This window comes from Gossypium hirsutum, chromosome D08, assembly GCF_007990345.1.
Source record: "Gossypium hirsutum isolate 1008001.06 chromosome D08, Gossypium_hirsutum_v2.1, whole genome shotgun sequence".
Lineage (NCBI taxonomy): Eukaryota > Viridiplantae > Streptophyta > Magnoliopsida > Malvales > Malvaceae > Gossypium > Gossypium hirsutum.
In genome coordinates this window covers 64993174-65047507 of record NC_053444.1, presented here as the reverse complement: position 1 = coordinate 65047507, position 54334 = coordinate 64993174, and the positions used below count along the sequence as shown (strand labels likewise).

The window sequence follows — 54334 nt, the reverse complement described above, 5'->3', positions numbered from 1 at the left end:
ATTAGAATATATGTTTCAGCATAAGATTTTCTATAGGATTGCTTATCTAGTCTCCCATCCCTTTGAGTTGGTATATCACAACGCTGATCCCCGTATACTCTCAGTACTTAATGTTCGTTCAATGGCTGCACGAATGCCATAATAATGCTTCATATCTGCCTAGTTATTTGTACAATCGAAGTCCAACTTGCTAGCAACAGGATAATGATTCCACTTGGGGATACAAACTGCCCAATCATTACCCGTAGATTTGAAGCTCCATCAAATTTAACTTCATACGTGATCCATTGAGGATTTTCTTCAGTATTCGCCACATGCATCAAGTCCTGTTTGGAAATCGAAATTCAAAGATTCATAGTCCTCCAAGGCTCTACTAGCTAGGAATCGGCTATTGCACTTCCCTTTATGGCCTTCTGACTGACATATACTATATCAAATTCTGAGACGATTGTCACATAAATCTTTAAAGGATTAACTTTGAAATCAGCCAAGTCGTGTGATACAACATATACTCCTCAGTCGTCGGGTTGCCCAGATTAGAGCACAAACAACTTCTCAATTGATGAGTACCTATTTCGCAATCGGTAAATTTCTTACTGAGATAGTATATTGCCCTTTCTTTCTTTCCCGTCTCATCATGTTGGCCCAATACACATCCCATGGAATTCTCTAACACTGTTAGATACAATATCAATGGCCTATTGGACTTGGAGTGATAAGACTGGAGTATTAGCCAAGTACTGCTTTTCTTATCGAAGCCCTCTGACACTCTTCATCCCATTCACCCGGATTATGTTTCTTAAGAGCCGGAATACTGGATACATTTCTCTGTCAGTTGTGAGATGAACCGAGCAATGTAATTCAGCCTCCCTAGGAAGCCTCGAACCTCCTTCTGAGTGCGCGGGGGAGGTAATCTCGTATTGCCTTTACTTTGTCTAGGTCAACCTCGATCCCTTTTTGCTAACTATGAAGCTAATAACTTCCCTGATCTGGCTCCAAACGTGCATTTGGCCGGGTTAAGCTTGAGCTGAAATTTCTTTAATCTCAAAAATAACCTTTTCAAGACCTGAACATGCTCTTCTTCCGTTCTAGACTTCGCGATCATATCGTCAACATAGACTTCGATCTCCTTGTGCATCATGTCGTGAAACAAAGTCACCATAGCTCTTTGATATGTTGCTCCCGCATTCTTCAATCCGAAGGGCATTACCTTGTAACAGAATGTTCCCCATAAGGTAATGAATGTGGTTTTCCTCATGTCCCCAGGATGCATCTTTATTTGATTGTATCCAGAGAAACCATCCATGAAAGAAAACAATGAATAGCCCGCCGTGTTATCTACCAAAGTATCAATGTGAGGCAGTGGAAAGTTGTCCTTTGGACTAGCCTTGTTCAAATCCCTATAATCCACACACATTCGTACCTTTCCATCTTTTTTGGGAACAGGGACGATGTTGGCTACCCAATCCGAATACTTGACTTCTTGTAAGAATCCAGCGTCGAATTGTCTTTTGACTTCTTTTCTTATTTTCAACACAATGTCAGGTCTCATTCTCCTGAGCTTCTGTTGAACGGGTTTACAATCCTCCTTTATGGGCAGACGATGCACCACAATGTTAGTACTTAGCCCAGGCATATCTTGGTACGACCACGCGAAAACATCTTTGAACTCTCGGAGCAAATTAATGAGGTCTTGCCTTGTCTTTGCGGTGATTTCAGTTCCAATTTTCACCTCCTTTCCATCCTCTAGGCTCACTATTTCTAATGATTCCTATGAGGTAGGATATGCTTATCCTCTTGTTCCACCATTCTTAACAAGTCTGGAGATGCATCATAATCTTCGTCATTTTCAAAGTCGTGGGATCCCTCTAAACACACTTCTTGCTCAAAATAGGCTCCGCGTTTGAGGCAGCGTCACTCATGTCATTGATATCTGAAGACCTATGAGGGCATATCAAAGAATATACCAAGAATATATAAATTTATGAATATGTTTGTGCAAAAGAATTACAAATGAAAGAATTATTTGTAAGACAATCAATCAAATGGAAAATATAAAAGGAAAAAAAAGTGACTGATCGAGATGAACGTAGACACGTATTTCATTAAAATAATGATACTTAGGCCCAATGCCTATTTCACAAAAGATTTCATATCGTTTCTAGGCCAACAAACAACAGGAATGTTTTGAGCATTACTCTGAATAAGCCCTAAAGACTACAGGGATTTCTTCAGCAGTCCAATTGTTTAGCTCGCTTCCAGGCTCATAAGGGCAGATCTCCAACAAGGCCCTCCTTTCCGTTGCTTCTATGGCGTTGGTATAAACATTTTCCAACATTCTTCCCATGCCGCTACCGGACACTCCACATTCAGAATGAATAAATCCTCCCGACACAAAAGATGCAGATATGTGGGGAAAGGTTAAAGGCTCACACTTAGCTTTATGTCCATTCAAACGCGCCCTTCTTTTCTCTTGTCTCTTCTCTACTTCTTTCTTTTTCTGCTTCATGTCTGGCTTGTACCCTAAACCAAATCTATCAAACTTTTCCTTCGGCATTGGTGCCTCAATCCTCCCCTGAAGATATTTTCCCAATCCTTTCCCGGGTAAGGCTCCTCTTCCTACCATCAATCGCAATCCCATCTCAGTGGTCCTGGATATTTTCGGTACTGAAATTCTATTTCCCTCCGCAATAAACATCGTGTTCACAAATTCTAACGACCGAAAAGAACATTCTAGTGCCTCATCGTTGATGTCCACATAAGGTGGATCGCTAGTCATCATTGCGATAATATCCTCCTCTGCATCTATCGTTACCAACCGATCCTCCGATACCAACTTCACCTTCTGATGTAATGATGAAGGTACTGCCCCTGCTGAGTGTATCCACGATCTCCCCAATAGACAGTTGTAGGAAGGTTTAATATCCATTACCAAGAAATCCACCTCATAAGCGACTGGGCTAATCCTTAATGGTACCTCAATTCTCCCTATAACCTCCTTTTTTGTTCCATCAAATGCCCTTACTATGCTCTGGCATGCTCTCATGTGCGAACTGTCTATTGGTAATCGACTAAGAGTGGACAAAGGCAATACATTTAGTGCAGATCCATTATCAACCAAGGCCCCGGGAGTGTGTACCCTTTGCATCGGACAGTAACATGCAGGGCTTTAGTAGAACCTCTTCCTCCGGATGGTATTTCATCATCATTGAAGAAGATAAAATTGTCAGCACCAATATTGTTGATCAACCGATCCAGCTTGTTTACCGAAATATCGTCAGCCACATATGTTTCGTTTAGCACCTTTAAAAGTGCATTCCGATGTACTTCTGAGTTTAGGAGTAAAGCTAATACAGAAATGCGGGCTGGCTGTTTGTGCAGTTGCTCTACAACACTGTATTCACTGTGTTTCAAAAACTTCAAAAACTCCTTTGCCTCCTCTTCTTTTATTGGTTCATTTACCAATGGCTCAACTTCTACTGCTTTCCCTTTCCTCTGTTCTTTCTTCCAATTCTCTTCCCTGGACGACTCTGCTTGAGCGTCATGTCTTTTTCCATTGCGCGTGTAAGAACCTATTTCCTGGTTTCTTTCTGCTTCTTTTCCCAAAATGGTCACATTACACCCGTAATTCCACGGCACCATTTTGTTATCCCTATAAAAGAAATTTGATGGTTTCTGGATTACAATTTTTGATGTTACCTGAGCCCTAACCTCATTACCCTTAGGGCGTGAGATAATGACCACGGGATGATTTATTTTTGGAGCCTTTGTTCCCAACTCTGTCGCGCATATGCTCCTCATGTCTTTCGCATCTTCATAAAACCTCATCTCCTTGTTATCCATCATGCTTTGAACCAAAGCCTTGAATCCTTCACATTCTTGGATTTCATGCCCTGTTTTATGGTGAAATTCACAATAATTTCCCATCTCATGCCCTTCCTCAGAATCTGAAATAACCAACCCTCTTTTCGCCATTTCTTTCCAGACCCGTTTCAATGGAGTTTTTACTTCAGCAATGTCAGTCTTGACTTCTTCTCCGTACCTTCGCTAACCATATTCACCCCTTATCTGCGTGATTAGGTAACGGATTCTTTGCGTTAGGTGAGTCGTCAAGTTTGACAACACCTAAATTGATAAGTCCTTCTACTACCTTCTTGAAGGCAGTACAATTTTCTATCGAGTTCCTAGAAATTCCCGCATGATAATCACATTGCGCGTTCATATCATACCATTTTGGATACGGGGGTTGTAGAGGACTCAAGTAACGAGGAGCAACAACATGTGCATCGAATAAAGTCTGATACAACTCCTTGTATGACATCGGGATTGGCGTGAATTGGGGCTTTTCAGTAATTTGCCTAGCTCCCGACTCTTGTCTTGATGATCCCTGTTGATTAGCAACCACTTTCTTTGGTTGATTCACGGTAATTAACCTACCATAAGCATTCACATTATTCACTTCATTTTCTCTTTTCCTCGGGGGTGCCCTCCTATTATTTTCTCCTCCATCTATTTTTCCACTTTTAATGGCATGCTCAATCATTTCACCATTCATGATTATATCCGAGAAGTTTTTTTGAAGCGCTTCCCAACATGTGAGTGATGAACGGGGCTTTCAAAGTATTAATAAAAAGCGTCGTCATCTCTTTTTCCAAAAGTGGTGGTTGCACCTGAACCGCCACCTCTCGCCACCTCTGCGCATATTGTCTGAAGCTTTCGTTTGATTTCTTCTCTAAATTTTGCAGAGTTATCCTGTCAGGCATCATTTCTGAGACATGATTGTATTGTCTCAGGAAAGCCTGTGCTAAATCCCTCTAAGTAGCAATTTTAGCTCGGCTCAGCTGATTGTACCACTTTGACGCCGCTCCCGTAAGACTTTCCTGAAAGCAGTGTATTAATAATTGATCATTATTAATATGCCCCGTCATTCTTCTACAAAACATAGTAATATGGGATCCTGGGCAACTAGTCTCGTTGTATTTCTCGAATTCCGGCATCTTAAATTTGTAAGGGAGCACCAAGTCCGGAACCAAGCTCAGATCCTTTGCATCTATTCCATAGCTTTCGATGCTTTCTATTGCCCTAAACTTTTCTTCTATCCATTTCCATTTCTCCTCAAATTGTTTTGGAAATTCCTCCTTCGCCTTGTCCTTTTCAACCATCTCATCAAGATCTGGGACAGCAATATTATTCGGGCTATCACCGGGATTAAAGCCCGCTCCGGGTTGAAAATTCCTTGGGATTGAAGCATCGCCTTGGAACTGCTGGGGCCTAACCGACACAGAGGGTCTCCGCGGATACAGCTCAGTCTTTACTTGCGCATGCGGAGGCGTGAAACCTGGAGGATAAAGTGGTTCACCATTGTTTTCTTCTTCACTAACAATCACAGGACCTTTACCCTTATCTACTCCCTTCAATAATTGCGTCATCTTAGCCACCAGATCATTTTGGGACTCCTCCATCTTTTGCACCATGTCACGCTGAATCTTTTCCATTTGCTCTTTCATTTGCGCCTGCAACTGGTCTTGCATTTCTTTTTGAAGTCGCTCTAGCTTCTCCAACCTTTGGTCCATAATTTTTGCCTTAGCTCGGGTGCCGTAACTTTGTTGGTTTTCCAGGTTAACTGAAATGATTTTATTCGATTAGGTTTTTTTTTAAATGGTCATTAATGCATATGATGTGATGCAATGCATGAAAAGAATGCAAAGAAAAAGAGGCACTGATTCTAATTCAACTTCATTAGAAAATTTACTAGATAAAGAGTTTCTTTACATAAAATAGACTACATATATGGCTTTGCCCTTACACTCAAAGCCTTAACCTTTCTAAGAAGCCAAGCTAATTCTCGGCCCCTGTCCGACTCTAACTCATATTTCAAACTTAATAGATCAGCCTGAACCGCCAGGGTTTGCAGATGATCAGCTACTTCGCGCACTTGAGCCACCGCCTCTCCCATAATATAATCTCTTTCTCTAATCTGCTCTTGAGACCGACGGAATTGTCTTTGCCACTGCTCATTATTTTCTTCCAGAAGCTCTATCCGGATTTTACTATTTTGCAATGCATTCTCTAGCCCTCCTATTTGTCCTTTTAATTCTTCAATTTTGTCTAAGCTCGCCCTTAATTCAACCGTAGCATTATGATTATAGTACTGGTGAAGCGATCTTTCTAGTTCAGTTATCCGGAACTTCAACTCCGTCTTCTCGTCTTGGCAAACTAGTAGACTCTTTCCCAAGGTGACTTCTCGAGTCCGAGTATCCTGAAATTTCTTTTCCCATTGATTAGCTTTCGTCTTTTCCTCCTGAATTTCTTGTCGCCATTGTTCTGGCGTTTTACCCAAGCCAGCAGCTCTTACCGACCTACGCAACTTCTTGTAATCTGTCTTCAGGCTGTCCAAATCTTCTTCTGCTTTGTTCTTTCCTTTTCTCAATTTATCGGCCTCTAATCTTTGAATGTCCACATCCAGTCCTAACTGCATTTTTTCTTCCTCTAGTTGTTCTATCTTCTTCCCCAATTCTAAACTCCTTTTTTCAAATTCTTGTTTGATGATTTCTATCTCAGAAGGCAAAACTTGTAAGTGTTTCTCTAAAGATCGAGCAGTTTTTGCATTTGACGCCGGGATGTTGTCGTTGATCCTTTGATCACGCCACTGACTATACTCGGGGGTAATTGTCGGACCCACGGCTAAGATCTTCATTCGACGAGTCTGGTTCCAGGCACTAGATATTTCTCGAACCTTCTTCTTGTAATTGTCCTCCCTATAGGAAAAATCACAATAGGCCAACCCCTGCGTTGCTGGTATGAATTGTCGTGATCTATACTGTCTTGATACGAGTAGAGGAGCATATCCGATAGCTCCCCATATCCCGAGCAGTGGAACCCAGTCAAAATCTCCACATCGGTACAATATCTCATCAGGAATTAACCAAGGAGCCCTCCATTCGATATCTTCATCCTGGAGATTCTGGAGTATCTCTATCCATTTTTCTTCTGAAATATCATCCCGTCTTAGCGTGGCCACCAATTCTCCTAGAGGGGAGTAGCTATCAGAGAATACCCGATAAGAGACCTTTTCGACTTTCCAGAAGTGGCTATGGAACCATGCCAATAAGAGCTGCGTGCATCCAATAAACCTTCCCTCCCCTGCTTTTCGACACGCATTCAAGGATCTAAAAGTTTCAGCGAGTATTGCCGGAACCGGTGTAACCCCTTTACTAAGCCGATCAAACAAATCAGACACAGCCTCGTCTATGTGTCCTAAAGCTTTGGGGAAAACCACTAGTCCATAGATACCTAAAGCGAAGACATCGACCCTTTTCTTTAAGTCAGGATGTACAAGCACCAAATCTCGCAAACTTTTCCAAGGAACACATTTACTGTCGCCCTTCTGTTGGATCCGGGCAGCGACCCACTGCTCGCTCATCCCAGTGATGTTCATTAATTTCTTTAACAACGGAGGGACACAAGCAGCTCTGGAATAAGCCTTGTCGACTTGAATCTTTGGGCACCGAAGCAAGGTCGTATACTCCTCCACAGTAGGCGTCAAATCTACTTTCCCAAAAGTGAAACAACTGTAGGCAGGATTCCAAAACTGAGCAAGGGCTCGGAATAAATACTTGTCCACTTTGACACTAAGTAGATAAGGTAGGTCACCGTAGTTACAATAGAACAGCTGCTTGGCCTCGACATCCCATTGATCCCAGACTTCTTTCATTTCTCGAAGGTCATTCTGGATTACACTGATACGGGTAAAATCCCACAATTCTGACACGTACCATTCGGTAAGACTATCGCCTTTCTCTCGTTGTGTCGTTTCAGCCCATATTCGCACAGCCACATTATCCTCTACTTTATCAAAAAACCCCTTTTCCATGATAAGCTTTCTACCCAGAAACTGAACGTAAATCGACACCTCTTTTAGAATGAAGATGCCATGCAATCACAAACAAAGTAAATTAGCATTAAACACAGAATAAGATTTAAAATAAGCGACAATCATTCATTTAGGTAAGCACTAAAATTTGGAGTAGCTCTACCTAGGTCAGTTCCTATGGCTCATTACATGTGATTTGGTTCTAAAGTAGGGTACCTGAACCAGCAGATTCCTCGATCCTCACCCATTATAGGCTCATACGGACCGAGTTCGATTCAGGGGGATACATTTCCCTATGGCCATGCGGAGATGAAAATCTCACGAAGACATAGGTACGGATATATCCCGAAAGCGATTCACTATCCCATGCGGAGGTGAAAACCTCACGAAGGCGTAGCTTCTCAGTCCCACTTAAAAAGGGTATGACCAGCGGTCATGCAATGCAATGTGCAGAGGTATAAAATAAAATACAGAACACGATAAAAAAAATATAACTCAAAACAAAAGAGATGCAATGAGAGGATCGTAAATTTAAATCGAATTTTCCACTTTCAATAGAAAGACAAGAAATAATCAACACGTGGCTTGACTCTCTTATTGTCCCCAGTGGAGTCGCCAAGCTGTTGACACCATTTTTTAGGATGAAAAATGGGGTTGACTTGGGTTTTGAAAAAAAGAAACGGGAGTCGCCACCAATCCTCTTTTTTTTATGAGGTGCGATTGGATCACCTCGAAGAGGGGTTGTTTTTAATAAACGGTTTGATTTTATTAAAACAACAAGTTTGGTCCACGAAATTCAGAAAAACGGGGTCGGGAGTCGGTTACGCACGAGGAAGGATTAGCACCCTCGATACGCCCAAAATTGGTACCTAGTTGATTACTTAATGTCTTAATGTCAAAAATTGAGAACCTTGAAGAATTTTAAAAATACGACCCTTGTATTAAAATGTTGAAAATTTTCAGGAAAAAGGGGGATATTTCACGTTATTCGAGAAAGAGAATCATATCCAGTAAGTTAGGACACAATGTCTCAAATTCTCGATACGCGGATGAAAAATGCTTATTTAAAAGATATTTTATTATCTTGGTTTTAGAAATAAATCAGGCCCAGTAAGTTAGGGCACGATCTTTTCTTAATTCCCGAGATCGTTTAAAAACTTGAGTTTGAAAAGATTCGTGTATTTAGATTTATTATGAAAATCGAAACCCAGTAAGTTAGAGTACGATCCTTTCGAATCTAAACACGAAATATTTTTAAAACAAATTTTGTTATATCGAGTAAAATAAAACACGAAAATCGTAGTAAAAAATGTGAAAGCAAATTACATTGTTGTTATACGTGGTAAAATCATAATACACATAAAAATAAAAAATAATACGAGCAATAGCAACAATATAAAATAAATAGAAGTCATACCTACAATCATATAAAATAACAATATATATAAACAAATAAATTAAAACATTCATAATGACGAAAATGAAATAAATAAGTAACAAATACAATTAAATATAAAAAGATATATATAGACATAAACTAAAATATGTATATATATAAATTAACAAAATGTATAAAGTATGTTTTAATATATAAAAGAAACGATAAATGTGTATATATAAAAATATGTACATATATATGGGTGTATAAAACTATGGAATATGAAAATAATAAAATACATATAAAAGTAAGTACATATATATGTTGAAAAATAAAAGAAAGTATGTATGTACAAATTAAAGTTTAAAAATAATGAAAATATACGTATGTATACGAATAAATACGTTAATTTTGATACATGTTAAAAAAATATATTGAAAATGTATATATATATTTATGTAAATTAAGATATACAAAAATATGTATGTACGTGCATATAAAAATATATATACTTATAAAATAAAAGGATATGTATGTATATAAATTAATAGTAATATGTGTGTATATACGGATTTATAAAAAAAGTATATTTTAAACTATAAAGATTATATATAAATATGTATATATTTAGGAAAATGAAAATATATATATATAGATATATAGATATGTACATAAGTTGTAAAATATATAAACTATATAAGTATATATGTTATAAAAACAATGTATGTATATCACAAAAATATATGCATGTATATGTATATATGTGCCGAAAATTTAAATAAAATAAATATAAACAAATAGGTAATAATAATAATAATAATAATAATAGGACTAAATCAAAACGGAAACGAAATCTCAGGGCTGAAATCAAAAATGAAATAGAGTAAAGGATTAAAATGTAAGGCGCGCGAAAAGGGAAGGACTGAAAAGGGAAATATTCCCTAGTCCTAGAGTGCAACGTTTCAGCGCAAAGGACCATACATGGTCAAAGGACCTGATTGAAACAGAAACAAAACTCGCGACCCAAATAAAAAAAATAAAAGGTTTGATTGCATTTCAACGCAAGATGGAGGGACTAAATGCATAAATTACCCATTAAGGACAAGCATGTGCAAGATTCCCCACTAATGCGCCGTTCATGATTGAAAAAAAAGACAAAAAAATGTTTTATATTTTTATTCTTTCACTTTTTGAATTTGCTAGAGGAAAAAGGCTCTGCCTTCTTTCAAACCACCATTTTTTTTAAACACCCAACACTTGGGTTTCTTAACACCTTGAGTGCCACCACGCCACCAAGACCGACGGCCGACGATGGAAGAAAAACCCCGGCGGCACGGTCACGGCCAACTCCGGTGAGTTTCTCCTCTCCTTATTTCTTTTGTTTTTATTTTCGTAAGTAGAAAGAAATAAAAAGAAATCAAACTAGATGTAAAAATACACAAAAATAAAGAAACGAAAATTACTTCTCCGATTCAAAGTTTATGTTTTTATTGTTCTTGTGTCCGTAAAAAGAGAGGAAGAGCCCCCTTTGCCGGCCATCGACCACCGCACCGGTCGCCGGACGCCGGCGACGACGCCGCCGTTCGCGGTGGCCGGAAAACCAAAAAAAGCTCCCTTTTTCTCCTTTTTGCGAATAGGGTCCAGATCTGGGGTTAGAAAAGCCGAAATCCCGGCGAAAAGGGCCAAAATCGAAAGAGACCTTTCGGTTCTTCCTCTTTCCACCGCCGCCGGAAACAGGTAAACTCCTTTTTACTTTTATTTTTTTTATCTTAGATATATGTGTGTTGATTGAATGATAATAAAAAAGAGAAAGAAATACTATAGAAAAACCGAAATAGAACGAAAATAAAGAAAACGAAAAAAAACAAGGTGAATCACCTTCTAAAGCCCCCTTTTTTATTTCTTTCAATTTTTTCAAAAGCCGAATCTTCTCTTTTTTTGTTACAAAAGTCCCCCCCCTCCTTTTTTTTGTTTCTCTTTTTTTTTCCCCCTCCCTGGTCTGATTTTGCTTGTGGCTTTTATAGCCAAAAATACAATATTCTGTTAATGTTTATTGCTCCATTTTTTGTCCTTTTCCTTTGCTTGTTTGCAGGTGCGGCAAAAGGCATGGTGGTGGCAGACAGCATGGGAGAGTGGGAGTGGTGCTGGTGGCAGACAACATGGGAGAATGGGAAGAGGCAAGTGGGAGTCTAGGGTTTTGGGATTGGGCTTGGATGTTGGGCTAGGTTGATTTTAGGTTTTGGGTTTTATTATTTGGGTTATTTTGTTGGTATGGGCCCGGGCAAAAATGGACTTTTACAGAGTTAATTATACATCAATTGAGAGCCCACAAATTCAGTGCTGCTCTTTCACCTTACGAAAATATTAAAAGCAATGAACCTTTATGGATATCATATCTCCATCTTTCCAAATATCTTTTTTTCTTTCTTTCTCTTTTCATATATAGCAATGGGTTTGTTGGAAAATAATGATTTGCCACAGTAAATGTTGTTCCTAAAGGGGGGGAGAATGGGAAGTTTGGGCAGCTTAATATGGAATGTTAGAGATTGACCCGATTAAGCAAGGAACAAGTAAAAATAGCAGAAGAAATTGAACACACAAATTTAACGTGAAAAAACTCCTCCAAAGAGGATAAAAAACCACGGGCAATGATGATTTTACTAAAATGGCAAAAAGAAACGAAGAGTACAAAAAAAAGATGAAGATAAAAACTAAACCCTGAAAATTCGAAAACAAAGAACCCTCAAAACGTAAACACAAAATTCTCTAAATGTGTTATGAGTTCTAATATCTAATGGGTGTGTTTTCTAAGGTTGTAAAGAGCCTATTTATAGGCTAAATTCAGTGTTTGATTGAAACAAATAAACAGAGTTTAACTAGAAAATTATTTCTCAAATTTGATTGAAATAGGAGTCATACTTAACATGGAATTCTTCATGTGCGAGAGTTTTTGGGATTTCATGTTTAAAATTGTTTCCAAGCTTAGCTTGGATGATTTTCAATATCAACTTTTTTTGTATTTTTTAAACCAATGGGATGGACCAAAGTGGCAAACAAATTATATGTAAGAAGAATTATAATTAAGTTTATTTGATGTGAAATATTAACCATTGGTTAAAGTAATATAATTGATCCAAGTAATGTACTAAATGCATTTTTAAAGTATTACATTAATGGTTTTAGTAAACATTTTCAAAAACTATTTCAAGCAATTCAACGAAAACTATATTAATATTTATTTACTTGATGGGTTGAGATGATTTATCTGCTCATTCCATTTTTTATTAGAATGAGAACGAATTTTTTATTTGGATTGTGTGAAAGGTTTCGGCCTCATGAACAATTATTGTTTTCGACTTTCAAAGTAGTAGCATGTTTGACAAAACAATAGTTGGAACTCAGCTAAGACTCTTCAATTTTTTAAATGGTCATATTGAGAAGTTTAAAGTGAAGAAAATGCTTATCCTTACACTTATCTCTTGAGAGAATTTTGGAGTTGTTGGAACATTGATGTATGAAGGTTGTTATGTGATAAATACTCAGGATAATTAATAAGGTAATTTCATCTTTTAAATTGGAGTTTAAAGCTTATCAAAATTTTGTTGGATGAACTCTTGTATCAACCTATAAATAGGATGCTTGTGGTGTCACTTAAAATTCAATTTTTAGAGTGTCTTTGTCGATAGCTCTGTTGTGCTGTGGTGGTTATTTTATGACGCTTTTTCAGGTATTATTGTATTGCGGGGTATTTGGGCGAGTGACTTGTAACAATTGGGGTCGGTATTGAGGTTGTAATTACTTCTTTATGTAATAATAGATTTGGCTTAAGTCGATAGGTGCATGATCCGGTTGATTCTTGAATAAAATCTATTTCAACTCAAGATTACTTAAAAAACTCCACGATAAAACATATATCTCCTCGAGATGTGAAAAGTCGAAGATGAAATAATGAAGCTTGGGGATGGATAATTTTTTAAGAGTTTTTAGTTGATCTCTAAACCCTATACATTGAGTGCTTTATTCTATGAAAATTTATAGAGAATTGAGAGAGTAATTTCATGTTTATTGAAAGTAAATATGTTGAGTATGTTTTATTCATCTTGTTTGAAAATAGTTCAGACTAAGCTATTAGTGAGGGATTCGTTAATAAGATTTAATAGGAGAAATTGTTTTGCTTAACAAGCTTTAATACGGTAGATTAGACTTGAATCAAAAACCTTTTATTCTCTTTTGAGAATTTATCCTAACAAATGGGGGAAATCATTGTGGGCTAAAAGCTTGATCAAAATCTTTCTATTGCCCGCAATTATTACCTATATATACCCTACTCATTTTCACTATTATGAATTGCTAATCTAATCAAATTCTTCCCAGGGCTCCTTAGGGGTATGTCTCCAATGCTGTTTTCTATGTCATATGTAATCATTAATCTCTATCTCTTTTCAACGTGGTCTCAAAGTTTCTTGTAATCTTTTGGGGAAAGGATGATTGCAAACTTATCATGTCAAAGCCATTATTGCAAACTCTCAAATTTTAATCATATCCAAGATTGAAAATTTTAATCACATTTGACATGTTCATATGTCAAATTATGGGTTCCAAGATAAGTTTTCATGAACTTCAACGGTACAAAATAAACCCTAATAAGTTCAAAAAAAGAGTGAATGACATGCAAATCACACAAATTTTCATTGGTGCATGTTTATATTTATTTTTAAAAATCAACTTTTAATAAAGTGATACCATATGGTGCATCAAGGAATAAAGACAATGGGAAACCATCATCTTGAGCTTGTGGTCTTGAAGCATGCGACGTTGTGCTTTAGCAACCCTTAGATTAATATATTAATATTATGGACTATATGATAGTACTCTATAACCCTCCAAATAATGACAGTATCACCTAACAGAACTTCAAAAAGATTCTTTAAACTACCATTCTTTGCATTCGTATTTGCATTTCTGATAGCATGCAAAAGTTTTCTTCTTCTTTTTTATCGAAAATTGCATGCAAAAGTTTTTTTTTTTTTTTGCATTGTATACATTTTTTTCAAAGTGATAAGTCATCAGTCGGTCCACTCTCCCTGTGTGCCTATGGGAACAAAAATAAATGAAGGTTTAAACAAACAAACAAACAAAAAAGTTTGCCCATGATTATCGTTTACAACTCCCTCTTTAAGTTGGAATATGACAAATAAAGAAAATTTAGATTGCCATTTTTATGGATAATTAGTATAGTTTATTCACATTTTTGGGTTGGTAAAATTTTGGAAATTGAAATATACTCTTAAGAAAGATTTTTAAAACAGGATTGTTGGTCAAATTGGTTAGGTTATTGGTTAGTATGATTCGATTGAATAAATCATTAAAAGGAAAAAAAGAAAGAAAGAAATTAGTTTAATCGGATTTTTAACTTATTCAATCGGTTCGGACTCGTTTGCATATCAACTAGTTTGATGCCTCTCTTTCCGAACCGATACCCTAACCAGTTCAAATAATATTGACTCTAAGTCTTTACCGTACTTTATCAATTTAGAATTTAGTCATCCTACTTTTATTTTCAAGAATTTAATCCCTATACTTTTTGCATGTATAGATCTACTTTCAAATTATATATAATCATGTAATATTTTAATTAAAAATTTTTTTTATATCTGGCTCAATAGATATTTGATGAAAGAAGCATAAAATTACCCAAACGGAATAAATAAGAAATTTTAAATTTTAATGGTAAAGCACATTGCACTTTCAATAGGAGAACGTAAATTCGAACTTTGGAGAGAATATTATTGGGAGGAACAGCCACGAATTATGATCATGAATTGTAAAATAGAAATGTACCATATATATATATGTAAGAGACATAGTTGGAAGCTTAAATTTGGAGAAACAAGGGGCGCAGCCCCGGAAACCAGGGCAGTCTGGAAGGCAAATTTAGCCTTTGGTTTATAGGGTTTATCTTAGGGAAAAAGGAAATACGCCTTTGTTGTGAAGGCGATGGACGTTGACATGCATTGGGACGGTAGTGTGGTAAAGAAGGGGCCTCCAAACGAAACAACAAAGCATACGTAATTCTGTCTATTATTGTATCAATTTGTGGGAGGAATTGTGGTGAATATTTCTATTTGGGCTATAGTTATACCCCCCCATTAACTGGACAAATTTGGCTAGTTTTAATCGTCTTGATTTGTGTGATAATAATGGCAGCTTTGAAATCTTTAATAAAATTCCAAAACAACAAAGGGCTAGAGAGAGAAACCTAGCGAGATAACCTTTTTCTTTTGGGGTAAGATGGACCTGAAATCAAGTTGATATTGAAAAAGGGATAGGTACATGTTAAAAGTCTTTTTTTTTATGTAAATAACACGCAAAAGGTTATATATATTTAGAATTAATTTAGATTTATTTTTACCTTAATGATATCATTTTTAATGTTCGAATTCTTCTATTAATTATGTATTTCCCATATCATAATGATTACTTAATTTTTTTCTCGTGGGTGTTCAATAAAATTATTTATGGAATACGATGACAAATATTTAATTTTTTGTTTGTGGTGTCATATTTAAATGGGGGTAAACTACCAAAAGAGTCACTTTTGTTTGGCTCAGGTTACATTTTAGTCACTTATGTTTGAAATGTTACGTTTTAGTCACTTATGTTATCACGTTGTAACATTTTAGTCACTGAGCCGTTAGTTTCTGTTAACGGTGTAACAGTAAACTGATGTGGCACGTTAAATCATCATGTCAAACAAAAATTCTAGGTTAATTTATACAATCGGTCCCCATATTTTTTCGTTTGGAGCAATTTAATTTTTCTCTTTTATGTTTTTTTAACTTTCTTTCTTTTCCATTCTCTTATGCTTCTCCCTTTGTTTTTCTCCCTTCTCCATTTCTTTCAACGTAGTTTTTCTATGTTTTATTTTTTTGAACAATTTAATTTTTTTCGAGTGAGGCGAGCTTGTGGACTAGTTACAAATGGAAAGCATAGAAAAACTATGTTAAAAGAAATGAAGAAGGGAGGAAAATAGAGGGAGAAGCATAAGAGAATGGAAAAAAAAAGTTAGAAGAACATAAAAGAAATTTTTTAAATTGTTGAAAATGAAAAAATATAGGGACCAATTGTAGAATTTAACCTAAAATTTTCTTTTGAAATGATGATTTAACGTGCCACATCAACTTACCGTTACACCGTTGTCGACAATTAACGACTCAGTGACTAAAATGTTACAACACGATAACGTAAGTGACTAAAACGTAACATTTCAAACATAAGTGACTAAAATGTAACCTAAGGCAAACAAAAATGACTATTTTAATAGTTTACCCTTTAAATGGGATTTTATCAAATTTATTTTAGGTTGGATGTTGCTAATGATCTCTCTATCCCATTTTCGAAGTCTTTTCATATGGTTGATTCCTTCTCTTTGTTTACATGTGATGATGGCTTATAAAATGTCGTTTTCTCATGTTAAATTTGAGTTTCCTACCGTCTTAAATTAAGGCCCTTTCGAGTCAATAAATGAACGACAACAAATTACTGTGATAAGAACCGAAATACCAAATTCTCTCCCAATTTATTTTAGTTAACCATTCTTTTTCTTTTTTGATAAATTACAAGAAAAATATAAAATCTTAAAGCAGCATGACTAACACGATTTAAACTCAGATCATACTTAAGACAGTAAATACCTTAACCATAGACCCAAAATAATAATGAGAAAACCCAATACAAAACCCAAATCTATATGATTAGAACCCAAGGCCCAACCTGCTTAGGGACTATTCCTTTCTGGTTCTCACTCCTCAACTATTTGTCTACACCCTCCATTCTAACTGGTTTTTTGGTAAAGTACACCCTCCCTAAACTTTGTTTAAATTTTTATTTTTCTCACTCAACTCTTAAAAGTTATATAATGGTTATTAACCTCATCAAATTATTACATTTTTATCACTTAGCTGTTAACTTTCGTTAAAATAATAATAACGTTGCACCTTAATTCAAAAGATTAATAGTAGATTTGGTCCTTGAGCTATACCTATTTTTTTTAAAAAAAATTTTCTTAACAAAATTTGTAAAAAAAATAATAAAAAAGTTAGACTAATTTTTTAAAAAAATTTATAAAAATAATTAAAAATTGTACTTTTTAAAAATATATTAAAAATATTTAAATATGTATAAATCTAAAAAAAATTAAACTAAAGTTTCTGGCAGTATTAAATTTCATTTGTTTTCCACCATTGATGAACACCTTCAATCATATCAAAAAATTTATGTTGTTTTACCAAGAAATTGCTTTGCAAATTTTATTATTATTATTTTTCTCAAAACCCTATCAAAATACATTTGGGTGCAAGATTTGGATTCTACTATTAGACCCATTGTTGCTACTTGAGTTTTCAAGGAACGAAATACAGGCTTGCAACACTATTTTTGTAACACCCCTAACCCGTATCTGTCTCCAAAATAGGGTTATGGAATATTACTAGAATAAACAAATTAAATATAGACATTTCATATTATTATTTAACATTTATGTCGGATATTATTTGTAAAGTCCCTTATGAAAGCCCTCGAGGCTCAATTTTCACTTTAGAATTGAATCGGGGCTAAATCGGAAACTCAAAGAATTTTTTGTGAAATTTCAAAATTTTCCAAGGTGCAAGGGACACACGCCCGTGTGGTCAGGCCAGTGGCTCACACGGCCAAGTGACACACCCGTGTCTTAGGCCATGTGGTATTTGAAGTAGAGCACACGGTCGTGTCCCCAGCCCGTGTAACTCGCTGACTTGCAATACATTTAAGTGCAGGGGTCACACGGCCAAGTCACGCGCCCGTGTGCCAGGTCGTGTGATCAATTCTAAGCATCTGTTTTAAATTTTTAAGATGCAGGGAACACACGGCCAGAACACACGCCCATGTGCTAGGTCGTGTGTCACACACGGCTGAGACACACTCCCGTGTCTCTGCCCGTGTGGACAAAATAAGGTCATTTCCAAGCCTTATTCTTCACCCAGTTTCACCTTCCACCTATATAGACATTTAAACACATTCAAGAGCCAATTCAAGACATTTAGACCTAGCCAAATTTACATCTTATGCATAACATATTAATACCTATAATCAAATGTCCAACTTACCAAGATAGCCTAATACTTATAAACATGTTTTACCAAATACACTATCATAAACTAATATCCAATATACTTATATGATTTTCCTCATTCACCCCTTTAAACATACTCATCAATCATATTAAGACTATTTTACATATCAAAACATATCATTTAATAGTCATTCCAATGGCTAATTTCAACCAACATTAAATTGCCATAAATGGTAACATTTAACCTATACATGCCATTATTACCAAAATTAGTTTACTATTTATATATACCGAAAAGTCTGGGGGATAATGTGATGTAGCTTCGACCAGCTTCTAACCTTTACAAGCCTCCGAGTACTATAAAACAGAGGAAATAAGACAGAGTAAGCACTTAATGCTTAGTAAGCTTGTATAATGGGAAATTAACTTACCATTCATTTACTTATATAATAAACATGCATAATTCATCCAAAGTAATTTGACAATTAGCCTAACACATATAGCCTCAACAACAATGTTAGTCATGTACTTCATGTGAATAACAAGAACAAGGATAAGCTCATCAAGTATCGAGTTTCCAAGTATTTCATGCATATACAAATAATAGTTTCATTTTGATTTCACATGTTCTCACATCAGAATTTCACCCGTTGAATTATTTGAAATCTCGATGGATACTTGGGTAGTACACCTGAACTGTACAATACTATAAATCCGTCAATTCATATCCAGGAGTGCTTTTATGAGCACTTAAACAGAAAGCTCTCTCTCAAGCACTATAACGGGAAGCTCATTGAGCCTTGTAACGGGAAAATTATCCAAGCAATATAACGAGAAGCTCACAAAGAGCATATAACGAGTAGCTCTAAAGAGTAATTAATAGGTAGCTCCGAAGAGCAATTAACGGGTAACACCGGATAACCATGTAACGGGAAGTTTAAACGAGCACTAACAGGAAGCTCACAAAGATCCTTTAATCAGGAAGCTCACAAAGAACCATATAACGAGACACTTATAAGAGCTGCGGTGTGCCCACAACACATGTAGGGTCACAACCGATTGGAATGCTCTAAAAAGCATTTAACGGGAAGCTCGCAAGAACACTATAACGAGAAGCTTGAGAGGGCTTGTAACGAAATGCTCTTTCGAGCTACGGTACGTCCGCATCATATGCAGGAACACTACCATTTCGAGAAATAGAACCCTGTATCCATCGAATCTCATTATTTAAACGAGACATATTTATTTATCAGGGATTTTCAATTATGAGATCAATTACATACACATATATGACATTTACACAAATTACATATTCAACACTCAATATAAGCATATAAATATACACAATTAAGTTACACGAACTTACCTCGACAATTGTTCGTGACGTGTAAACTACTAATCCGATACTTTTTCTTTTCCACGATCTAACTCTGTTTTTGATCTATCCGGATTTATATGAGTAAATTTAACATCAATTTAATAAAATTTACATTTAATTTAATCCAAGTCACATCTTAGGCAAAATTACTATTTTGCCCCTATACTTTTAATTAATAACGATTTCATCCTTAGGCTCGGAAAATGAAATTCATGCAATTTAAATACTTATCCCAAGCCTAGATATTTTCATATATATCAATAGCAGCCCATGAATTCCATGAAATTTTAGAATTTTCTATGAATTCAACAACTTTTCAATTTAATCCCTAAATCATGATTTCATCTAAAATCCTTTAATAAAATACCTTTAAATGTCCATCAACATCTCAATTTCATCATCTAATAACTAAAATCATATAAAATTATGAATGGTATCTTCCAAAAATTTCAATAAAATCAAAAAATAATGAAATGGTTAGTTGGACCTAATTGTAAAAGTCCCAAAACATAAAAAATTAAAGGAAAGAGCAAGAATTAAACTTGAAAGAGTAAGAATTAAACTTATATGAAGCAAATATTGAAAAAATAGCTTAAACCCTCTTCAATGGCTGGTTTAGAACTGAAAAATGATGATGAAAATGTCTAGAATTTCAATTTCCCTTTTATTTCACTTAAATTTGGCAAAATTTACAATTTTGCCTTTATTTCACATCAATTCCTTGATTTTTCTATGCTTATGCCGCCTCAGCTATCCCATGTAGATTCAATTGTCATTTTAGTCCTCCTTTATTTACTATTTAGGCTATTTAATCACTATTTTTTTAATTAGCAAAATTTGTACATTTTTTAATTTAGTCCTTTTTAATTAATTAACTACCAAAACATTCAAATTTTCTAACGAAGCTTTAATACTACCTTAACGATGCTAAGTAAATATTTATAAAAATATTTATGGCTCGGTTTATAGGACCGAGATCTCAATACCTCTTTTCTAAATCACTTAACCTAATAAAACCTTATAATACACAAATTACTAATTCAAAAATCTTTTAAAAACCACATTTGACTCGTAAATATTAAATAATAAAAATTTACGAACTTATTTTTCAGATTTGGTGGTCTCGAACCACTGTTTTCGACATCACTGAAAATCAGGCTGTTACAGTTTTCATTCTTGAGAAACATAAAAACTTCTACTACCAATGACTTATTCGTAGGATTTTTCTTATAATTATGAAAAAGAAAAGAAAAAAATTAAGAATGAAGAGGGAAAGAGAGAAGAACAAAATGTTCTATTATATTGTCTACTTCTTTGGTAATTAGTTTCAATTTTTTTTTAAATTGAGTTTTTTCTTTCAATTATAATACAAAGTACATTGCTTTTCTAAACTATCTTTTTCTTTTTTTCTTTTTTCTTTTTTCTTTTTTTTTCTTTTTGCAACTTGAGTTACTAGATTGATTGAGTTTTTGAGTGCCTTTTGGCTTTGAAATTTTTAGATTTTTTAAATTGATAATACAAATTACTATTTTTCTCCAAACCCGTCATTTCTTCTCTCTAATTTCAAGTTAAGATTTTACTTTCAATTATAAATAAAAATATATATTATTTTTAATGATCTTGGAAAAGTGAAGTTGACATTAACTTGCATGAAAAAAGAGGGGAAAATGCAAAGAAAGATGAAAATAAAGAGAGCGTAAAATAACAAAGCAAATGAAAAAAATGAGTAGGATCAAAATGAATGAATATTTAATGTTCTTTTCTTTTGTGAAAGTTCAAAGGCTATGAATTTTCATAAGATTAGATGTGGAAAAATTAACTGCACATTTTTTTTTCCTTATTGCAATTGATTTATTTATTTATTTTTAAGACTTGTTTAATTTTTTTTACAACTATTGTTAAGAAATTTTTAAAAATATCAAAATGATTTTTAACTATATCTCAAAGAACGAATTAGCTAATAACCCTTTGAATTAAGGTGCAATGTTACTTTTTTTATGGAAGTTAACAGTCGAGTGATAAAAATGTAACAATTTGATAACGTTAGTGATTATTATGTAACTTTTGAAAGTTGATTGATTGAAATGTAATTTTAAATAAAGTTTAGGAACAATTGGTATAGTTTAACTTTTTTAATTAAGGGGCAGGAAAGGAATTACCCAAGTTGATATCACAGTTTAATCAAATATCAACTTAATTGAGTCCCCCTCCCCCCCAAAAAAAAAGAAAAATTCCAGTTTTAACCTTTTGAATTTTATAAAAATTTTAAAATAGTATATGATCAAATTGCATTTTGATCCCTCTAAAATGATAAACTTTAGATTTAATCTTTTAAAAAATAATAAAAATATAAATTATTAAAATGATAAAATTATATTTTAGCCCACATAAAATATACAACTAAAATCCTCCCAAAAGAATTTCTAACTTCACCTCTGCTTAGAAATCATCTTTTTAAATGGTAATAAATATGAATATAATGGTGTTTTTAACTTTTACCTAAAGAATAAATTAAATTTTTTATGCAATTCCTAAAACTACCTATAACACATCCCAGCCTCTAAATATGAGGATAAACATGTTTTATTACATTTAAACCCACATCCTATTGTACCGGCAGTAATATTGATGTCAACCGAATTAAGACTCAGTTGAAAAATAAATTGAATTTTAAATTGCTTTTATTTTAATATAGGCATATATGTGGGAAAATTTATGGTAAACTACAATATTAGTAACTCAACTATTAACATGTTTCTATTTTGGTCGTTGAACTATAAACATTTTCAATTGAATCTTTTTTGGTCATTATCCATTGAAAATGATGATATGACTTCTTTTAATTGATATAATAACACATTTAATCCTCAATATTTACATGTTCTACTCATTTACTCTGATTCTAAATAATTTAATAAATTTAACCTTCTATACTACTAAATTCTATCAAATTAGTTTTTAAACCCATCTTTTCCATAAATCAGAAGTGCAATTTCTTGGTAAATTCTAGAGTCTAATAGACCTTGCTGCCTAGAAAAATTGAGAGCATTACAAGTCAAAATGAAAATAAAGTAACAAAAGTCAACTACAAATCAAAATGATCAAAAAAAAGATATTAACTCTAAATTCTAAAATTTAAAAAAGTAAATAAAATGTTGTCTTGTAGGTAATCAGCCGTACAATTTGGTATATGTCATTCATATGAAGTTCAAAGATGTCTTTGGTTTTCACAGTCAAAAGATAGAGCTGGGCGACTTGGTCAAATTATATAAATCTTTAATATTTTTTATTTTTATTTTTCCTTTTCAAAATAATTTTATGATCCAAATTGAACTATATTATTAGTCAATAAATTAAATTCTACTAATTTATCATAACTTTGAAAGCTGATCAAAGTATTCTCCTATCTTTATTTATTTATTTATCATAACTTTGATTTGATTTGCCAAACAGAATGTCAAAAAAAGAATGCTTCAGCTTTAATTCATCACCTTCCACATACTTGTCTTTTTTTTCCTGCTGGAATCTGATTCTTCTTCTTTTTTCTATTTTATATTTTTAAACCTATAAATTATAATCCTCTTCATTTTTTTTTGAATTCTTATAATATCTATTTTTTTTACATAATCATAACTCATTCTCAACTCATAAATAAGAGGATCATATGTTTCAACGCACCTGAACTCACCTCCTCTTATATTGACAATAATACCCATATTAATCGATTTAAAACTCAATCGACGATCCTCGATAAAAGTAAATTAAATATTATAATAACACAAGTGGTGTGTTTTGAGAGGAAAGATAGTTTTCAAGATTCAAATATAAGGAAAGAAATTGAAGATCCATTGGCTGCTCAAAGCAAAGCTAAGTCAAGCTGTGGATAAAAAGAAAACAAACCTTTTCCTTTAATAAATCAATAAGAAATTCATCTTTTATTTTAAACAAGCTTTCAATATTGCTTGCTTCAAATATGATATTTATAGTAAATTACCGATTGAATTTTAATTCGGTTGGCATCGATATTGTTGTCAGTGTAAGAGAACATGAGTTCGACTGTGTTGAAGCGCATTATCCTCAAATTTAAAGGTTGAAGAGAGACCACGGATAATTTTAGACATTGTATAAAAAACAAATATGATAAGAACCTATAATAAAATTAATGTTCAAAAAAATTTATAATAAGTTAATTTACGTTAGTATACCATTAAATTAATTTTTATTTTATCTTTAGTATTATTAAATGACATAATGTCACAAATTAATTTAACACCAATTTAAAAATTAATTTTAAAATATATTTTTACACTAAAAATTTTGTAAATATTTTTTATATAAAATATTTTTTAAAAAATTATAAAATTAAAAAAAAAACGCTTGTTAAATTTATTGAAAATCAAAATACTGGAATGATCTTAAGTAAAGAATTTCTCTTTTTTAATATTCAAATCTCATCTAATACCACTAAAAAAATTATTGAATTAACAAAAGAACTCGAATCTTCCAGAAGATCACATTTCTGCTCTAACGTAGCTACTCATATCATGCCACCTCATCTAAGTAAAATCAATCGTAGCCGTTGGATTGAAAAGTATTAAAAGCTAAATTTTGACTTTATCTAATGTGTACTCTATTATTGAGAGAGGTTACTATGAAGAAAACCAACTATTGCTTTCCAGTTTCCACCACTAATTTAAAAGTTGGTTCAACAGTTTTATGAAAAAATTGACTCTTCCTAGTTTTTTTACATTAGGACCCTGATGAATTAAATATTTTCTAACTTTTTAATTATTAAAAGGGTAAGTTATACATATAGTCACTTAATTATTAAAATTTTTCATTTTAGGTACTCAAAATAAAAATTTTACAATTTAAACACCCACGTTATATAGTTCGGTCCTTTTGGTAGCTTCAATTAAAATCACAAATGGAAAACTGACATGAACAGTTAAAAAATCGGTATAATAACAAATTTAGCTCTTAATTTTTACATATCATATCAATTTAATCATTATTTTAAAAAATTAACCTTCAAATTTTACAAATAATCTCAATTTGATCCTAATTTTAAATTTTACAGGACAAACCTCATGTCTTCAATTGGCCATGATCTTGAACTTCTCTTTTCACATCTATTTCAATTTTCTTCTTCAATGCCTTGTAAGAGATATTAGGATTAATTATGTGTTTCTTTGAACCCTTTTTTAGAATTAGAATCAAAATGGGATTACTTGTAGATTTTGAGGGTTAATTTTTTAAAATTATGACTAAATTGATATAATATGTAAAAATTAAGGGCTAAATTTGTTATTATACCGATTTTTTAACTACCACTACAGCTTGCTGTTTGTGATTTTAGCAGGGTGACCAAAATGATCGAACTATATAATGTGGGTGCTTAAATTACAACCTTTTTTATTTTAGGTGCCTAAAATGAATTTTTTTTATAATTAAATTACTATTTGTATAATTTACTCTTATTAAAATTTAATTTTGGTTAATTTATACATAATGGTTTAATCAGTTTGGTATTGCTTGATTTGCCTAAATCTGTAATGGACAATTAATTTTTAACTTTTCTTTAAACAAAAAAAAAATCATTATCCATAAATATAAAATGTACTAATATCAACTACCCAAAAAGCTTTGAATACTTTAATTAATGTGAAAACAGAACTTTGGTTAGCTAGGAATTAATTAAAGCATGTTACTAACATACAAAATCAAAATCAAGTGGTCCACATATGTCATATATTTAATTAAAATCATTAATGATTGTGATTATATATTAAAAAATTTAAATTCGTTAAATTTTCGCTGATTTCAAATATATGATTGCACAATATAATAAATCATTTGAGAAGTGCCCACAAATACCTTTCATTCATTATTGATTGGCTAATCACTAGAGGATTAGTAACTCACAAGATTTTTCCAATTAATCTCCTCTTTTTCCTGAAAAGATCTTGATAGACCGACCTTAAACTAGCTAATCGCTTCTTTTGAAAAGGTCTCGTCCATCCTTTTCTCAAGACACTCGTCATTCTATTGAGAATGTGATGGTTAGATCACCAAACCCTACTCGAACCTAACAATTTTACAATACAACTCAAATGAATGATATAATAAATCCCATTATAGGCATCCTCCTTAAGCATTCCGCAATGACAACATCATCTCCAAGCACGAAACATCTATTATATACCTTTCGACTCAATCATCAAACATTCACAACCTCCTTATTATCCTTAGCCTTGAGCCTCCTTACTTACATTACTCCTCCACCATCACATCCTCCTTTTCCCTAATTTATTTTATATTTGACAAAATTAAACCTTGCCAGACACGCAATTAATTTAACTTGGTTCAATATCTATTGAATGGATTAAGTTCCTATGGAATAATTAATGCAGTTGTCAGATCTTACGTCACCGATTATACAAAAAAAGTCTCCTCTTTGTTTGGAAACTTCTTTTATTTTTATTTTCAAAAAACAAAATTTTTTCATGAAAATCGAATTTCAACAAAATAATTAAAAATCAAAGTAAGTTGAAAATTACTTATTTAAAAATATAGACTTTTTTTATTTAATTTTATCGATTTATGCATTTTGAAGAGAGAGAAAAACGCATTTTACAAGACTCGTTTTTCACTAAAAATAAATAATTTAACTCTTTTGGTCAGATAGTTAAGTTAATGCTTTTAACCTTTACGTGACATTTGTATTTCTTATTTCATGTTATTTTAAGTTTTTTTAATTAATATTTTCAACGCACTAGCTCTTTTAGTTAAATGATTAGATAATTGTGATTTTATCTTTGAGTCTTAAGTTCAGTTCCTCTTATAAGTATTTTAATATGTATTTTTTTATTTCATGTTGCTTCAAGCTTTTTTTAAATTTTATTTTTAATCAATGTTTATAATTAATAAATATATTATTTTTAAGTTTTTTTTATTTTTGACTAATATTTTTAATTAATAACTCTTTTGTTTATAAAATCAAATAATTATTGTAAATATCATTATTTTTAGTAAATATACTTTTTATATGTATAATATTTATTTTTCAATCCATATCACGAGTGTAGTAAATTGACATATTATATATTTGTGTATGTGTATTTGAAATATTTTACATATTTAAAATAATTATTTGATTTCATAATAATAGAAATCACTATACACCAATAATATAGGTAGAGAAAATAAATATTTGACATATAAATATTATTTATAAAGAAAAATATATCTAAAGAATTAGTTGATATTTTTAAAAAATAATTACATATTTATTATTTTATTTTATAAATAAAAAAATTATTAATTAAAAATAAAAAACTTGAAATTTAAAAAATGACATCACGATTATCTAGTCATCTAACCAAAAAATTTAATATGAAAAAATAATTAAAAATAAAAAATTTTAAACAACATGAAATAAAAAATAAAAAATATTAGTTTTTATTGAAAACGTATTTTATAAGACATATTTTCAAACGTGGTTGAAAGCATACCCTATAAGACTTTTTTTTTTCTCTTCAAAAATAGCAATAGATTAATAAATTAAAAAAGAAAGTCTATTTTTTCAGAAAAGAAAAACCCAATAAATATTAGAACCTTCCTTTCGGACAAAAATGACTTAAACCCAAATCCCATGTGGCTCACCTTGTCCGAATTTCAAAGCAAAAAAAGCTTCAAGTCCAACTATTGACCCACGCGCCCCCACTTTCCATCTACCTTTCCTTTATCGCCTCTCATTTAAAACCCATCGATCTCTTTTTTCTTCTCACTCTTCTCACCATGTTCTCCACCGCCAAACATGGAATCGTTTTCGTTCTTTTCCTCCTCCTTTTTCTCTCTCCGCCTCCCTCCACCGCTCAACCTACCGACCCGAACAACGACCGTTACCCTTACGCCCGTTTCACCCCTTCCATGGCCATCATCGTGGTTGTCTTGATTTCCGCTTTGTTCTTTATGGGTTTTTTCTCTATTTATCTTCGGAACTGCTCCGAAGCCAACGCCAACGGAAGCGTCGTCCGCCCTTTCAATGGCGAAACTGGGCGTTCTCGCCGTGGGATGCGTGGGCTTGAGCCTTCTGTGATCGAGACTTTCCCCACCATGGTTTACTCCGAAGTGAAAGTTCATAAGATCGGGAAAGGAGCTTTGGAGTGCGCAGTTTGCTTGAACGAGTTCGAAGATGAGGAAACGCTGCGTTTAATCCCCAAATGCGACCACGTTTTCCACCCTGATTGTATCGACGCTTGGTTGGCTTCTCATACTACCTGCCCCGTTTGTAGAGCTAATCTCGCTCCTCAACCCGGTGACCCTATGAGCCAACCCGCCGAGTTGGATAACACCACCACCGAGTTGGACCTCGAGGCTCAGAACCACGACGATGACTCAGAACTGGAAGAAGAAAGGAGGATAAATCCTAATAATATTAACTCCGATGCGGAGGCTCAAGTTGCACCGGAAGTTGAAGTAATTGACTTGAACCGAACTTTAAATAGGAACCGGACACGCGGATCAATATCGAGCCGAACACGTAAGTTCTTTTTCCTGCGATCTCACACAACCGGACACTCTTTGGTCCAACCAGGTGAAAACACAGACCGGTTCACTTTGCGATTACCGGTTGATGTTCGAAAACAGTTAATAAACCGAAAGTTAAATCGAGCAACGAGCTTGGTGTTGCCTAGGGAAAGAGGCTCACGGCGAGGATACCGAACCGGAGAAGACGGTGGTGGAAGTAGTAGAGGAAAGCTTTTTCGATCACTTGACAAATCTGATGGCGGAGTCAAGTCGGACCGGTGGGTGTTTAGTATGACTCCACCGTTTTTTAGTAGAGTATCTTCCACGAAGTCACCAAAGGTAACAGCTAATAATGGCGAAGATACCTCAAGTTCGCCGGTTGAACCAGCGGGTGACTCAAGCCGTCCTCCGGTTTAATTTTGTTTTCAACAATCTTCATTAAATGCTATAATTAATTTTTCTACTTAAAAGCCACGGCATTTGTGTAGATATGAACCCTATCAATGCAATGCTTATTTAATCATTTTTTATTTTTATTTTGGTATATTCAATTTAATCTGGTTTTCACTATAAATATTTGTAAGATCACAATCTTCCCAAATTTTTATTTTTTATTATTTAAAATTTCTTCATTCTAGTAACTAAATTTTGGATCATTTTGGGTTTTAGTCCCTCTATTCTGATTTTATTTGTGATTAATAATAAATTGAAAAGAAAAGAGAATATATGTTGCTACTGGTTTTTTGTTGAATTTCTAGTTATTTCTACAATAGGAGTGTTGTTGAGAGAGATATGGGTGTGGTTGCTTTCATGTTTGAAAAAAAGGAAATATATTTTCTCACCTTATTGCCAATAACCTTAAGCTTACAAGTGTGTACGGAATCTATCCCAAATTTCCATCTCATTGTGTTGCTTGGGAGCAAAGGTTTTGATTCCCAAATTTAATCCATTCATCTAAATCCATCCAACCAATTTGTTCATGATGCTTGTGCAATGGAGATTTCACCTTCAGTTATTCCTTCCATTTCATTACTCCACTAAGGTGCTATCCTTTTCTTACAACAATTTTTGCAATTGGGAAAATTGGCATTCCATGGTTAATGAATTATTTAATTTTTTTATTTAAATAATTGGACTGCTAAAATCGATGTTATATAATTTTCTCTATTCACTAATTGAATGAAACAACTTTGGATGTTACGAATCAAACAATTTTTTTCTTTAATCTCAAACACTAATCGTCAGATAGACTTGGATCTAGGCCATGTTCTTTTACTCGTCGATAGTTACTGATCTACCATATTAATTATCGAATCGACACTTAGAGCTTACTGATAGAACTTTAACAAAAAAAACAAAATTCTTTTATTAGTACATTCAATTGAATGGATTGTAGTTTAAGACACGTTTCGAATTTTAAATAAAAAAAAAAGAAGGGTTAGACGAAGAATAAGATAGTAAGAAAGAAAGTGATGATGCCAAGTTAAATTTGCCTCTGAAATAATCATTCATATATTTAAATTGAATTTGAAATAATGTAATAGAATCGTACTTTTAAATTTATTACACCAATAATAATGAAAAAAATTCGTCTTCGTTCGATTAAAGTTTAGCATCGTTATTAAAAGCTGAAGATAAAAAAAAATTATAATTAATTTTAATTACATTTAAATAAATTGTTAAGCATTTATTAAAAATTCTATTCAATTTTTTTTTATTTTGATGTCATATGTTGGAGGTTTATAATATAATTTTTTTTTTTTTTGCCGAAAGGTAGAGTTACAGCCTTAGTGGGATGTCACAACATTACAATCAGCTTGCAGCAAAACAGTTGCAGAAAATGGAGGTTCTGTAAACACCCTTCTATCCCCTCGGATCATCCGCCCTAATCGTGCCATATCATCAGCTACTTAATTTCTTGATCGCAACATATGGCCAACCCGTATCTCCCATTGACGATTGAGTAACAAGCGCAACCTGAATGCAGCTCACCCCACTATCACGCAACAGCTCCACTGCCTGTAGCGAGTCCATTTCTAGCTGAATCGGTGGGCACCTTTTTTCCCAAACTACCATTAAACCTTCAAATGCCCCCCATAGTTCAGCCACCAAAGCCCGGCAGATTCCAACATCCTTGGTATAGCCCCACAGCTAAACAGCCATGGTGATCACGAGTAAGTCCAGACATTGTATCCAACCGAAGCATCCAAGAACTTGCTTTGTTGTATGAAGAATATTCTATTGCCTAAAATTAGGTATTGGTTTTTCTAGTAAAGAACTTGCATTGGTTTTTGACGTTAAGAAAACTATTGGATTCGTAACAGTAGTTATTTTTAGAAAGAGGTTAGAGCAAGAAAATGGCGAAAAATATATATTGGAAATTTTTGTATGAATTAAGTAGCGTATTGAATCGAGGCAACCGCCGCGGTCATACTTTTCATCTCACCATGTCGTCTGGCGGCAAAAATGGAATCGTTTCCTTTCTTTTTTTCCTGCTTCTCTTCTCTCCGCCGCCCTCCGCTGCTCAACTCACTGACTCGAACATAGGGCATGAGTCTTATCCCCGTTTTACCCCTACCATGGCTATGATCATCGCCGGTTTGGTTGTTGCTTTGTTTTTTATGGGTTTTTTCTCGATTTATTTACGGAACTGCTCTAGATCTGGCGGGAATGGAAGCAGCGTCCGCCCTGTCAACGTCGGAGCCTGGCGTGGCCGTCGTGATGAGATGCGTGGGCTTGAAGCATCTGTGATCGAGACTTTCCCCACCATGGTTTACTCCGAAGTGAAAGTTCATAAGATCGGGAAAGGAGCTTTGGAGTGCGCGGTTTGTTTGAACGAGTTTGAAGATGACGAAACGCTGCGTTTAATCCCCAAATGCAACCACGTTTTCCACGCTGAATGTATCGATCCTTGGTTGGCTTCTCATGTTACATGCCCCGTTTGTAGAGCTAATCTCGCTACTCAACCTGGTGACCCTGTGAGCCAACCCACTGAGTTAGATAATACGGTCATCGAGTTAGACCTCGAGGCTCAAAATAACGACAATGATTTGGAAATAAGAGAAGAAAGGAGGGAGAATCAAAATATCGATACCATTAATTTTGATGTGGAGGCTCAAGTCTCTTTAGAGGTTGAAATAATTAACGTGAACCAAATTTTAAATATGAATTACACACGTAAACCCTTTTTTCTACGATCGCACTCGACTGGACACTCTTTAGTCCAACCAAGTGAAAACACAGATCGATTCACTTTGCAATTACCGATTGATGTTCGAAAACAATTATTAAATCGAAAATTAAATCGGGCAACAAGTTTAGTGTTGCCTAAAGAAAGAAGTTCACTAACCAGAGAAAACGATGATGGAAGTAGTAGATGAAAGCTTTTCAGACCGCTTAGCAAGTTAGACCATAGATCCAAGTTAGACGAATAGGTGTTTTTATGACACCACCGTTTTTTTTAGTAGGGACTCTTCCATGAATCCACTAAATTGGCGCCAACAAGTGACGAAGGGACTTGAAGTTTGCCAATTAAACCCGTGGGTGACTCGAGCCGTCTTCCGATCTAAAATTTTTGTTATTATTACTTTCAATTAGTTGATTAAGAGCATTGTTAGTTTTTCTAGTTAAAAGGGCACAACATTTGTGTAGATAGATACCAACATTATCAATGCATCTTTTTTATTTGAGCAAATTCTTTTGTTTTTTATTTTTGCTTTTTATTTGAATTTAATTTTATTGAAAACCAGAAACTTACCATATTGTGAATAAACATACATTTATGGAATTTATTTAATGGATTTATGCGATAATTCTTAAAAGATATTATATTTAAAGTTTAATCCCAATTTTTTTAAAAAAAATTAACTTTAATAGTTATAAGATTTACGAAATCTAATCTTAATTTTTTCCCTTATAACCATTAGAACAAAAAAAATATTTTCGATATTTAATCCTAATTTTTTCTTTAAAAAATATTTTTAATGGGTTGATATTGTTATTTTTTAATAAAATTTTATAAAATTCTTTATAATTTTTTTAAAAAAATTAAATTTTTATAAGGGCTTAATTGATTTTTTTTTAAATTGTTACGAAGGCTTTTTTGGCCCTTTAGCCTTATTAATTTAAAAAAAGTTATAATTTACTTCCAATAAAAGAGTATGGGTAAAATTGAATAAAGGTGTAAAAGTTAAGGAATAAAGTTAATATTATATTTTATATATATAACACTAAAACAAATATTTAATGGTGCAATTTTTTTGGAAGGATTGTTTTGCTCACTCATCTAATCTATCAAGAATAATTTACCCAATTTTTCAATAAATAATCTAAAATGCAATACAATATATAGTACAAAAAATTGTGATACTTTTACCATGCTTGTTTCTATTTTTCCCATTTTGGGTTCCTATGGCCTGCATTCCACCTTCATTTATTCCTTCCATTTCATTACACAACACCTCTTTTTGCTATGGTTAAAATATCATAAATCTTTATGTTTTTTCGTAAATTTAAAATTTTATTCTTATATTTTTTTTAGGAATTTAGTCTTTATTTTTAAAATTTTAAAATTTAAGTCTAACCGTGAACACAATTTAAATTATTTTGTTAAATTTAAATTTATTTCGTCAACTTTTTAATTACATTGTTACCAAGTTTTTTTTTAATTTCAAAATATCACATAAATAAAATTAACAAAAAATTTAACAATATTAACAATTAGATCTAAATTTTAAAATATAAAAAAATAAAATAATTTAACTCCTCAAAATAAAAGTGTAAAAACTAAATTCTGGATTTGTAAATAATCATTTACTAACCCTTTCACCAGAAATTTTTGGCAAAGATTGTATTCTTTTAATTTGATAATTATCAAACAGTAATTTGGGCAAAGATTATTTATAATTTTCTATTCTCAAATTACAATCTCTTTGTAAAACTAATTTTGGAGGATTTTAAAAGATTGATATTTCCCATCATTGTAGATTTGGATTCATGTAAGTGATTGATATGTGGCTATCAATATGTTTCATAAAATTTGTGGATAGATCCAATTATGAAAGAAGATTTGACATATAAGATTTTAGGCATTAATTGACAAAGGATTATATATATATTTCGCTTTTGGTGGTTTATAAATTTGTAGAAAAAATCTAGGTGTTAATTTTCCCAAGTGAAGACCTGTAAAAGTCAAATCAAGATATTTAAATTGCATTAAAAAAACAGTAACTCCCCATCAAATGCTATGTAATTTACATAATAATATATAATATAACTAATTTTGTTTTCATTGGTGTTGGCTTCAATCAAGATACTGCTGCTTTTCAGCTCAACCTAAAAGCTCACATTCATATGGCTATGACATCAAACCCTGAAAACCATGTGACCCTAGATAGCTATTTTGCATTGCCTGTTTTGCTGACTAAGTCCTTACCAATAAAAACAATAATTGCAAGCTCAACCTACAGCTGTTTTTAAGATCCATTATCACATCAAACAAGCCCTGCAAATCATGTGACCTTCGCTATACTTACTGACACACCAAGTATACAGTAAAACTCTGAAAACTGAATATATATATATCTGTCTGTATTGGACACATGCATATATCCGACATACATCTGAGTTTAGATACATAACTAGTTATCATCTGTGCGGTATATGTCATCTTGAAGCTGCATTAAATGGTCTGAAAGGGGAAATGCATGTAATGGAAATATAATGATGCCTATGGAAACAGAGAAGGCCAGAAGATTTCCATTTTCAATGGTTAATATAACATTACATGTTTTTAGAATACCTGCAACATGGGTGAAATTTTGTGACAATATATGATGCCTATGCAAACTCACTAGGCAACATTCTATAAGGGAAGAAATATTGAAACATAAATCTTTAGTTGGGGTCATTGATGCAAGAAGCTTTCCCTAGGACTGCTCAGTTTTTTTTATATTATATTCAAGCTCATGACTCTTCTGGAAAACCAAGAAACCTATTTATCAGTTTGGCCACTGGTGTGGCATCTCCCGGAGTGTACGGAACAAGAGAATTCAAATCCATACTGGCTATGGTTTGGTGGAGTGTCAGAGGACGAGAACAATATAAATGTTTTCTCTCTGCCAGTTCTTCTGCTAACTCACTCTGATGATTATCCATCAAATCTTCATTGACAACAACAATTAGAGGTTTGCCAAGCTGCAAGGTCTCAAATATGCTCCCAGAACCTAAAGAATAGTTGGAAGTAGTTCCTTAAAAGTTTTTCCAATAATTTACTGATATAAACAAGACTACAGCAGAAATACTCAGTGACAACCACAAAATAGCAAAGCTCAGAATAACGAAACAAATCAATTAGCTTATGAATGACTTCAAAAGGTTGTGCCATGTCAAAATCATTTCACAGATTTAACAGACTTACTTGAATTCCTAGTAAATACATCCACCACTTAAATTAGCCATAAACAATGAATAGGGATGCCATAACATGGTCATGTGATCATGGGATTACACCAAAATCCTCTGCTATTCTTTTTGCTGAATGAAGAAACAAAATAGTTCTATAGACTAGAAAACATTCAATAAGCATGTCCAATAGAAAGGAAAATAAGAATGACATTCAATTTTTTTCCAAGGTAGATAAAAATAGCGTTTAAAGGAATATAGAAAGAGAGAGTTACCCGCATGACTGATCACAAGCGATGCAGATCTCAGATGGTCCGCAATGCTCAATGAAAATGTGAAGTAGTCTACAGCCAAAGATCCATCATCACCAGTAGACTACATTAAAAAATAAACCTTAGGAAAATCACAAGAATAAGAACAAAAGGAAGAAGAGGACACAATCTTCATTTCAAAAGAAGTGGCAAAACTCCATCTTCATCATTAAATTTTTTAACCATATTTTCATGTTATGGCAAGACAATAACCAAAGTGTGAATTACTTAATATAGAATCCTGTTGGAAGATTCTGATACTTCCAATATTTCTTGCTTTTCTTTAAACTCATACCCATAAATCAACATCACAAATTTGATAAAAGCATTTACAATAATGTTTCTTTTTCTCCCATTAAAATTTATTGATCACTTGTTCTCTACGTTATACAAGTTAAAATGAAGAGCCGTTCACCAGTCGCTCAAAGTTCCGACATACCTTTGCAGGAAGATATGACCCTCGACCCATTTGAATGAGAAGATCAGTATACCCTCTTCTATATAACTCATCCTTAACTTCCTGACAATCCGCCACTTTAACAAGTGCATCAAAACATGTTGTTCCCACTGTAACGAAAACCACTCTCTTTACCTTCACCCCATCCCGAGCCTCTCCCATCTAGAATCACCTACAGTTTACACAACATATTCATTTTTTATTTATTACTTAGCCAAAAGCAATAGAATTTGTTAGATATCTCAAATGGGCAGAGTACAAGTTCTATGAAAGCAGAGAACAACAATAAAATAACACTCCTAGACTAGACTAGGAAACAGGAATCTCAAACCTTAAACAACTCTTAAAGGTAGCAAAGGCACCCCAAAGCCAGAAATAAAAGCAGAAACAACCAAAGACAATCTCAACGAAGGTTAACAAAAAGAGGGAACCAAAAAAATGATACCACTAGACCAAACTGCACTCTAAACGCTATTCTTCTATAAGTTTGTCTGCTGATATATAACACAAAGTAACATTTTACCTGGCTTGATTATCTAAATCAGTTTTTGTTTAAAAAAATCAAAGAGACATCAGTTTTTGCCAAAGGTGTCTCATATTCTAGTAAGTTGTCCTTGTAAATAAAACATTGGCTAGGCACCTGAGCCTAGATGAGCACCAACAAATCTGTAAGAAATGGTTTTGGTTCTTTTAGGTGATCCTTCTTTCCTATCAATTTTAATTTTGCTTTGCCTATAACTAAAACCTTTAACAAGTGTTAGCTCCTAACTTAAAACTTAATGGTGGGTATACAATTAACATACCAGAACTGGGGTTCATCTTAATTCAAGAGAGAAATATGGCCTGAATCAAGAGTGAATCTTTGTGTAGAAACATGTCGTGTAATGGATAAACTGAAATGCTTAATCTAAGACATATTGATCATATATTTTATGATTATATCTGATTTGGAAAGTAATTTTCATGCATGCCAGGTTGACAAGAATACTAAAAGTTAAAGGAATGCTTTGGAGTTATTCTAATTAATCACAATGGCATGCAGGCATAAGCATAAAATGATAGCAATCAACCACAACTGGTTTAGCCCCAAAGTATAAACCCAGAGCCTGATTCTAACAGTATAGGACACTATATAACACCCAAACACCGGTGCTGCTTATGAAAAACTCAAACCTGAAATGTCCCCTGTTCTCAAATCTTTAAATAATTAACCCAGATGACAAACAACCAAATTCAGGCTAAAAACTGAACTTGAATAAAAAAAGATTCTTCTAAACCAAATATTTACCCGCTATGCATAAATCTCTAGTTACCCACATTATAAAAAGGGCAATTAAATCCAGTTTTTCATCAGATCATTTTTTGTTTAATATTGTTCAACTCGATATTGTGTCTTTTCTGTGTGTGCTTTTCACATCAGAATCTGAACCAAAAAAAAAAAGTTTTAAAGATCATCAAGGCTTGGTGACAGATCTCTACTTTTATTAACATTAGAATGGAAAAGTGCAGATCCTATTTTTACATATGTGAATGGAATTAGGTTTTAAATTATGACCTTTGCATTTGCAAATAAACATAGTTTCTGGACAAGCACTAATAGAAATTAGAGCTTTGCAACAGTTGAGGATATTTTTATTCAAGAACTTCAGAGAATTAGGTACACAACTTGTTTTACTGAATGATTTATTATTTCAACCAACCAAAAGTGTTGGCATCAACAAAGAAGAGTATCCCATTTACAAGCAAGGATAGGTTTGTTAAGACTTAAAAAGAATTGAAGAAACCAATACTGGTTTAGTTCATGGAACAATTTTCAACATGATGAACTTAATCAAAATACCATTAACAGGAGAGAAAGAATAAAATTACTAAAGAAAAACTTACCTCAAATCTCAAAATGTTTAGCTAACAATGGCTTCAAATGAAAACGATGCCCCTTCAGGTATTGGCAAAGCGGCAGTAGGGAGGATCCGGCAAACATACAGAGGGTTCTAGGTTTTTTTTAGGTTAGAATTAGAAGTATAGAACACAGACACTCATGGTTTGGGAATTTTTGGTCAAAGGTCAATTCTGACTTATCTTATTTTTCTTTTTTTTAAAACAGCACCTTTATTTTAACGAATTATTCAAGGGTAAACTATAGAAATAGTCATTTATGTAAGGTTTAAATTACGTTTTAATCACCGAACTTTAATTTGTTACAAAATGGTCACTAATATTATCAATTTGTAACAGTTTGGTCGCTGGACTGTTAACTAGCACATTAAATCATCATTTTAGACAATAAAATTTAGGTCAAATTGCACATCTAGTCCCTATAGTTTTTCTTTCTGAGCAATTTAATTTTTTTCTTTTATTTTCTTTTAACTTCCATTTCTCTTGTCCTTTTATTTTCTTTTATTTTGAAAAGTACAGGGACTAGAATTAATCAAATAAAAGTACAGGGGCTAAATCCACAACTTCCATAAAGTACAGGGACTAATAGCAGAATTTAACCTTCCCCAAAGTAGATGACATATTTGTTGATTAGTTAACCTAATATATTGGAATTAAATTATAATATAAAACATGCGAAAAATGTTAATTGTTGACTTTTAAGCTTCACATCCATGGTCGAGTAATTCAAAGCCTGAATCTTTGAATCAGAAGTTTTTTTCAATTCACTTTATTGTGATATTTCAAAAGTGCTATTCAACAAATATAATAATCATGAAACATAGCTGTGTGTATTGCCTAAATTTGCGTAAATAAATTCCAGAGGAAAAAGAGTGGGGGCTATTGCCTATTTCTGGACATTTTCTTAGCTGTGTATATCAACTGGGCTCAACGTGGAAACTATATTTGTTTTGGATGATCGACATAGCTATATATATTTATATTTAATTTAAACTTTATATGTTTTCTAATTTATTAAAATTCACACACGTTTAATTTGTACCTTTTCATATGGCTATGCATGAATGATCAGCATGTTTAGCTTCTTTGCTTATATGCCTAGTATGTATATATATATTCCAGTTGGGGATTAGCATATAGATTCAATGCATTATAAAATTAAAAATAAAGCAAATGATGCTTCTTAAAGATAATTATCCTTTATATTTAAGGTTTAGGGAACAATGTTTTTTAAGCATTGTTTCAAAAGATGTCTTAATCTTAATTTTATTTTATTTTATTTTTTTTGCCATAAAAAGTTTAAGGGAAAGAAAGCTTAACAGTTCCAAGGTTAGGACATATCATTTGATAGAGAACTAAAAGTGGTATTTACATATTACTTCCCAAATATCAATACTAATACTTGCCGAAATGCTAAAGAATACTCAACTAAACCATATTCAGATTTTAATATTATACTGCAAATATGCCAACAGTTTTGTTTTGATAGCAAAAAGGAAGTGTAATAATATACAACAAAAGACAAGAAGCATGACGAGGAACGATCTTTTCTTTGACTCAGCTATTTATCAAACATCCTCATGATTTATGATATTTTTATTTTTATTTTTTTATTAATACTTTTAAGATAATGCCAATATAGATTGCATCCATAGCCAAAGAACAAAGTCCACAAAAAAGAAAAAGTATATGAAGAGAGGAAAGGCGGTATAGATCGTACTTACTTACACCAAATGACTGAACTTCTACTTGAACTAACTTCTAATATAGTATTGTTACACATTCCCTAAGTATGTAATACACGATCCACTTATATACTGTGTTCCTTTAGTAATGAGCATCTAACATAGATTTGTGTTTTAAGCTTAAGACCTCGAAACTGAAAGTTTCAAGTTCAAACCACTTTCTTATTGGATGCAAAAACATATCATGTATCTGACATACAGCTGAAATAGAGGTCCAACCTTAATGCCATGAACTAAATATAAACCAAACAAGAACAACTGCCATTATAGCTATTTCCTAAGAAAGTTTCAAACAGGTAATTAAGCACATTGATGAACTACATTGGCTGGTCTAATTAAATCCTCCTAAAGATTGAGTTCCCCCATCATCAAAACTGAAAAAGCAATGGAGAAGCAGTTCCAAAAAACCATAAGGTCATGGCCATAAAATCAAAGCAACCAAAAGTTAGTATTTTTGAATTTAATTAATTACCTCTTCAACCCATATAACATCAATTCAAATATAAAGTCGTCTTCTCTGCAGTTCTTTTTTCTGAGTAGAGCAATTATCAAAAAAAAATAGAAGATACCTGGAATTGGATGAGATTGACCGGCGGCACAGCGGGAAGGCGACGACTGAAGGCTGGAGCGGAGAATACGACGGCAGTGGTGAACGCCGGCGACAGAGGAAACAGCAGCTTGACCGGAATGACGAAAGTGTCTTGATGGAGGAACGAGCGGGACGACGCAACGTTGATGGGCGCCGGTGACAGAAGAAGCGGAAGACAAAGCGGCCGCCGGAGTGGAGATGGTTGTCGACGGGCAGCGGCGCTGGACAGGTGGAGGTGGTGAGCGACACTTAGGGATTTTTTGTTTTTAGGGAATTTAGTTTAACTAATTTAAACTTATATGAGTAAAATTAAAAAAAAAAAAAGAAAATGTTAGCAAATTTATTTTAAATTAGCGGCGTTTCTAATAAACACGGTGGAAGGTTTACATATTATCCCATTTATTAGAGTTTGGGTTGATTTGTTAAAATATTTATTTTATTATTAATTTATATATATTATAATTAAATTTTAATTTAAAATATTTTTTATTATTTAAATTAAATTTGGTACAAATCCGACTACCAGATCCTTGAACAGATTTAACAAAAATGCAACGAGATGTAACATTTCAATAGAATAATTTTTTTTGTCAAACAAAATATTAATATTTCAGTTAATAAACGCCACCAAATCTATTTGGAAAAATAAAGTATCTTTTAAAAATATTATTTATTTATATTAGTGGCATTTTAACCGAAATGCCACCGCATGTTATTTTTAACGACGACATTTGTAGGCCTAAAAGCTGCTAATTGTATTGTATATGTAAATACTTATTTTAATATTTTTTTTTCTATTTTTTCACATGAATGTGACGACGTTTATCACTTAAGCACCATGACTATTAGATATATTTCGCGGCATTTTTACGGGTGTTTAAACTTTAACAAAACTGAGTTAATCGGCCGAACCGATTTAATTCGGTTAATCGGTCAGTTAATCGATCCAGTTTAATCTGAGGTCAGTTAAAGGTTTTTTAAAATTTCGGTTAACAATTAATTCGGTTTGAAATCGGATAATTAATCGAATTAACCGAACTTAATAAATAATATTATATATTATATGTATTAAGCTATTACTAATTCGGTTAATTAGGTCAAATCAACATTGTTGGTTTATTTATTTATTAATATGTTTTATACTTTTTTAACAAAAAAAAACATATAAATTTCAGTTAACTAACCGAATTAACCAAAATATTTCGGTTCGATTAATTTTTTTTTTTAAAATTCGGTTCGGTTAACGGTTAAAGGATTAAAAAGTTCAGTTTGGTTAACCGTTTGATCATCCCTAGCCACTATAGATATGGTGCCAAACCTATTTCATGGAATTATGGTTTCTTGCTTTAATCAATTAGTTTTCCCTGACGTGTGTTTCTATAATTGTCACGAACATATTTAATTTAGCTGTGTTTTTAAACACTTTGAAAGTCATTAATGTTGTGGCGGTTTGGTATTAAACACCACAAAATGTTTAGGGTGGGTTTAAGTGGGCAGTGCGTTTATCTGCGGCCAATGTAAACACAACGATGTGGTGAAATTAGATACTGTAGCATGAGATAAAAAGTAAGCTAAACACACTGTACCCCACCGCGTATCCAAACTCACCCTTAATCTAGTGGCATTTTGTTTATAAACGTTGCTACTTTCCACCCTATATCTCTAATTTGCTGTACCGTAGTAAAAATTAACCTAAATATTAAAAGAAAAATAAATGGAAAAAAATAGGATAACATAAATCATACCAAAATAACTTTTAATTTTAGCACACTGTACCCCACCGTCCATCCAAACTCACCCTTAATCTAGTGGCATTTTGTTTATAAACGCTGCTACTTTCCACCCTATATCTCTAATTTGCTGTACCGTAGTAAAAATTAACCTAAATATTAAAAGAAAAATAAATGGAAAAAAATAGGATAACATAAATCATACCAAAATAACTTTTAATTTTAAAAATTAAATCTTTACTTAGTGTATACGTACATGAGATAATTTAATCACTAAAAGAAGAAGAAAAAAAAAGAAATTAAAGGAGTAATTAATTTGATTGAAGATGATTAAATACTAATCTGTCGCAATTCCCAAGTCCCAATGCCAAAAACCAAGACTTTGTTCTTCCAAACTTTAAGGAATCCATGGGACATTCCCTTAGCAAACTAAGAAGACCACATCCTCAAACACAACTTCCTTCTCAAAATAACCCAATCTCGTCATCTTCATCAACTTTTAATTACAACTTCAATGGCGGTTCTACCGAAAACATCTCCATTCCATCATCACCATCTTCTTCCAATGCTGTTAGTGGAAATACTTACGCTTTTGCAGCTAATGCACCACGCCCTTCTGCATCACCAAACTATTACCACCACCCTCCTCCTCCATATTCTTCTTCTTCTCTTTCAATGATGGCTTCACCGCCATTTTGTTCATTAACTCCACCTGCTTATGTTGATCACAAAACTGCCAAGAAGATCAAGAATGATGTCAACATTCACAAGGACACCATTTCACTTTTCCTTGATCATAATCACTTGGATACTCTCTTGCTTTCTTTCACTTTTGATGCTCTTGTTGATGGCAGGTCAGATATATGTGTATACATATGAGCTTTTTTCGTATTGAAACCCTCTACTATTTTGAATGTTTTATAAATTAAATAGATTACTACATCTGATTTTTATCTATGCCTTACACATCAGTGTTCACCATGATGGTTTAGAATGAGGTAAGTTCTAAGTTGAAAGTGAGTAATTCATAGAGATCACATACTTTGTTTATAGATATGTGTGTGTGTGTCGTATATGTCAAATTTACTTTAGAAGAATTGTAGCACTATATTTGCTTTTGATTGATTTGTTTTGGTCATTTTTATGACAGCATCACCATATTTTACTTTGCCAAGGAAGGACTTAACTGCAATTTCATGCCAATGTATCCTGAAATTTATATGCCCAAGACCGTTCCATTCCAGAAAGGATTGGCTCAAAAATTCTATCAGCCTTCAGGAACCGGCATCGGCCTCGGTTTCTTCGAATTCAATCTTCTTTCAAGACTCTCAAAGGAAGAAGATGACATTTGCCCACTTGTTATATCTGCAGAAACAAGTTTTCCATCTTTCATGTCAACTGCAAATTTTGAGCAGCCTCCACATGCACAAATCACTCAAGCTGTTTTGAAGCTCAATGACGAAGGCCATTTCGAAGTGAAAGTAATCAAACAGATATTGTGGATCGAAGGGATTCGATATGAGCTTAAGGAGATCTATGGGATTGAGAATTGTAATGAACAAGGTGTTGAGGATGATAGTGAGTCATTTGGAACATGTGTGATATGCATGACTGAACCAAAAGATACTGCTGTTTTGCCTTGTCGGCACATGGTAAGACTTCCATCATAATCCATTCCTCTGTCACCCCAGATCGAAAAAAAGAGGCAATCTCGTAGTTTTTTTTAATGTGAAGATACATTGTTAGGTACTTGATTATAACTTCCTATTGCCAATATTTTCTTTGTCAGTGTATGTGCAGTGAGTGTGCTAAACAATTGAGGCTGAAATCGAAGAGGTGTCCGGTATGCCGGCATTATATCCAGGAATTAATAGAGATCAAGATCGAAGTAAGAAATCAAATCAAAACAAAATCTATGTTTAACTTTATTTTTACGAGTCTTGAAATCTTGAATCACTGACTTGCCTTACAAGCTTTGTATTTCTTGTTGCAGAATCAACTAAGCAAAGCATTTTTAGAAGCCCACAAAACTCATCGGTTGGACAGTGTTTATAAACAGCTTTGAAGCATATATTAGTTTATATGCTTGAGATTGATGGTATATTTGCATAAACTAGCAAAGCAAAAGAAAACTTTAGAAACTTGGTTTATCGAGTTGGTTTATACAATCACTTTTGAAAATTGATCTAATAGATTCGAGCTCGAATCTTAGAATCTTAGAACCGAGATTTACTGAGTTGGTTACTCACGCAACTACTTTTAATAAGTGATATCTAGTAGATTTGAGCTCAAATCCCAGCTTATGCAACCTCTTTTCTTGTCACAGACTACAGTCTGGTATAGTTACATACACTAGCTAAGCAAACTATAAAATCAGTTCGAATCCCAACATATGCAACTCGGGATTATGGTCTCCTTTCGGCTAGTGGAACAGAAAAGACACAGAGAATATCTGGTGTACAAGTAAGAAAAAAAAAAGAAAAGAAACAGATGGTTGGAATGTAATAAAGTATAGATAGGTGTAGTGAGTGGGGGGACAAAAGTGAGGTGTTATGTCTTTGAACAGTGTCTTAAAGTGAAAAGGAAACATGGAATTGTTCTTATTTGGTTTTAGAATTTGAATCTTTGTTGGGATTTTTCTTTACAGCAAAAACGTTGGTCTGGATTTTCATCATGTCGGATGCTGCATTTTTTGAATGACATCCGGAACACCCTCTCCTCTCTTTATAGTAAACAAATATTATAAATGAATAAGCCAATGTTACTTTTACTTTATTCCCATTCATATTGTCCTTTTGAATGACCTATTGAGTCCACTTTGCTTTATTCGATTGCTGATCATTCAGAAAGACTTGAAATAATATATAATATAGTCCTCAACAAAAGATGTTGGGGTATTGAATTTTTTAGTGAGTTTTCAGTGGAGTAACTACGAAAATATTGTTATTTTATAAAATAAATTATATTATTTTAAGAGTGTTTTTATTATTTTATATAGAAAAATAGAATTAAGATCTTTATAGTATTTCAACGTAGCCTCATTGTTATTTATATAATTTTTTTATAAATATTTTTATTACATAATTATGTTTTTCACATGTTTCGTGAGTGCCATAGTCTCATATCTTTGCAAGATTTTGAAAACCATAAAAATAAGTGTATGTATTTGATTGTATTGGATCCAAATTGATATTTGAATGCACAAACAAGCAGTGTCAGAAACAATGCCAATCAATTCTAACTATTTCAAGCACAAGAAAGGAAATGTGCAGAAAGTAAATAAGAAAAGATGTTTTATGCAGTTTAGTTTTCATACATTTGCAAGGTCTTACTCAAAGAAAATTTTCACTACATTAGCATCTCCTACAAGTGTTTCTAAGCTTTAACACTTACTAGTTTAAACTTCTCACTTTTGTACTAAGATCTAAACATCTCCCCCTTTAAGGCTTAGTTTGGATGGGTGGTGCATTTACCTACGGTTAGTGTAAAAATAACAGTGACAGTGAGATTAGATATTGTAACAATGCTGTAATGTAAGACAAAAAGTAAACTAAACATACTGTATCCAACCACCCATCCAAACCCAACCTAAGTTTTCCTCTTAAAAATTTAGAACACTTAACCAAGTAACACTTGATTACCATACTCTTTAAACAAGTTGGTCATTGAATAAAATAAGTGTTGTCAACTTAGTACATGGTACTTTTTATGTGTATGAACTTGTTAACATACTCAATCCTGTAAAATTAATTATACCTAGGCGACGTAGCAAATTGATCCCGCAAAGGGGATCGTCCCTCCAACCGGGGGCTAATTCAACTTATCCAACGTAGCCGTCGAAAACGAAAGAGGAGCAGAGAAAAGTCAACTTAGTCAAAACCCTAAATTTTGAAAATTTTATAGAATTAAAAAAAAATTAAACATTGAACAAATCAGTACTAACTCTTACCATAAATACTGTCTTAGTGAACTACTGTATATTAGATAGGCATTGATATGTTCCAAATATGAAGAAAGGTTGGTAGTGGGGAGTGATTAGTTGAGATTTGTTTAAAATCATATTATGTAAGCAGACCAAATTCTGTTGATTAGCCTCTGCCTCCTGCCATGGTCATGGGTCCAACACAGGGCTGAACCACTGACCAAACATTACCAGTTATCAGGTCAATTATTCATAGTTGACTGTCACCACACCAACTATACCATATACTATTATATAAATATATCTAAATCTGAAACAAAAGAAAAATAGGAGAGTCCTTAGAAGCTTAGGTGTCTGTCCAAGAGAAGGGTACTAGTTTTTGTATATCAATTTTTGTATATCAATATTTGAATAATATTTATAAATAAATAAACATTGGTAACAATGGGGTACTTTTTATTTGGGTGGTTGGGGCAGGGGACCCTCTAAATATTATCGGTCCTGATTTAAGGATTATCATACCCTTATGTTGGCTATGAAATAATTGTGTATGAGTATGACCATAATATTTAACTTTAACCCCTGATTGTGTTTTACTAATGTAATTTATTTATTATAATTAAGCAAACTTTAAAGGATTTTATCTTATTTTTAATAAAAAAATATTAATTGAATGTTAGTTTGATAGAACTTGAATTTAAGTACGTTAAAACGTATTATTTTTTTATTTATAAGTAATTAAAAGTAATTTTAAATAATTTTAAATATTACATAAAAATAAATATAATAAAAATAATTCAAGAAAATGGTATCATGAATCCCATCTCTAACAATCACTTTTTCTTTATATCTTCTCAAATTATGACGTCTTTTATAAAAAAATTTAATTTTTAACTATAAAATACGTACGAAAAGGTAGAAGTGACAAAAGCTTATTGTAAAGCTTTTATTTCATGAGAGGGAATAGGAAAATCCAGTGTGCTAATATCTGACCAACTTAGGTTGACTGCATCAAGCCATCAGACTAAAATTGACAGTACAAAAACCAAAACCAGGATGAAGTGTATATATATGTTTATCCATCACCAGGTAACCTCGTCCTTCAACTATTTAATTGGGTTTAATTTTTGCTCATTACAATAAAATATTTTTGGTGATCAATTATTTATTTGTCCTCAAATTATTTTTAATAAATATATATATCTGTGTTACATTCAGTCAGTGGTACAAATATCAGTCAGTCATGCTTTCCTCTACTCTTAGGAGGCTTTCCCAAAGCTCACATTTCACCCTAGATATTGCCCTATAGTTTCTTCTATGATTTTTCCCCTTTTACATGAAAGCTGCTATATGTGTACTCATTTCAAATACCTAAAATAGGTCTGCTAGTAAGTAGATTGATATTTAACTAATATACGTGATGCTGATATTGCCCTATAGTTTCTTCTATGATTTTTCCCCTTTTACATGAAAGCTGCTATATGTGTACTCATTTCAAATACCTAAAATAGGTCTGCTAGTAAGTAGATTGATATTTAACTAATATACGTGATGCTTAAGTGTTAAGAATAAAGAAAACGATATCAGATGAATTTGTCCTTATTTAAAGATGAACTCAACACTAAAATCTCAGACACAAGCGGACAAAGGCGGCAAGCAGGGGCACTCATTCCTCCCAAAATTGAAAATTGTAATTATGCAAGCTACCACAACTAGATCGAATCAATTCTATTTAAATACTCGATCCGTGAGTTAGTAATAACCAACATCATAACAACTATTAACTTTAACTCAATCGTCCATTATATTATAGGTTGTAATGATGATATGAAAGCTTCAAAGCAACTAATCATGAAATAAAACTTTGCCCCCATCATTCCAATATGCATATCCCTCAAAAACCTATGTTTGTATTAGATAAATCCATGGATTGTGATGTTAAAATATAACAAAAAGAACAAGAAAAAAGAAAGTAGATTGAATGATTTTCTTTATTAAAAAATAAAGCAAATAGGGTGTTAGTGCGTATATGATCCCAAGGCATTGCAATCATATAAATCAAAGTTTAAAAAACAAACTTTTGATTAATTTCCCACTTTGATCATTTTCATTTATCATGGTTGATTTGACACCATCCAATGAACTACGATCATATCCCATATTGCTTTGAAGCGGGGTTTGCTTTAAAATCAGCCTTTTTTTTCATACACATATTATCTTTTATTTTTAATCATATATTTTCAAAAATTAAACTAAGCAAAATTAGATTAAGTTAAGTTGGGAAAATTCTACAAAATATCGTTTACCAAAATTGATGGGCTCATCAACAAGTTTAGTATTATCCTTAATAGGGGTTTTGTCTCTCACCCCTTTCATGTATGATGCGGGAGTGCCTTCCCCTCTAAAGAATGTTGTTCTTTGTGGGATTTGAACCTGGTATTTATGGGGTAAGATAGATTCACTAAAAGTAAATATTGAGATTTTCTTAATAGGTGAAAGTGTCTTTATCCTATGAAGGTCACTTTCTTAAATTATTGATAGAGAGAATCCATCAACCTGCTTGAACTCCTGGTAAAATGACTTTGTGAACCCATTGGGGCTTTTAACGTAAAGAGAAAATACAAGGATAAAACTATAAATGGACATCTTAAGCCCAATATTAAACCTATTAAGAGTGTTCGAGCTTTTACCTTTCGACAAATAATACTTTGTAAATTTTTCCCTGAATGAGTCTGACCTCCCCTCAACAAATTCGAATAAAACCAATTTCATAATTAAACTCATTTTCGCAAATTTATATTTTTCGCAAAATTTTTTTTAAAAAAGTTACTAGCAAATAATAATTTGGGTATGTTTAACTTTGAAAAAGTAATTATTTCAAAAAAAAAAGAAAAAAGAATAGTTTTTGGGCAGATCTAAAACAATGATGCATCAATAATTGAACTAAATGTTAACATTAATTATATATAGTTGGATGCGGTGAAAGTATTGCCCAAATTGCAATTAAGATTGAAGCATTTCCATGACCCTTTTTTTTCAAATAAATAAAGAAGATGATCAGTCAAAAGTTGAGAGTAGAAAAGCCAATTTTCATGCTTGACCCCATATATATGCATGAAAGGGTTATTTAGATAGGGTGATGGAGAGGATCTTTTTTGTCGCTATTTTAAACATCTTTCACAGAGAAAAAGAAATATAAAGAAGATGGTATTGGGCAGGGGAGCATCCAAATTTTTATTTTTTAGGCTTTTAAGGTGGACAAACAAGCCATTATTTTGGTCGCTAAAGAAGGGTCAAAACTCAAGAAAAAAATATATAATATATCATTGTTTAAAACAACTTTCAATTGCTGTAGTGTTTTGAACTCTAGTGCTTGTCGCTATATATGTAATAACAGCTTGATTTTTTTATGTTTCAGATTCTTTACGTAACCCAAATTTCAGTATAAGTTTTATTATGTCTATTCTTTTTTATACTATATTTAAAATTATTTATAGTTCATCTCCAACTTACAAATAGGAGGATAATATGTTTCAGTGAAACAGACTTCCTTCGTAACCCCTGGAACTTCTTCGTAGTGGCTCCGTTCCATGCCTCATTTCATAGGGAACCTCAAAGTGGCTCTATTTCATTATATTCCATCCAGATCCCAATTCCATTTTTATATTGTCATTGACATGACATAAGAGATGTCGGTTCTAGTCTATCTTTTTCTATTTCTATATAAACCCAATTCCTCCTACATTGACAACAATGCCCATCAACGAAAACTTAATAAATTTTAACAATATTAGGTTTTGTTTTATATATTATTATTCACACTTGCATAAATTTCAATGACTTTTGTGTGTGTGCGCGCGCGCGCAAGAAGAACCTTAAACAAATAAAGTTGATAAATCTTGCAAGCAAAGTTAAATTTCCCTACAAGGATAATGATATGCATACAAATATAATTAATACATTTTTTTTTCTTTTGGAACTAGATAATATAGTTGTTTAGTGTATTAATTAAGCAAATCCTATATGCATACATATTATTTTTAAAAATTCCTTTAATTTTGCTAGATTTAAATAAAATTAATAGGTTGTCATGCATATGTATATATATTAGGGTATATTGAAAAACCATGTAAATTAAAATACTACATGTATTTTCTTCTATGGTTTTTTTTTTCTTATCAGATACTTCTTGTGTTGAGGTGTTCAATTGATCATAGATAAAATTATATTAGGTTAAACATGAATAATAATAATAAATTGCTTGATAAAACCTTTGGAATCATGTTTTGTTATTTAAAATATTAGAACATAAACAATTATTTGGATATGATTGTAATTAAATTAAATTTTAAATATTTTTTTGTCATTGAAACCTTGATATTGGTGGCAAATATAGAGGTTTTGGGACTTATTTTTGCCTAAGTTTGATTCTTTCTATGTGCAAATGCGATATTTGCAGATTCTCTCTTGCATTATTTTAGATTTGGTTTAAGTCTATTAAAAGTATTTATATTATTATGTAAAGTTCATTTTAGTCTCTCTACTAAAAATTCTTCAGATTAATTTTTATATATTAAAATTTTATTCAAATCACGACATTGTTACAATTTGTTGTTAAGTTACTTATAATTTGGACAAAATATGTCATGCCCAACTAATTTACTAATGACCTAACCCGACTTATAAAAAACTCTATCATCTCCCAATAATTCAAGTATTTTTGAACTAATATATGGTTGAAAAATATTTGTTAAGTCTATATTTTTTTTCAGCCACACGATAGTTCAAAAATACATGGATTTTTGGGGAATGGTTAGATTTGTTATGGGTCGAGTTGGGAATTGGGTAAATCAATTAGGTATGATATATTTTATCCAAATTATCAATAATTTAACAGCAAATAGTAATTATTTCATAATTTGAATAAATTTCTAATATACAAGGACTAATCTAGAGCTTTTTTAATAAAAAAACTAAAATAAACTGTATACAATAATATAAGGACTCCTAATAAATTTTGACCATATATTTTGATTTTCAATTCATTATACATTATCGAGTTATTCTAATTCTAATTGATTGCAAATGTATTATTATTTGAATTTTTACATTTAATTGTACTTAAAATAAGTTCCTTAAACATTAATTTTAAATAATTTCTTTAAATAATAATTCACAATTTTTTCTTAATCTCAATTCAATTTAAACCAAACTAATCAAATTAAATGCATAATTCAACCCACCAATATGTGAACCAATATGGAAGTAGAACTATTTTGGGTTAATTAGTGAAGAATGCCAAATTTAAAAGTTAATTAGTTATTTGGTTGGTTTTTCTTTCTTTCAAATTTAAGGAAATAGACCAATTTTGGAGAGAGAAATAAAAAACGCTTTTTGCAGGAGGTGTTTTCAGCTGAGGTGGCAGTCAGGGGCTGAAAGCATGTCCTACAAAAGGAAGCGTTTTTGTCCTTTTTTTTTTTGCATTGCGTGTTGGAAATTTTGAGAGAAAGATTATTTGTGGTTGTGTTTTAGGGAGAAATTGTGATAGTTTTAAGGTATGTTTGAGTTCACGATGATGCAGTGGCGCTTGGAGACCCACACAATTCATTTCTCGTGTGGAGAGTACACCATCACCTTAGAAGATGTCGTATTGCAACTCGGGCTCCCAGTTCACGATGGTTATACGATCATGGGTTGAAGTATAATTAGGGTTCCCAATTGACGGTGGTTATGCGGTCACGGGTTCAAGCTTCATGCCACCAGAAGAAAAACTTATTCTTTTTATTTATTAAAGTAGTATCCTTAACTTTATTGTCCAAAATCTATGTCAGAAATTTCAAAAAGAGGAATGACTATGATAATGAAAAAAAAAATACAACTCGAGACAACAACAAATACTATAATTAAATAACTTATTAATAACTACAACTCATGAACTAATAATATGGATTTATTATGTTAGCATTTTAAGTAGAGCTATTTACATAAATGATGTTGTGGATGTTATGTTAGGATGTGATGTTTTCCCTATAATTATAATGTTATTAAAATGGTCAAAGAAGTAAAGATTCAGTATAAAATTGTAAAACAAAAGCCTGAGCCCTCTGCTCTGATCATGGCTTCTGTTTTTTTGGATTATAGAACTTTTAAGAGTTTGCCATTTTGGTGCTTTCACTAAGGCTGACACAATGCTTATATAAATTAAAAACAAACCATTTAAACACAAAACAAAATGTTATTTTATTCTTAATTATTTCCTTTAGAAAATCTTTAAGAACAATAATTAAAAGAAAATTAATTTGATATAATAATAATGTGATTTTACCATTTGTTATATACCATCTGGGAAGAATCTTTTGTCAAATTATAGAAAAAGAACAATTATATTTGTAGGAAAATTGGTAAATGGGTACCTTAACCTTACTAACTCTATGGCTGTCACTGATTCTTTAGTTTTATCCTATCAAAACCTATTCATAAAAGTGTGCTTCAAGGTTTGTCCGAAAAATGGAAGGGTTTGAATAAAAAATAAGATCCGTGTTTTAAATAGGTTGAGCCTCTGGTAGGATTTTTGGCCTGACTCGAATAAGATGTTTTGCTGTTATTTGTTACAATTTCGTTATTATATTGATTCTCTTTTGTTATTATTGTTTGGATATTGTATAACTTTTGTTTTATTGTTAACTTTGCTACTATTTTAGAGGCATTTGATTGTTAAGTTGTAATTATCTTAGTGTTATTTAAATATAAAGACTTTTTTTAACGTATTTTCAATTTGTTGAGAAACATTTATTTTAATGTTTTGATTGTATTTGATGTATTGTATTTCTAGAAATTTTTTATATAAAAAATAATCTGAAAATATTAATACTGGTGGGTTGGGCTCGAGTTTAGAACTTTTAATCTAGGTTAGATTTGGGCAGAATTATAGCCCCATTTTTCGGATCGAGCCGGGCACAAACCTAGAAAGTAGGCTTAAAATTTTACATTGGCCTGACTTAAACTCTACCCAGCCTATGGTCAGGTCTAATCAAACATTGTAGTGAATTTACCAATGAAGCCTTGGTTCAATTGGTAAAAGCGGAGGTTCTAGGTTTTTAGTATCCAAGTTTGAGATTTGTAATGCACAATTTTATGTGTAGTTCTGAGTCCCTCATGTGCGTTTGCTACGGATAGGTTTTAGTCCAGTTAATTTAGTCAGTTTGTTAGCTATGGTTTGGATTGTATCAGTTCTTAGTCTACTTGTGATGAAATGGTTCGATTATGGACTTTGATTACTTAGACTATTCGTTTGTAATAATTTGATACTTGTGGTTATTTGGACTTGTATTTGTACAGTCAATCTCTCTGTAGCAACCCTATTTGTTTGTCAATATTTGGCTTGTTATGGTGAGATGGTTGTTATACATCTATAATAACATATTGTTACAGAGAGATAATTGTTGTAAACCTACCATCAAAATCATATCTTGAAATTCCATCGAATTTAGATTATGAAAATTATGTTCAAAAAAGAAATAAAAGTAAGAGTCGAATCAAGAAAATTAAAATATATGCAACACGTGCATGAATTATTGCTTATATGCATATTTTATTTTACATTCTTTCACATAATTAATTATGAAATTCATAAACCTAACAAGTTCAATTAATAATAAGTTATTAAATTAAATTAAATTAATTAATTTATCATGAGTTATTAAATTCAAGTAATCAATTTATAAGCCTAATATTTAATCAGGAAACTTTTTTTTGAACAATTTCATTATAGGTTCTGATCATAACTTATTGAATTGATATATTTGATTTCACTCATTGAAGATGATTTCATTTAATAAAATACAATTAATAGATTTTTTAATGTGAAATATAAATATTTTATGGAAATAATATTTTAATTAAGATCATTTTTATTTAATAAATTACAATTAACAAACTTGATTATATGAAATAGTTATAATTTTACTTATGATTTTAGACAATATGTTGTTTAAAAAACCTAGCTTAATACAAAATGTACTTATCATTTTTATTTGTTACAAAATTTTAAAATAAAACACAAAAATCGATTCTATTAAAAACTATAAATGCATATTTAAAAACATTTCATTATGAATATTTTAGGTAATATTGAATAAACTCATGGGGTTTTGTTATTTAGAATAATGAAGTCATGGGTTTTGGCATTTAGAATAAGTGCCAAAATATAATGTGACATCTTATATTATTGTTTTTTGTTTGGGGCCATCGATGTTTCTAAACAAAGAATTAAACGAGGGCAGCGCTATGTTATTTGTCAACACTATGCCTTATTAAGTTAATGGTTGGGATCACCTTTTCCTTATCTTAAATCTTAATTCTACTCTCTTAATCTAGGTGTTAATCTCAATATTCATTTTTAAGTTGAGCTAATTTGGTAAATTGAAATTTTAAATATTGGATTTAAACAATAAAAATTTGTTTGATATATTACTTAAAAATTAATTAAAATTATATTCTACATTTTTATTATTAATTTTTTAATATTATAGAATAATATAATATTAAAATAAATAAAATAAGATATATTGAAAATACATGGAATTGTTCTAGTGTTAAGTACTCATTGAAAATATTATACTTTTCAAAAATTAAGAACTTAATCCCTATACTTTTATTTTATAAAATTTAGTCCTTTTACTTTTTAAATTTCAAAATTCAGATTAAATTGTTAATATTGTCGATTGGGGAATCTCTTATCTGGTGGATCTATATTTATGTTGCCGCAAAGTTAAGCCACAAAAGAATACTCCAATGTTGTTGCATTCTCAACCAAGTATCATCGTTTGGATCTCAATAATTTCATAGCCATTATGACATGTTTGGAAATTATAATTTCGAAATACTTAGCTATTTAAGGTTTAGGGTAAAATGTAAAAAAAAAAACGATTTGTTTTGGCTTTCTGTGAAAAACTAATAAGTTTGATTGTCTATTTATAAGATTAAAATTAGGGTTTTGCTAATGTTTTTGTT

At 32.3% G+C, this 54334-nt stretch overlaps 6 protein-coding genes across 7 annotated transcripts; 5 read left to right on the top strand and 1 right to left on the bottom strand.

The window, feature by feature from the left end:
* Window positions 1-10428: 10428 nt before the first annotated feature.
* On the top strand, window positions 10429-11680 carry LOC121219964 (uncharacterized). The gene is made up of 3 exons (XM_041098851.1): window positions 10429-10603; window positions 10764-10988; window positions 11344-11680. The coding sequence occupies exons 1-3, from the start codon at window positions 10563-10565 to the stop codon at window positions 11474-11476; spliced, it is 399 nt and encodes a 132-aa protein (XP_040954785.1). The 5' UTR covers window positions 10429-10562; the 3' UTR covers window positions 11477-11680.
* A 15731-nt stretch (window positions 11681-27411) lies between these two features.
* On the top strand, window positions 27412-28793 carry LOC107899122 (E3 ubiquitin-protein ligase ATL6). The gene has a single exon (XM_016824743.2). It carries the CDS (start codon window positions 27539-27541, stop codon window positions 28685-28687), a length of 1149 nt encoding a protein of 382 aa, XP_016680232.2. The 5' UTR covers window positions 27412-27538; the 3' UTR covers window positions 28688-28793.
* Window positions 28794-30717: 1924 nt separating this feature from the next.
* LOC107899120 (E3 ubiquitin-protein ligase ATL6) lies at window positions 30718-31766 on the top strand. Its single transcript, XM_016824740.2, has one exon. The coding sequence runs from the start codon at window positions 30718-30720 to the stop codon at window positions 31648-31650; it is 933 nt and encodes a 310-aa protein (XP_016680229.2). The 3' UTR covers window positions 31651-31766.
* A 2239-nt stretch (window positions 31767-34005) lies between these two features.
* LOC107899121 (UDP-N-acetylglucosamine transferase subunit ALG13 homolog) lies at window positions 34006-40043 on the bottom strand. 2 transcript variants are annotated; one of them, XM_016824741.2, is made up of 4 exons: window positions 39651-40043; window positions 35423-35612; window positions 34948-35047; window positions 34006-34494 (listed from the first exon to the last, which is right to left on the bottom strand). In XM_016824741.2, exons 2-4 carry the CDS (start codon window positions 35600-35602, stop codon window positions 34235-34237), a joined length of 540 nt encoding a protein of 179 aa, XP_016680230.2. In that variant the 5' UTR covers window positions 35603-35612; window positions 39651-40043; the 3' UTR covers window positions 34006-34234. The 2 variants fall into 2 exon arrangements, with proteins under 2 accessions (XP_016680230.2, XP_016680231.2); XM_016824742.2 differs by lacking the exon at window positions 39651-40043 and adding an exon at window positions 37325-37779.
* A 1665-nt stretch (window positions 40044-41708) lies between these two features.
* On the top strand, window positions 41709-42397 carry LOC121220377 (probable E3 ubiquitin-protein ligase LUL3). Its single transcript, XM_041100076.1, has 2 exons — window positions 41709-42254; window positions 42373-42397. Exons 1-2 carry the CDS (start codon window positions 41809-41811, stop codon window positions 42395-42397), a joined length of 471 nt encoding a protein of 156 aa, XP_040956010.1. The 5' UTR covers window positions 41709-41808.
* Window positions 42396-44138, top strand: LOC107898136 (probable E3 ubiquitin-protein ligase LUL4). Its single transcript, XM_016823675.2, has 3 exons — window positions 42396-43052; window positions 43190-43288; window positions 43394-44138. Exons 1-3 carry the CDS (start codon window positions 42597-42599, stop codon window positions 43463-43465), a joined length of 627 nt encoding a protein of 208 aa, XP_016679164.2. The 5' UTR covers window positions 42396-42596; the 3' UTR covers window positions 43466-44138.
* The last annotated feature ends 10196 nt before the right edge of the window (window positions 44139-54334 follow it).

What these genes read in the sequence shown, in the direction of transcription:
- LOC121219964 (XM_041098851.1), top strand. Translation starts at nt 10,563, where the DNA reads ATGGAAGAAAAACCCCGGCGGCACGGTCACGGCCAACTCCG. An exon ending in CACGGTCACGGCCAACTCCG is followed by an intron (nt 10,604 to 10,763) that starts GTGAGTTTCTCC and finishes GTCCGTAAAAAG; the next exon opens with AGAGGAAGAGCCCCCTTTGC. An exon ending in TCCACCGCCGCCGGAAACAG is followed by an intron (nt 10,989 to 11,343) that starts GTAAACTCCTTT and finishes GCTTGTTTGCAG; the next exon opens with GTGCGGCAAAAGGCATGGTG.
- LOC107899122 (XM_016824743.2), top strand. Translation starts at nt 27,539, where the DNA reads ATGTTCTCCACCGCCAAACATGGAATCGTTTTCGTTCTTTTCCTCCTC.
- LOC107899120 (XM_016824740.2), top strand. Translation starts at nt 30,718, where the DNA reads ATGTCGTCTGGCGGCAAAAATGGAATCGTTTCCTTTCTTTTTTTCCTG.
- LOC107899121 (XM_016824741.2), bottom strand. Translation starts at nt 35,602, where the DNA reads ATGGGAGAGGCTCGGGATGGGGTGAAGGTAAAGAGAGTGGTTTTCGTT. An exon ending in GGTCATATCTTCCTGCAAAG is followed by an intron (nt 35,048 to 35,422) that starts GTATGTCGGAAC and finishes TTTTTAATGTAG; the next exon opens with TCTACTGGTGATGATGGATC. An exon ending in GCTTGTGATCAGTCATGCGG is followed by an intron (nt 34,495 to 34,947) that starts GTAACTCTCTCT and finishes ACTATTCTTTAG; the next exon opens with GTTCTGGGAGCATATTTGAG.
- LOC121220377 (XM_041100076.1), top strand. Translation starts at nt 41,809, where the DNA reads ATGGGACATTCCCTTAGCAAACTAAGAAGACCACATCCTCAAACACAA. An exon ending in GATGCTCTTGTTGATGGCAG is followed by an intron (nt 42,255 to 42,372) that starts GTCAGATATATG and finishes CTTACACATCAG; the next exon opens with TGTTCACCATGATGGTTTAG.
- LOC107898136 (XM_016823675.2), top strand. Translation starts at nt 42,597, where the DNA reads ATGCCAATGTATCCTGAAATTTATATGCCCAAGACCGTTCCATTCCAG. An exon ending in TTTTGCCTTGTCGGCACATG is followed by an intron (nt 43,053 to 43,189) that starts GTAAGACTTCCA and finishes TTTCTTTGTCAG; the next exon opens with TGTATGTGCAGTGAGTGTGC. An exon ending in TAATAGAGATCAAGATCGAA is followed by an intron (nt 43,289 to 43,393) that starts GTAAGAAATCAA and finishes TTCTTGTTGCAG; the next exon opens with AATCAACTAAGCAAAGCATT.